The 72,089-nt window shown below is 34.6% G+C and overlaps 2 protein-coding genes across 2 annotated transcripts; one reads left to right on the top strand and one right to left on the bottom strand.

Moving 5' to 3' along the window:
* Positions 1-12,566: 12,566 nt before the first annotated feature.
* LOC131077536 (GDSL esterase/lipase At1g71691-like) lies at positions 12,567-14,606 on the top strand. Its single transcript, XM_058015049.2, has 5 exons — positions 12,567-13,196; positions 13,296-13,423; positions 13,592-13,834; positions 13,987-14,245; positions 14,328-14,606. Exons 1-5 carry the CDS (start codon positions 12,968-12,970, stop codon positions 14,549-14,551), a joined length of 1,083 nt encoding a protein of 360 aa, XP_057871032.1. The 5' UTR covers positions 12,567-12,967; the 3' UTR covers positions 14,552-14,606.
* Positions 14,607-32,645: 18,039 nt separating this feature from the next.
* LOC131029407 (GDSL esterase/lipase At2g23540-like) lies at positions 32,646-35,671 on the bottom strand. The gene is made up of 5 exons (XM_057959878.2): positions 35,198-35,671; positions 34,990-35,120; positions 33,826-34,065; positions 33,386-33,641; positions 32,646-33,251 (listed from the first exon to the last, which is right to left on the bottom strand). The coding sequence occupies exons 1-5, from the start codon at positions 35,433-35,435 to the stop codon at positions 33,025-33,027; spliced, it is 1,092 nt and encodes a 363-aa protein (XP_057815861.1). The 5' UTR covers positions 35,436-35,671; the 3' UTR covers positions 32,646-33,024.
* Between the last annotated feature and the right edge of the window lie 36,418 nt (positions 35,672-72,089).

The following is a 72,089-nucleotide window of genomic DNA, read 5'->3' as shown; positions in this document are numbered from 1 at the left end:
TGAATGCACTGATCTCTTTGTCTCAAATTTTAGAATTCTTTGAGCTACTTTTGATGATAATTAGAAGGCAAGAACTGAGCTTGTAGGTGTTTCAACATCTTGGGCCACAACTTGATTTTGTCCCTTCCCTATCTTCTTTTGGAACTTTGTAAATTTTCCCACCATAAAGCAACATAGGACTTTAACTTGGATGTTGCAATTTTCACTCTCTTACGATCATCTTCCTCAATATTTTCAATCTCAAAATAATACTCGAACTCCTTGATCGAGTCTAAGAACAAGTTTGGATTGAACTTAACCTTAAATTCAGAAATATCTTGACTTTCACCTTGGATCCTTGTTTGGATATCGCTTTAATGAGCTTCTTCGTAGGCTCTGTTGCCCTAGCTACATTTTCTGTATGCTCTAGTTCCTCTTCAAAACCATTCAATTGCAGCTTGTCCTCAATGACTTCTAATCTTCTGAGCCAATTATCCTCAGTATTCCTCTGAAGACCAACATTCCTCCTACCTCTCCTTCCCTGGTGCATACGAATTCCCCTTTGGGCCATCGAAGTTTGCTTTGATACCAAACTGATGTAGATATTTATCAAAACCTACAAGATTAGTAATCGCGTCCTTTAGAGTATAGAGGAAATTAACCAAATAGAATATAAAACAACAAAATAATCAGAATCCATCCTCTAGGAAAACCACCATTCCAATTCCATTATTCTACAAACTGAAAATTACATCTCAAAAACAATAATCTTGTGATTCTTGTTATTCCTTATTATTCTATCACTAATTCTAAGGCTAACTACTTAATAGAAAGATCAACCCCCTAAATTGGTTCCTACAAGGCATGTTGAATAACAACAATTCAAGTAGTGACAATTTAGATCCTATATTCACTCATTTGAAGACTCAAAAAATAGCCACAATTAAGGAAATAAAAGTGGGTAACAAAAAATGCAATGGTAGTTAAGGAACAATTGCATCATATGCTAAATTGAAGGTTGCATTTCTATTTACTTTTCTATTGGTTTACATTTAAGTTGATCAAACCACATCTAAGAAAGTGTAGGGTTGATGCTTCCACCAAAATAAAAAGAGAGATTGATTGCAAGCCACAAAATGTGAGATTATGTGTTAAAAATTATGTACATAAGAGTAGACACAATTAGGCTTATAAATGTGGCATTCATTTGGAAAAAAAACCCAACAAGTTAGTGATATGCATAATAGTCCAATTTATGTCTATTGTTTTCTTTTTAGAGTATGTAACTACCATAGTGCAAGTGTGTTAGTTGTTATTAGGGGAGTATGTGTCACAACCCTATTTAATTTCTTATATAATAATTTTATTAATTATTATTTATCAATATTTATTAATGAATATGTTACCTATAAACATCAAATTGTAATTAAGATATAACTCTTTACTAATTTTTATCAAGATATTATTAATGACTAAATTATTGTTTATAAATTATTATTTTATTATCAATATTGAAATTTACATATTTTATTTAAACTTGATATTTTATAATATTAAGATATATTTGTATATTTATTTTGATTAAAATATTATTTTATTATAATATAGAAATTACATATTTCATTCAAGAAATTATCTAATATTTAATTTATAATTTAAATATTATTTATTTTAATTAAATTAAATATATAATTTTAATTACAAATCTAAAAAAAATATATCATTTTAACTTAAATATAAAATAATATAAAAGGAATTTATTTATTTTTTTAAAAGAAGGTAAGTTTTAAGTAAAGATAAAGGAGTAAAGGAGTATATGTGGAGATCAAAAAGAAGAATAAGTAAGTTTGTTTCAAAGGAAGATAAGGTAAGATAAATTAAAAAAACTTCTACATGAAGGTGAGTTGGCAAGTAAATTAAAAAAAAATTAAAAAAAAAAAAAAAAGTTGGCATAAAAGGATATAAGAATTGGTAAGATAAAATAAAACAAATAATTATTATGGATTTTATATTTCTTTAGATTCTATTATGTTGTAGAAGATAATTAAGATAATTGGGAGGATAAGCTTAGATAAAGATAGATATGTTTTTCCTTGAAGGATAAAAGATGTCTTCTTGGATAAGATAAGATGAGATGTAATAAAAAAAATTAAAACTAAATAAATCTAATCATCTCCCATGTTTTCTATATAAACAATGAATTGGTTTTCATTTGGGTGTTATGAAAACTTGTTTTTAAGCGGAGCAATAAAACATAGTCTGGAAGGAGGAATAGTAATTGGAGACTAGTTTTGCTGGTAGAAGATATAAGCTATAATAAGAAAGATATATTTTTTCTTTTTCTTTGTGAAGACAATTCCAGTCCGAGCATAAAAGAAGTTGATTGCAGAAAGGAAACTGGAATTATTGCATTCAAGGTATATTTGGTGGTTTTTGTTGTTTGTAACTAGGGCTATATATGGGTTTGGATTGCCTTAAGGCAACATCCGAACCCTTTTAGGTCTGGGCCCTATCCTAAAGGGTAACATGACCCCAAGTCTATGCCCAACCCTATTCTTCACGTTATCCTAAATACACACCACAATAATATATATTGGCGCCAAAATTTAAAGGAGGCCGACTTGCAAATAAGAGTTAAAGGTGCATATAAATGAAAGACACTTTGCAAGTCAAACACACTCATTCAATTGCAAGTAAAGAGAATTAGCTCTGCCTGATAAGGTGTGAATTCACAAGGAGGAGTGCGAAATTATTCAGACTTGTGAGAAATTGTCCAAGAGGACATGGGCTATTTTGGTATAGACTTGGAGAACTTAGAAGTGCAGATCTGCCATACAAAAGGATCAGTTTTGACAAAGAAGCTAAGTATTGTACTTGTGATTTTAGAGGAGAATATATAATCTGACCCGTGGGTCTTTAATGCTGGGTTTTTCCTCCTTGGAGGTTTTCCCAGGGTATGTGTGTTTGTCTCCTGTTTACTTACTTCATTTCTGATTTTACTGAATGTTAACTTATTAAAATGCTACAAATCTGATTAACAAACCTAGGGTATAAAATTACATGGTATCAGAGCCAAGGTGTCACTAACTTCTGATTTTAGGAAATCAATTGTTGCATATAGCTGTTGTTTGTTTTCAAATTAAAATGTCAGGTTTGAAGGCTGAAGATAGACTTGAGGGAGCCATTGATTTTGCTGCTTGGAAAGTCCGTATTCTATTGATCCTTGAAGAGAATGATCTGTTGAAATTTGTAGAAGAAGAAAGACTGTCTCCTCCAGAAGATGCTGAAGAGTTGAAACAGTTCAAGAAAGATTCCCTCAAGGCTAGAAGGATCATAATTGAGTCTGTCAAGAATCATCTTGTCACTGTCATATCAAAGTTTGTGTCTGCTAGAGAAATGATCAAACACTTGGAAGGGATGTATGAAGTCAACAACCTCAACAAGGCCCTTGCTCTAAGACAACAACATCTTCACATGAAAATGAAAGAAGAAGACTCAATCATAGCCTACTTCATGAAGATCAATGAACTAAAGGACAAGCTAAGCACTCTTGATTTCCAAATCTCAGATAAAGATCTTGTTATGATTGCATTAAATGGTCTACCTGATGAATGGGAACCACTCATTCGTAGCGTTGGTGGAAGAGTCAATCGTCCCAACTTTGAGCGTCTTCAATCTGATTGCATCAAAGAGGAATCTCGAATTGAGGTAAGAGGAAAACTCAAGAACTCTAATAAAGATAATCATGTTCTCTTAGCTAAATCTAGGAAAGGTGGACATTGGAAGAAAGAAAAGAGAAGAAAAGATTTTAGATCCTCCTCCTATGATCCAAGGAAAAAGTCAAGAGATTCCTCTCACATTCATTGCTTTAGATGTGATAAGTATGGTCACTATGCCAGAGATTGTCATAATGAACCAAAGGAAAGGGAAGCCAACTTAAATGAAGTTGCTGAACAAAGTGAAGATTACCTTCTTATCTCTACTCTATCCAACAATGTTCCTACAAACAACAATACGTGGATACTTGATAGGGGTGCCTCTAGACACATCTTAGGATTTCGTGAGCATCTCTCAGATCTGATTGAAAAAGACACCAACCTTTATGTAGTAATTGGTGATGATGCTCGATACTCGGTAAAAGGTTCTGGCACTGCCTCTTTAAAACTAGATTCTGGTATTTCCTTACAACTCTATGATATTCTCTTTGTACCTGGTATTAAAAGAAATCTTATTTCCATTTCTGCCTTAGAAGATAAGGGTTTGCAAATAGCATTTTCTGAAGGGAAAGTACTCACTTGGCCTAAGAAATCTAATTTCAAATCTGCTCATATTATTGGAAATAGATGTGATAGTTTATATAAGCTTGCAGCTAATCCAATTCAAGCTCTCATTCATGAGACCCTTGAATCATGCGAGCTATGGCATAGAAGATTGGGTCACCTACACTTCCAAGCTCTTCCCACTCTCGGTAAAATGGTTAAAGGTATGCCTAAACTCAGTTTATCTCATGATGATGCTTGTAAAGGTTGTGCAATGGGTAAGAATGTAAATAATCCTTTTCATAAAAGCGATAGTAGGGCTAAAGAAAGGTTAGAACTTATTCATTCAGATTTATGTGGTCCTATGTCTGTAGCATCTCCTAGCGGTTTCCTATATTATGTTATCTTCATAGATGATTTCTCTAGGAAAACATGGATCTATTTTCTTAAATCTAAAGAGTCTGAAGAAGTCCTAAACAAATTTAAAGAATTCAAAGCCTTAGTTGAAAATACTATAAGAAATTGAATTAAATGTTTGAGGTCTCACAATGGAGGTGAATACACCTCAAGTAGTTTCTATGACTTTTGTGTTAAAGCAGGAATTAAGAGGGAGTTTTGCGTTCCCTACAATCCTCAGCAAAATGGAGTTGCTGAAAGAAAGAACAGGACCATTGTTGAAGCTGCAAGAGTTATGATCCATGATCAAGACTTGCAACCTTTTCTATGGGCGGAAGCACCCAAAACAACAGTTTACATTCAGAATAGAAGGATGTGACTCCTGAAGAAGCCTTTACAGGAATCAAACCTGACATCAGTCACCTAAGGATACTCAGGAGCCTTGTGTATGTTCATGTGCCTAAAGAAAAGCAAACCAAGTTGGATCCATCTGGAAAGAAAGGTATCTTAGTGGGATACAATGAATCTTCCAAAGCCTTCAGGATCTACATTCCAGGTCAAAGGTATGTTGAGGTAAGTAGAGATGTAACTTTTGAAGAAGATATTACTTTCAAAAGATCTAAAGGCTCATTAACCAACAATAATGATATGGTGATTGAAAATCAAGATTCAATAGTTGATGCTAACCCTGAGATACAGGAGGAGTCTATTGACCTTCCAGATCAGGAAGTTCAGAATGACCCATCAGAACCTGTGCACTCTACCGATATACCTCAGAATGTTGTGGTTTGCAAGAAGAGACCACTTTGGGTTAGAAACACAATTCAAGATGCTGAAGGATTTGCTGCTCCCAGAGGAACATTTAGAGATAGCAAGAGATTCCAAAATCACGCCAACTACATTTCTGTGATGTGCAATATCTTTGAGTCTAAACCTCACAATGTCGACGAAGCTATGTCCCATCATGCTTGGAAATTAGCCATGGATGAAGAGTATGGGTCTATCATCAAGAATGATGTCTGGGACATTGTACCCAGACCCAAAGGTAAGTCTATTTTTTCCTCTAAATGGTTGTTTAAAATTAAACACAATGCTGATGGTGGTATTGAAAAATATAAAGCTAGGTTTGTAGCTCGTGGTTTTTCTGAAAAAGAAGGAATAGATTATGAAGAAACCTTTGCCCCTGTTGCTAGATATACTTCTATTAGATCTATAATAGCTATTGCTACAGCCAAAGGTTGGGAGCTGCATCAAATGGATGTTAAGACAACCTTCCTCAATGGTGTCATTGAGGAGGAAGTCTATATTGAGCAACCAGAAGGTTATGTAATCCATAAAAGAGATTCTCATGTTTGCAGGTTGAAGAAGGCCTTATATGGGCTCAAACAAGCTCCTCGTGCTTGGTGTGTATGGTGAAAATGGATAACAATGATAACAATATTGAAAGGCTAAATGAATTCAACCACAAAACCCTAGCCTAACAATGAACAAAGATCCACCATAACATATGAAGATTACCTAAGACAATGCAAATAACTCAAAATCACAAAGAATATACCATCACATGTCCAATAGGGTTTTGATCTTCATTCTTCCTATCTCCATTGATCTTGCTTGATATACTTGCTCTCAGATTTTTGTATGCACAAGAGCTCAACAAAGAACGGAATGTGGTTGCAAGTGGAATTGTAGTGTAGCCAAGTACTCCAAAATCAGTCATTGGGATGTGTCATTAGGATATGTCATTAGGGTTTGACAATGAAGAAAGCATCTCCTTAAATAGAAGACACAATAAGAAATGGAGGGTTAAGATTGAGAGGTGTAAAAAGAGAGGTTGGCTAGGATTAGAGGGTAGGTAGAGGAAATAATAAAATAATGAAAGAGGTAGGTAGTGTATGAATTAAGAGATGAATGACATGTGTCATGTGTAGAAAAAGATAATGAATTAATTAAATAAATAAAGATTTATTTAATTAATAGAAGAAGTGGGACAATTAAATAAATAAAATATTTATTTAATTTAGGAAAGGGATAATTTAAATAAATAAATGTATTTATTTAAATGAGAAATAAGGCTAGAAGAGGATAAATGAATTAATTAAATAAATAAAAATTTATTTAATTAATAGAAGAATTAGGCTTAGATAATTAAATAAATAAAATATTTATTTAATTAGACATGACAATTTTGAGTGTCTACACTTGGTATGAAAGAATTGACCAGTACTTACTAAGCTTAGGATTTTGCAAGAAAGATGTTGATGCTAACATTTACTTGAAAGTTTATAATGATGAGATGCTTATTTTAGTTTTGTATGTGGATGATTTATTTCTCACTGGTGAAAGTAAATTAATCATAAGATGTAAGAAGGAATTAGCCTTAGAATTTGAAATGAAGGACTTAGGTTTAATGCATTACTTCCTAGGGTTAAAAGTATGGCAAAGATCCAATGAAATTTTTCTAAGTCAAGGAAAATATACTATTGATATTTTGAAAAGATTTAGGATTATAGATTGTAAACCTATGCATACTCCTATGGAATCTAACTTAAAGAAGTTAAGTGTTTCTGCAGCTAACTCTAGTTTTGCAGATCCATCTGAGTACAGGCAGTTGATTGGCTCCCTAATGTACCTAGTCAATACTAGGCCAGATATCTGTTATGCTGTGAATGCTCTCAGTCAGTTCATGAGCTTACCTAAACTTGTTCACCTGGTTGCTGCCAAGCACATTCTAAGATACCTGCGTGGCATGATTGGTTATGGGCTGAAGTATTCACTTAATACCTCAATCCTCTTGGAAGGCTACTCAGATTCAGATTGGGCAAGAAGTGTCAAGGACAGGAAAAGTACTTCAGGTATCTGCTTCAACTTGGGCTCTGCAGTGATCTCTTGGGCATGTAGAAAGCAATCTTCGGTAGCATTAAGCACTGCAGAAGCAGAGTACATTGCCGCATTTGTTGCATCCAGAGAAGCAGTGTGGCTTCATAAGCTCCTTGTTGGATTATTTGGTCAAGCTAGTGGTCCTACCACCATTCATTGTGATAATCAAAGCTATATAAAGATGTCAGTAAATCTTGTATTCCATGATCGGTCCAAACATGTGGAAACACACTATCATTTCATTCGACACATGGTGCAAAGAGGCGCCATTCATCTAAATTACATTAGCACAGATGAACAGATTGCAGACATCCTTACCAAACCTTTATCCAGAGTGAAGTTCGAATACTTTAGAGACAGACTTGGTGTTGTGGAAAACGAAACCCTGATTGAGAGGGAGCTTCAATCTCAGTGACTCTATTTGCAACACTTTGAATCATTATTTATTTGTGTGCAAGAATGAATTATATCCAATCTATGCTTGTGTGATAGATGGATAATTGTAACTATGTAAAGACCCACTGGTGTATTACACTTTCTATGCTTGTGTGCTAGAACCATCCTATGCTTGTGTGCTAGGTGGAAGATGTAATTCTATGCTTGTGTGCTAGATCCATTCTATGCTTGTGTGCTAGATGGAGCTCTAAAGGTTCAGATTATGTATTCTCCTCTTCCCTAGTTAAGAGGGAGTGTTGTTTGTAACTAGGGCTATATATGGGTTCAGATTGCCTTAAGGCAACATCCGAACCCTTTTAGGTCTGGGCCCTATCCTAAAGGGTAACGTGACCCCAAGTCTATGCCCAACCCTATTCTTCACGCTATCCTAAATACACACGCCACAATAATATATATTAGCGCCAAAATTTAAAGGAGACCGACTTGCAAATAAGAGTTATAGGTGCATATAAATGAAAGACACTTTGCAAGTCAAACACACTCATTCAATTGCAAGTAAAGCGAATTAGCTCTACTTGATAAGGTGAGAATTCACAAGGAGGAGTGTGAAATTATTCAGACTTGTGCAAAATTGTCCAAGAGGACATAGGCTGTTTTGGTACAGACTTGGAGAACTTAGAAGTGTAGATCTACCATACAAAAGGATCAGATTTGACAAATAAGCTAAGTATTGTACTTGTGATTTTAGAGGAGAATATATAATCTGACCCAGGGTCTTTAATGCTGGGTTTTTCCTCCCTGGAGGTTTTCCCAGGGCATGTGTGTTTGTCTCCTGTTTACTTAATTCATTTCTGATTTTACTGAATGTTAACTTATTAAAATGCTACAAATCTGATTAACAAACCTAGGGTATACAATTATAGTTTTTACTTTCTTTTAATAACATATATCTATATTGTTACCCTCCAGAATCTACATTTTTGTGTCATTCCCACTACTATTTTCAATATGATTATAAGTGAGTAATCTTGACATACATGGTTGTATGTAGATGAAGGGAATCATCTATATACATCTATGCATGTTATGCTTATGAAAGATTCATGCACATGTTTAATGAATTATCATGCATGCCATGAAGGGTACTATACAGAGTTGTCTCTTGTAGGGGTTAAGAGAAAGTTTATTATTTGCTTTCAAATTAAATAACTTTGGATCATCTTTCCTTTTTATTAGTAGGTTGGCACGATAGTATGTCATATGCAATTTACAACTAAGGGTTAAGTAGCTTGAATAAACAAGTAAATATTTTATTCAAATACTTCTATTTCTTTGAAATTGACATTAGTTGGATCCTTGTGTCAATAAAGACTACAAGTTCCTATTGCTTGAGTCAAATATGAAATGATTTGTTTAGGGTCAAATTAAGAAAAGACTGTTGGTAATAGATAGACTCCTTAGATATTAAATATCTAGGGATAAGAACTATAATTATCTCTTAAACTCGATTCAATATAAAGTACTTAATTGGTTGGGTTCCTTATATTAATGTTAAAATTTACTTATAACCAACAAATTATATAGCATATTAATGACATGTTGGTGAATTATGGCCATTTCTTTCTTAATTGGGTTATTTGAATGTTAGCAATATGTAGTGTGAACATGATTATCAAAGCTTGAGCTCTCATAGGTCTTGGAAGGATGATGATCACTCTTTATCAATGCCTGTTAAGGCTTATTATTATTTACTGAATTCAATTACTTTACATATCTTATTGAAATGACTTTCTTGAAAGATGTAATCAAATTTTTATAACTAGACTTGTGAATAAGCATAGATTGGTGCATGTATGCACTTATGTGCCTTTGTTTACATATTGTTCCTAAATTTTTAGTTTGTATTAAGCATGAAAATGTCATATGCATATGTGTGGTCTGGTGAGATTCTAATTGTTGACTAGATGATATGTTGAAGATGCCTTTTTGGAGTTATTAGATATAATGAGCTCTCTTTTAAGAATCTCACAATTGTCGTCTATCGAATAAAGAGTGTGATTGAGATATTCATTGGCATTCAAGAATAGATGCATGGATGCATCATGTCTTTTCTCCATATTGAGATAATTCTTGTTATGCTTACGTATTGGGATAAATGTGACTATGATAGAATTGAGGGCTTGAAATGACTTTATATAGATATGAAAATATTATTTTTATCGTCTTATGAATGTATATGTATCTTGTGTGGTCATTGTATCATTACACTAGTGTTAGAATGAAGATATAGCATATTGCACAATTCCATTACTCCTTCCAGATTTACATGGTTAGTCTCCCCCATGCTAGGTCGGGAATCTTTCGTGTCATGAAAGATTTCAGAGAAGTGTAACTGCTCTGTGGTAGGGCGGATACACATTCTGACAATGTTCTTGCCCGTAAGGTGCTCAAGGCAAACAAATGTCGCAGTTCCTATCATGGTGGTCTTCATGATTTGACCCCTATGTATTCTTTGTAATTGACCTTGTGGTCCAACGTAAATGAATATGTTCCTTGTGTTCTGCCTTGATATTAGCTTATGTACTAATCCTTATGTACTCTAACTTTGTGTAAAACCATAATTTCTAAATTCTAATCTTGTATATATTGGGACATGTGGCATTGATATATGCTTGTTTATGTGTAGCTTTATGAATTATGTATTTTTTAAATTATGGAGGTCCTTACAATATGTAACCACTTCGCCATATCCTTCTATAGTATGTAATGCTACATGTTATAGATGTGTTAGTTGTTATTAAGGGAATTTGTAAATGTTTAGGTTCCAATTTTGAGTAGGTTTTTTTCTTTGTAAAAGGGGTTTTAGGGATGATTGGAAAGGGGTTTTCATTGGGAGTTTTTTAAATTCTTATTTTAGATGAGAATTATCAAAGAAAAACTCGAGAAAGAACATTTGATTTGACTTAGAATTTAAGCGAGACATCTTTGTTGTATTAGGAATTTGATTACCTTTTGTTTCATATTATGATTGATTTTTATTGCTTGTTCTTTTTGGTTCTATTATTTGTAACTACTAGTAACAACTATAGATTGGAGAAGGAGTCTATACCAGTCTAGGTATTAGAGCATTCTAAAATGCTCCAGGAAGAAAGAACTCATGATAAAAGTTTTGAATAGATCGATAATGATGGTCATGACTTGGATGTACTGGAGTTGTTTTATGTTGTGAAAATATTATAGCTTAGAATAAGAAATTAGACAAAGGAATAAGCAAAAGAAAGCAACAACAAGAAACTAATAATAGTTCGGAAGAAAAAGAGTTAAAACAAACACATTCAAGGGACATGAGAAGGTGAAAATGATTAGTAGGAATAAATTCTCACTTTGTGAGCAAGAGCTCTTTTTTTAAATAAGAAAGTCATATTATATAGGATTACCAAGGGATATAATTGCTGGAACATGAAAAAATTAAATTCCTTGAAGAGTTGACATAATTGTTGGTGGATGGAAGAGCCTAAACTGTGCTCTATAAAAAGTTTTAGAGAGATCAAATAGATGAATGAGATGAAGATAAAGAGCAAGATGAAGATGTTGAGCTATATTACCTAAAGAAGCTTGAGAAAATATTATTGGTTACACTGGGAAAGAAGAAGAGTTCAAAGATTGTAATGAAGAGGAATGCTGCCAATCACCAGATGTTACTAAGATATTGCGGTTTTGGATGTAATCCACATTAAAGATGAAACAATAACAAAGATCTTAATATTTGACGACCACACATTTGATGGTAGAGAAATGCTTATAAAAGGGAATGCCTCAATGAAGAGTGAATGCGAAGGGCATGATATTGCAAACATGTCAAAAGTTGATATGGTAGTCAACATAAACAAAGATAAAAATGAACTCTTAATAGTTTGTAATAGGGAAACAAGCTAGGGAAAAGATACAAGCTACAAAGGAAAATTGGAAAGCATACCGCAATGTCATAATGTAGAGAAGGAAGAAGCACCTATGAGAATTTTAGAATCCCTTAATATGATTTATATTTGTATTTATTTGTCTGTGAGTACAACTGATGACCAAACAAGCAATGAGGAAAGCAAAAATAGCTTTTAGTAAAGGACAAATAGAAGTGGTTCTAACCTTGTAAAAAATTAAGAAAATAGAAAATGAAGATATTGATAGAGGGAGATAGTTTATGGTCCAATAAGGCTTAAAATTTAGAAGTACATAACATGGTGGAAGAACAGGCCATGGGCAGAGTAAGGTTCTGGAGTTCTTCTTAACTAGGACATTTATAATTTTTAAAATATGGTTGGTATAATGCATGATGGTCTAATTTATGCTTGTTATTTTGCTTACAAGAGTTGCTGCTAGGGTAATATGTAACTGCCTGTCCATATTCCTTTTAGAGTACGTTATTTAATGGACCCTACTGCAAACGTGTCAGTTGCTGTTAGGACATGGCTCCTATTTTAGCGGGTGTCCTTTTTGGAGTGGGGTTGTGGGGATGCTTGGAAAGGTGTACATTTTTTGGGAGTGGCTTTCTACTGTTCTTGTGGGTGAGGATCATCTAGGAAGAGGTTGAGAAAGAACATGTGATAAAATAATGAAATTGTTTTTGGTTGTGTTGGGAATTTGGCTCCCATTTTATTTCCCGTAATGATTTTTTTTTTCGAAGTTCTATTATTTGCAACCTTTAGTTGCAGGCGCTGGCGACCACTTTATATCAGAGAAAAAATCTGCACTAGAGGGGCCCAAGGCTCAGATGGACTGGCAAACATAACCTGTGAAGAAGAACGCGCTAAGCAACAATTTAAGTTGCAGAATATGTCACATGTGACCCTTTCTTGTCAAATCATTAAATTGTTTTTCAATAAGAGATGGATCACATCACAATGTTTGCTAAACATGGAGCTGTCAATTTTCAGAAAACACATTCAAATGTAGAACATCTAGAATAATATAAAGACACTCTTGTAGTTTGGCAGCAAGGTAAAGCACTTGAGTTTTATGTTCTGAGACATTGGTGTGCTTAGTTCACTGATAGGTTATACATGGCAAAGGTTTGGTCTGCTATTTTTACACTGATGGGATTATTCACACTTGCCACTGCCTCTACTGCTCCTGCCATTTTTATCTTTGGAGATTCATTGGTTGACACAGGAAACAATAATTACATTACTACTCTTTCCAAGGGAGATATTTGGTTCAATGGCATTGACTTTGGAAATGGCTTACCCACTGGAAGGTTTTGCAATGGAAGAACAACTCCAGATTACATCTGTATGGACAAAAATTCAAACTACATTTTTTCCACTTTCCCAAGTCCAGTGCCTGTGTTGTACTTTAGCAAAGTTAATTAGTGTGTCTTTTTGGTGGCAGGCCAAATCATGGGGGTGCCTTCTCCTGTCCCATATTTAGATCCAGAAGCAAATGGGAGAAACATACTAGCAGGAGTCAACTTTGCCTCTGGAGGCTCTGGAATTTTGCCTTCCACTGGCTACAAATATGTAAGTTCCAAATGGCCTCAAAGATCTATTTATTTTATTCCAACACAGCTAAATATCATGTGTTGTTTGGTACAGTAAGTATAATCAATCTTCTTTGGCTTTAAAACAACACATCTCATAAAAATTCACTCACTTAAAAGGCATCTTATCTGTAATATGGGTTTGCAGATTGGCAGAATTCCCTTTGAGAGGCAGATTGAGTACTTCTCCAACACAAAGGCAGACTTGATTTCTGTGGTGGAACAAGCTGAAAATGCTAGTCATCTCATTTCCGAAGCTCTTTTCTACATTAATATTGGAAGCTATGATTATATTTCCAATTACTTTCTCTCCCAGTCAAGAGTTTCTCAACTCTACAGCGTGAACCGATACCAGCAACTACTTCTTGTAAAGTTTGCAGAGCACCTCAAGGTAAGCTCATCCTACTCTTATTAATAGATTTGAAGACATTCTAATTATTATTATATGGTTCACATACCCACTAATATGACAATCATATATTTTTAAAGGTTTGATGTTTGGGAAGTCACATCACATGTTCTATTATGTATTTTGTGGTGCAGGATTTATATGAGATGGGAGCTAGAAAAATTCTAGTATCCAATCTAGTACCCCTAGGTTGTACACCATTGCTTATAAGTTCAAGAAACCCAGATAATGGAAGCTGTGTACATTACATCAACAGTATCATCACAGAATTCAACAAGGGTCTGGAAAACATGCTTAAAAACGAATTGCAAATGCAATTCTCTGATGCGCGCTTCATTCTGAGCGACAATTATGCCATTCTTTCTCAAGTCATCAACGATCCATCTGCATTTGGTAAATTGCTGTTATTATATTCTCAAAACTCTATTTTAATTAAGGATAGCTCTAATTTAGGAAACTTTTTTCACGGATGCAGGATTCAAGTACGCAAATGAGAGTTGCTGCGGAATAGGGCGTCTGAGAGCAGAGTTTCCATGCACTCCCATATCGAGTTTATGTTTCCACCGTGCAGATTACGTGTTTTGGGACGCCTTCCACACCAGTGATGCCCTTAATTCCATCCTGGCCAACCTTCAATACGCAGGGTCCCCTGAATTTGTAAGGCCTATCAATCTCAAGGACCTCATGGCTCTCTCTTGATTTTCAAATGTACTGGATCCAAAGCACTGTGTTAAACGAAAATTTTACTTCGCAACGGAGCAATCTTAAACATGCAATTCCTACATCTGTGCGTTAATTTTGGATTTAACTATACTCAGTATTGAAAATCAAAAGTGGCCGTGTGTTGAGTATTTTAACTTCTAGCCTCTGATTTTATGTGAATACTTTTTATCTTATAATTAAAATGAAAAAATGACTGATTGAAGATATTTAGTAAATTTATGCTGAGTTTTAAAATAATGATAATTAGCTAATAACGTAAAAAAAATATTCGTGCACGTGAAACGCGGAGTGAGTGGGTGACAGAGAAGGAAGAAAAGACAGTACAGTTGGAGTGGAGGACAATTACAGCAGAGATTTGTTTTTGGTCGCTGGTCACTGGTCACTGGTCACGGGCTTGCATATGAAATCGAGCGCATTCGTGCATTCACTACTCGAAACTCGAACGTGCTACTTGTGCCCATTTCTGCTGCTGCCTCTGCATCAACTTTCAAATTTTCTTCTAATAAATTATTAATATGCTTCTCGCCTCCTCGTCAACCCACGCGGACTGTGAATTTATATGATGGAAAAACATTTTAAATAAAAACAAAAAATATAATTTTAAATTAGAAAACGAAAAAAATATTTATGCACTCATGGCAATTTGGCAGAGCTATCATAAACTTATTTGGAAGTTGGGTTTAAAAAAAAGGAATTTAATGGGTTGGAAGGCTAATTTGGGTTTGATGGAGAGAATTTTTTGTATTGGAGTATAAACAATAGACTATTATTACTTTTCAATTTATTTTTATTGTCTTTATGGTTGTGAAGTAATAAAATTTGAAACGAAAATGAATAGTTTAGATGATTTATAAGTATTTTTTCATAAATATGGAGAGATTATGTATAGGTAAAGTTAATATTTATCTTAATAATTTGTATTAAAAAATTATTTTTTATAATTTTATTGGTTGAAAAGCTTAGGGTCTTATTATATGTTGAAAGAGAATAAAAAAATTTAATTCATTATTTGTATAATATATTCTACACTCTTACAATTGATTTTAGATGCGCATTAAGCTAGATTATATAAAAATTGGCTTTGAAGAGGTTCTTTTGAAGGAGTAAGACATCATGCATCACATTATCCCAATGCAAATTATATTTATATATTTGTTGTACTTAACATTAATCATAACGGTTAATTATAATGATGGACTTTGAAGATATCAATTGGAAGGAATAAGGCATCATACATTGCTTATACATTGCAATTTACATTGGCCATAAAGATAAATTATAATGATGGCCAATTTGAGGTTCCTTATCCAGTCCAATAGCTATTGTGCCACACAACTTTGTTATGCATGCAAATCATTGTCTAGATATTAATCCAAATCCGTGTTTAGAATGATTGCCTTTGCATTGATATTTGCATATCTAATGACCACATTATGATAGCCAACAATTGGCAAACACCCACAAACCTCAACCTTCTTGTCATATTCTATATTTCCTAACCTATAACGAAATTGAGGTTTGAGTTCCAAGTGATTCACCAAACCTAGGATCATAAGAATGATGGCAAAAGATCACCCCAAGTCCTCTTTCATAAATATTCATAGAGGAGCTTATATATTTTACAAGAAGAAAGAGTAAAGGGAAGGAGATGGAAGATGACACATGCCTTTGACCTTGTAATATTGTCTTCAAGGTAATATGTTAGGGTTTTGGCAGATCAGAGAAATAAGCAATATTAAATATAATACAAAATAAAAGAGACAAAAATAATAATTTACAATAACACACTGATATAACGTGGTTCGTCTGATGTGGGCTACATCCACATAGAAATAACCGTCCACTTTCTTTTATTATTTGATGTTTGGAGCAAATTACAGTTTGATAAATTTCACATTACACAACCACTTAAACAATATAGACAATTCCTTTATTAAATAATGGGCTCCCCATACACTCCCCCATTATTTTATTTTTGGGAAACCACACCTGACAAAGTCACCAAAAATTTAAGCCCAACAACATGATCAATCATCACATACCAACATAATAAACACCCAATAATGTGATATTTGTATTATCTCTAGAATATGCACCCCGCTCTTTCTTATTTTCGACTCCTTACTCTTGTCTCACAATCTCAATCATCATTAAAGAAAATATGATTGAAAAAATAGAAAAATAAAATAAAATTAAAAAAAACAAACATTTTATATCATGTTTTTTTAACTCCCATCAAATTTATTTCCTTAATGTTAATCAAATCATTCTTTTTTCCTTAATTTTAATCAAATCATTCTTTTGGAACCCACTTTTTCTACATAAACTTGGAGTTCAAGTATCACTTATCCAATATGTTATTATACTTATTTTTATACATGACATCTATCACATGACTGGATGTAATATTCAACATAATAAAATGAGAAAAAGGGTCATATTTGAAAGGAGGTATAAAGTATTCCCATTTATTATAAGAAAGTAGTGTCTTATCTATTATGTTTCCGAACTTTAACATATCACTCTTTCCTTCACATCAACATAATTAGATACAAAAAATAATCGTTGCAAAGTCATTATCATATGTATACTCTCCTTTCATCTACTTATAGTATGATGTCAGGGAAAATAAACCACTTTCATAAATTGTCAAGGCTACTTAATTAAAAATAAAGTAACCAACTATTAATCAATCTTGTGTATGAGTTAATAAAGCTGTTATAATAAAATAAATTGATTAAATTATATATGAGGATATTTAATTATATATTTCACTCACACACACACAGACACAGATATATATATATATATATATTAAATACTTATATTATTAAGAAATATATATGAGGATATTTAATTATATATTTGACATATATAAATGATTATATATATTAAAAATTTATATTATTAAGAAATCATAATTTAATTATTTGAGTTTTTATGAATAAGTATTTGTTTGTAGTACCACACATATACATATATAAATAATATTAGAAGAATTCACGAAAAAAGTGGATGGATATAAAATGAATAGATTTCATATGGAACAAACACTCAAATCATAAAAATTTAAAAAATAATTCACTAAGCAATATTATTAGTAGTAGAGGTGGGAGGAGGAGGGTCTTGATAACTTGGTTTACCCCATATATAAATGAGGTCTAGAGTATCCATGATAAGGTCTCAAAGCTCATCGTCCTTATCTTTATCTTTAGATATCATCTTCTTCATGGGCTATTGAAATAGAAAGATATATTTGAGGAAACTTTTTGGACTCAAACCAATTAAAGGATCTACAAAAAATCCACCTATAAATCTCTCCATGTGAGGCAAAGAGGTAGATCACTAACAAGAAAGTTGTGACCATCCTCATTATCTATAATCTCATTTGGCAGGTGGAGGAGGAGCCCATGAATGAGAAAATTGATTACCATTAGTAAAAAGACTTCATCCCCATCAATGCTCAACCCAATTACTTATGTTTAAAGATTCTACAAAAATGATGAATAGAAAAGGGGAAATTTGATTCCCTTGTCTAAAACCTTACGAAGATTGGAAGAAACTAACTAAAGATGGACCCATAAACTAAAATTAAAAACCTAGCATATGAAATGCATTAAAAAATTATTTTGCACCAATGGGGATAAACTTAGACTTAGTAATATTTTTTTCAAGGAAGATACACCTTAAAGTTAATCACATTATATATATTCATGTAAATATTTTAAAGGAGGCTCTTGCTTGCACACACCTCACATTTGCACTCCCTAAATTATGTGCTCCTTATAGTCTTGGAAGCATATGAACCACCTAGCATAATACAACTTTGTAGCTTATTATTGTTGGCATATGATGAAGCGATGTTAATGTATATTGTCATTGATGTCAATAAGTGCTCTAGAAGGATGAAGATCAGAAGATGTTGTCATTAATGACCAAGCAAAGGAACCAGTATGAACCGGTATGTATGGAGATCGACAGCGGTTATGGACAATCAGAATGGAGTGGACCAATATCGGGGTTCACTAAGTGTGACTACTAGTCAATAGTCTCAGTTCACTTCTAGGGTTACCGGTTTGGCTTATGCAGAGCAACCAAAGATGTTTCGTGACCTGCTAGGTAAGGAATAAAACACCATGTCAGCTGTGTGAAAGACTAAACTCAATAATTACCCACCTCGGGAGTGTGCATTTCTTTGATCCAGTAGGTGAAGAGTGCATGATGGGTTATTAATTTGCAGATACAGAAAAGCCTAAACGATGCAAAATGATTTTCCGTCTGATTAAGATCATCTCTTTTTATGCAACGAGTTTGGATGGTCAGGATTGGACCACTTGTAAGCAGATGGTTAGGATCGAACCGTTTTTGTAAAATTTAGGTTTAGGGTTAATGTAGGCGTTGGCAAAAGTTGTATGTGTGTTCGCATAATTGGACATTGGATACTTGCCAAACCTGAGAGAGAAATCTATAGATTGTGATTGCAGAAGAGAGGAACTAAAAAGGATCTGCCCTAGCAAGGTGTGCTATCTTCAGATCGGTGTTTTATCTGTTGTCTTCTAACCACTTCAACAGATGGAAAATCCCTTGACCGGGTAAGCTTTAGAAGGATTTGTTGTAATTCCTTTAACTAGGTGGCTCAAGTTCATTGAGTTATTTAAATCCTCTAGCAAGGTAACTCTTAACAGGGTTTCAACCCTTAACCGGATTTTATAGCCATCCCTTAACCGGGTGATCCCTAATAGGATCGATTCCTAACAGAACCTTATTGTAAAGTCTTTAACTAAACTAGGCTCCTAACAAAGCAGACTTCAAAAGAGTTCAAAATAAGCTTGTGGGTATTCATCCCCGCCATGGTTTTCCTAGTTGGATTTCCACGTGAAAAATCTGTGTGTTATGGGCTTTGAGTTTTTCATGTGATGATTGTGTGATTTTCATTAAGTATGATATGCATGCAATGTTAACTTGTCTATGATATTATTGATACAACTCATGCATGATTATATCTGCAAAGTAATCTTTATGATTTGAGAGCTATTGATTGATGTCTGAAGCATTTCTGTTAACTGGCATATCTATTTAGAGTATATGTGTGTAATCAGTATTGCTTTAGTTAAGTTGAGAAATGATGATAACCGGTTGTCTGTGTTTTGATTTATCAAAGTGTTGAAGTAGAACTTTTTGCCTGTACCGATTCACCCCCCCACCTCTCGGTACCGGTTAGGACCTAAGTTGCTCATCATTATCCATCAATTATGGGACTTCATTTTTTTTTACCTTGGTAGCATATGAGTCACCTAGCATAATCCAACTTGCTAGCCTATGCACTTCATATGACCTACGCCTTTGAATACTTTCATGGTCACCCTATAACATAGTTTGTAATGTCTTTCATTTGTGATGAAATTGTATGTTTCTTAGAACAATACAATTTTATAGCCCTCAAACCAAACTCAACATCCCTTATAACAACACATTACTAGAAAATGTCCCATTTTATCTTTCCTCAATCTCTTCTTGTGTTTTTTTTTTGGTTTTTTATTGTGTGTTTTTCGATGATGTATTTTCTTTAATACGTGTTTATGTATATTTTTAAGCCTTATAATTTTTCTAACATGTTTATTGCAAGTTTTATTGGTCAAATAATTCTTTTGTACAAGTTTTTTGTGTTGTCAACTTTATTTTCTATGCAATTTTTTGTTTTTTAATGCATTTATTTTGTAGGTCCTCATCTTGTATCACCTTTTTCAAAGTATTAATTTTGCTTCCTTTACAATACCCTTTTTAGTATGTCACAATATATATAGTTTCAATTTTTATTATTTTCCTTTTTATTTTTAGCATGAATCATATTTAGAGTAGTTTTATAAGCCCACAAAAATGGGGGGGGGGAGGGGAAATGTGATGTCAAAAATTGCAACCCTTACAATTTTACACAATATTTTATACTCACTTTGATGTTTATCTCCCCTATCATTTTTTAGGATATTTTTACCATTTCTCCTAGCCTTCTACCTCTTGGTGCCAAGGGCAGGGTATTTCTATTGTTGTTTCTCCTCAGCGTGTTAGGTTGTGTTATTTTCTAATATTTTGACCTTTTATATAGCTAGAAATGTTTAGGAACTTGCATGAAATGTTTCAATGGACCTACATGAAGTGCCAGTATCGCATGAAATTTCATCATTCTTGGACCATTACCAAGTGTTTCAATATCCACCACCTAAGTTCAAATTGGTAGGTAACTACTATGGAGAAAATATTAATAGCTATACTTACCCCCTTCTCCTTCTTTGACCCATTTTAAATAATCCTTTTTCATTGTATCACACTTTCTCTTAAAAATTATGAACTCTATTAAAGTGATTATCTCCATTGTTGATAAAATCTAAGCTCTTACCAATAATTTAGTGATGTGAATATTCTCCAATTATGTTAAGCTCATGAAACTGTAAGATCAATCTTACAACAATTCAAGGCATTTGTTAGGTGAATTATATTGTATTTTTCTCTAGATACTTCTCATTTTCTTATTGTCATTATCATTGAATCCCATTTTTTATTACCTTTGGTACTTTTGATCACTCTCTAGTCACTTGTATTATCATGTAAATTCCATTATATTTTTATATAAAAACATTATTACTTTCATTCCTTTTTATAAAGAACACACATGCTTTCTTTACTATTATAACAAATGTTGGTTGTTTGTGGAAGCTAGAAAACTAACCTAGGGTCTTGATCAAAAGGCAAGCTCCATGTAACCATACAAATAATCTACTTTATCTTCTTTAGGTGTATGGGTCTTTTGAAATAGGATATTCAACCTTGTTGAAAAGTATCAATATCTAAGTTCCCTCTATTTTCTATCCTTGTTATTTTATTATAATAGATTAGTTTAATCTTTATTAATTTACTTCATTATTCTATTGTTAACCTATTCATCATTTTATAATTTCATTCTTGTATAGAACTAAACACAATTTCTAAATTAGATTTAGATTTTGTTATTTTTTTTGGTATAAGATTATAAAGTACCACACAGACATTCATGCTTAGCACTAGCATCTAGTCTATCCTTCGTCAATCTCTTGTGGAGGAACATGGCCACCTTCCTCTCTTTAGTTGCAAGACATAGTCTACATTATTAATTTGGGCAATGATAGAAACATCCCCAAGAGTGGAGTTCTTTAGTATTTGGGATTACCAACATCTTTGAAGAACTCACTAGAGGGATGGTGAGAGTTGGTTACATACCTGTGATAAATTTAAGAAACCCTCTTGAAAAAGTATACAAAATCCTGGAGAACCTTTCATTTTTTTGGAAAAAATATTAATTTAAATATTCGCAATTTTTTTCATTTTCTAAAAAAAATATTTATTTTTTTAATTTATTTTTAAATCACTAGAAATTTATAGAAAATATTGGTGAATCTTGACAAAAAAGTATAGTAAAACACATTAATTACCATGGGAAATACTTTCTTTTTGAAAATATTACACTCCTATGGAAAAGTAAAGACCTATTTTTTGCTTAAAGCCTTCTATGCTAGTGTTACTATCTTTTGTTTATATTTATGTATTTGGATAGATATCATACATATAATGTAAGTTGGTGGTTGAGATTTTCTCCCCTAATTTTTGGTTATAATTTTGATCTCTTTGGGTCTTTTGGGGTGAGTGTCATTCCTCTTCATAATAAAAATGTTGGTATATAAGGTTACAGTGTATATGGCCAAGCTTTGCTCCCATTGTAGTATCTCACTTTCACTTGGGGTTGATCATTTTCTCCCCTATTTTGGATTCTTTGGTTTAGGTTTTAGTCTTTTAGATCTACTATATGCTCTATTTATTGTTGTAATATTTTACTTCATACTTTTATATAAGTTTTGCTAAAAAAAAGGTTTGACAATGGCAGTGATTGACTATTTTAAGCCTTAAGGTGTAGTACTCATGTCTATAACTCCTTAACCCTTCAAAATTTTAAATCAAGAATTGAATATTTTAAAACAACTATAAAAAAAATTCATCACCATTGATTTTATTTATAATCTAATTTTTAGGTTTTATTTTTGGCCCCATGGGCATTGGAACTCTGCAGGTACATTTTGGTCCACCAAATTTAACCCCATTCGTTAAATTATAAATCTTTAATGACCCAAATATAATTTTGGGCTCAGCTAATATTAGAGCTTCATGGGTATGTTTTAACCAATAATATACAACTTGTCATTTGTTGGTTAACAGATTTGTCACTTCAATTAATACTCCCCGACTCACATAAATGACAACTTGACCAACAGTTGAGTCACTTGCAATGGTAGTTGCAAGTGCTCTTTTCTTGTTTTATAAGGTGCAAATACCTTTGAAAGTTATGCAATGAATGGAAATACAGGGTATGCTTTTAACCAGAAAGCAGAAAAGGCACACTACCATCTACCCATAGCCATAAAATAGATGTGAAAGGTTAAATCCATAATTAAGTGAATGCAAAATAACGATACAAAGTTTACATCTCCCACACCCACAAATGAGAAACAATAAAAGGATAAGCAAAATATCTTCACAATAGATTAATTAATTTGAATTCAAAGATTCGTAAATAACAATACACACTATTTGATATAAAGGAAATTGCATTGGAAAAAAATTACAGAGACATAGGAATTTGCAATCTAAAGAAAACACAAATAAACACATAGATTTATCGACACCTCCTTTATTTTCCAATACAAAACTGAGTTCACAGACTCATCTCCCTATACAACAAATGATGACTGAGAAAAATAACTGCCCCTGCTTCTCTTGTTCCTGAAAAGTTGAGAAAAGATCTCCTCTACCTCTATCATATTCACACTTATAATATCCAACAATGTAACTGCTAAAAAAAAAGAGAGCAACTAAATCTTTAAAAGAATCAATTAAAAAGTATTTTGGAATTACAATAAAGTTTCTTTTAAAAATAACTTAAACAACATATGAAATAAAGTCTCGGTGACTAATTAAAATAGATTATTGTCGAGGTGGAAAATTCACATTTGGATTCGTGCTTGATGTGGACAATTTCATAAAAATATGCTTTTAAATATCGTCACAAATTCCACCATTAATTGTCATTTAATGTGGATTGACATAATTAACCACTTTGATCATTTCGATGATTTTTCTATTCTGTGAACTCAGTCGACACTTTTTGAGTTTGGCTAACTTCTCCTTCGTCGCTTCAAAGGCTTGTCGGCATTTTCCTCCCTTTGCAAACCAAGTCGGGACTTTATGAACTTTTCAAACTCTTTTTTTACCGCTTTTCCCTTTACGTCAGTGATTTGTAAGTTATTAAAACTAAGATTTAACCAACAACTAACCTTTGTCGGAGGCTCAAAGGTTTTGATAACCTTTGATATTGGCAGTTATCGAATTTTTAAAACCACCCACTTGACTGAAAAATGACTAAGTATGGAATGGGATGAAGGTTAAGGGTGTTCACTTGGTCTTTTGGAGTGTATAGGAGAATGCATTAAAATTTGAAAATTTTGAAGTTCAAATTTTGGGGTAACAAAAGGCTTTGATTGGGGACAAGGACTACAAAGGACGAAGCAAGGGACTTAATCTCAATGCATAGACCGGTGCTTAAATCTATCGGACAACAAAGTCAATAGCAGAAAGAAAGGAGAACACAAATCAAAACTAGAACCAAACCAAAAGACCAAGGAAAGAGCAACAACCTAAGACACCTATAAGCACTTGGACTAGGTGCAAAACACTCAACTCCCAAAAAGACTATGCAAATCCATTTACTGGTTGGGATAAATAGATACCAGTGTGAAAAAGAGATATGTATCCATGAATCACCTACAGACTCAGAAGCCATCCAATGATTGGAGACAATAATCTAGAATTTATAAACCAAAGAGACCTTTCGAATAATGCTCTAGAACCAAATAGCCATTTAGCATCATATACCTCTAGAATCTCCTCAACATATTCCTGCCTAAAACCATTCCTCCCTGCAACACCCAAACTGATATCCCATGCATGGAAAAAAACAATTGAATCACTAGAAGACCAATCATTAGCCATATGTGTCTCATGTAAAACTGGAAGTGAATCAATTTGAAAATCTGTATTGCAAATAATATTTTTATGTGATTGAAAATCACCCCCAGTTGGAATGATCTCTTCTCTCTTTGCAAGATTTGGCTCAATAGTTTCATGGCTCACTAAATCATCGTCATCTATGACTTGCAAAACAGACATAATGACCTCTTCTCTGCATAAAAATTCATCCTCAAATGCACCGAGGCACTAATTTGGAGTATACTCAATATGAGGTTCATCATATTTATCCATTTGATCACTTATATCAAAATTATTATGGCTACTTTTAACCTCATCTTTCAAATTTTGTTTAAAAATTTTGGCATTCAGATTTTTAAAATGAAAGGATTCAAAAGAAAAGCCATTACTGATTTCGTCTTGCAGCCATATTTTAATTTCATTTTGCTCAGGGAATTTGAAGAATTTGTAATCTGCTTACATGTACTTCGAAGAATGGATGTTCAACACCTCATCTTTGTGTTGTGTTTCCTCCAATAGCTCCTTATCACTGGTAAAAGTAAATGATTGCACTTTTGTAGTAGATAAGGAGGCTGAAATAACTTCATTTGCACTACTCTCTTCACCATTAACATCATGGAGGAATCTTTCATTTTTTCTAGTCATTTGATGGGCTTATGAATTCATCATTATCTTGTTCATAATGCAAATAATATGCTTCAACTCCTCTATTCATATGAGGATTAATTTTTACATGGCTTAATTTGTCTTCACAAAAGTGCTTCGAATAAAAAAATAGTGAGGTTAAAACATTCAACAAAAGGAGGTTGAGCATTTTGGAAACATGTATATGTTGAAAACTTGGTTTTTGCATGATATGTTTTCTCATGGGTATATTATGTAAAGACATCAATCTAGGATCTAACCCTAAACTACTCTTTATTCATAAATAAACTTAAAATTTCAATCTCTAAGCATATTTTATACAAGATATAAGCAAACATCGAATATATCATAATAATGCACATGAATAATACAATATCCAATACTAAGAAGTTCTTATTTCCTACTTAGGCTTCCAAATTGCCTTAAGAATATATAAGAAGATGCATCCATCGTTCTTTAGTCTGAGTCACTTCCTTCTGTCTTTTGAACGTAGACGAGAACAAGAATCAGGCGCTTTTTCCAGCCAACCTTGAAGCTTACGCTTCCTCGGAATTCTTGATCAATCAAGAATACCCGACCCTGCACGAATTGGTTTAACCAAAGAATTCAAAAGCAAGAGGGAATTTGGTGCATGCCTAGATAATATATGCATTTTCATTTTTCCTACTTCATTCTAAGAAACAAGCATTCACTATCATACTAGGATGTGGTAGAGAGCATAAATAAGGAATTTCCATCTTTTTCTACAAATAATTCAAACAATAACTCGATCGAGTATATGCCATGCACATCAAAATAATAGTTGGAAAAAGCAACTATTCTCCCTAAAACATCCACATTCGGCACCCGTCTCGAAAGGTAAATTTTCTAACTCAAGCTTAACCCTAGCTTGATTCCCTCAAACACAAATTCTATTGAGAATACAATCTTTCTTTTAAAACAAAATAGAGATATCATTTTTGCTTACTAATCATTACTTGTCTAATATATCTATCGAAGACAATCTTTCATATTTTGGAAAACGATAAACTTTTATAAGCAATAATCTTAAAATCAATCTTTTGTCTAAAATAAAGTACATACAAAAGAAGGTGTTATACATGTATGAAATTAATCTCATATATAACCTAAAGTATGCAAACACATTCTTAAAATAGAATTAGAAATAATTATTTTTACGCAAAATACGATATTAACAACATCTTTTCTCCAAATTCTTTTCTTCTATTCCACAATGGTTTACAAAGCATTTCAAATAAGATAATAATAATTGCTACCCATTTGGACGAACATACCTATTATCTAAACTTCCATTTCTACACATTTTATACCAAATATAACAAATAAAATAAAACATAACAAAGGATTCTAACCTCTTGGAAACTTAGAGTGGATTGTAAGATTTTGACCTTGTTGTTCTTCATCAAATGATTCCACGCCTTGATCGCAAGTCTCTCTCTCTCTCCAACTATTCTTATCTCTATCCAACTATTCTTCTCCTCTATATCCAACTATTCTAACCTTCCCTTCAAGAAATTATCGCTCTTCTAATCTCATGTGAGAAAGAATGCCTAATGTGTGTGTTTATATGTCTATTTATTCTAATCATTAGCTATGTTTGCTGCTATCCTTTGGGTCTTATTTACTGTTCCACTATTTCTATTGTCATGTGGTTGTAACTATAATCTCCACGCAGTTCTATGAATTAAATACCACCCTCGTTTTGTGGCAAGCTCTAGTCTTTTATTGTTAAAAACCTCCAACCGTTTCAGTTGGAGCTTGATTGCTGCATCAGTCGAACATGGAATCTGTCGACTTCTCAGCTTATCCACCAAAGAGTCACGTTGCATGCCAAGTCATGTTGCATGCCAAGTCACCCACAAAGGGGTCGTGGGAGTGTTTAAGTCTCCATCGTGATCTGGCCTATGTATTTGCTTTAACAGCGGCTACCATGGGTGGAGGGAGTCTGCTAACAAACCGACCAAAGCGGCTCTTCCTTCAGCCTCAAACGGTCGACTACCTTAACCCGCCACCTTTTACTATTAATATGTTTTATATATATATATATATAAAAAATGAATTTTCATTAATATTAAACATTAAACTTTGTTTAATAAATTCTTTGATAAACCCCCCCTTTTATTTTAATAAAATATATAAATTGGATTTTCATTACATAATTTAATTTCAAAAATACATATACAATATTTACATACATGTTTACAAGTACATAATCAAATTATTATTAGAATTCATACACACACACACACACACACACATATATAATGCGTATATATTTTTAATCTCAAATGATTACGTATGTATAGACAAAATTCTTGACGAAGTCAAATTTCATGATAATTGGATAATGATATATGTATATGATTGAATAAATTTCTCATATATATATTATACTATTATTCAATTTACAAAGGTAAACTCATAAGTACAACTTTCATACATTTATACATATCTAAAAAGAACATTAAACCTAGGGTCAATATTCATTTTTGAATTGTTTATACATTTTATCTCTTTTAACAATAAAGCATAATATTTCACAATTACTCACACAACTTAGATTTAATTCAAACACTACTCACATCATGCAATTAATGCACATGTATAAACATTTAAATAAATCTACTTCTCATTCTAAATTCATCATTTCAATTTGAACAAACACTCAAATAAGGTCATTTAAATCATCCATATTTTCAAGATGCAAATTATAAATCCTAATGTGGTGTGTGAGAGATTCCCTTTTCCATCGAAGACATTTAGTTAAAAGCAATTCTACCTGATTCATGTTCTCGCCTTCGACCTCCTTCACCTCATCCTACATTACTTGCACTCAAAAATTTATCAGTATTGACAAACCCAAAAGAATATTAAATGTCGAATTTCATATCAATTGCAGGAGTAAAAAGCATACTATATTTCCTCATACTAGATTATGAATGATCTAATCTATTTTAAATTTCAAAATCACATTACATCTTTAAATTGCACATTATTAAATAAAACGATTCGTGACATATTACTTGAATTATCTACAACCTAGTATGCTTTCTACAAACCACATAATATCAAATCATCTTCTATTTTTACAGCCTCTTGTTGTAGAACTTAAATATCATTTACTTTGTATTTTTTTAACTCAAATTGAACGTATAGATGCAATGCAGAAATAAAAGTACAGAGTTGGATTTGCTTACTTGGCTGAATAGAGATAGGGATCTTTCTGAGTAGCCTATTGAACCTATCCACAAAGTCTCTAATTGATTCACCTTCTTGCTTCTGAATATTGAAAAATTGGCCCAGCAAAGAAGCTTTATCAACAGGGACCTTATACCTTCCCAAAAACTTGTTCTTCAATGAATCCCAATCAGTAATACATTTTTCTTCTAAATATTGAAACCAATTTGTTGCAGGTCCAATAAGAGATTCAATAAATAATCACACAAAAACATCTTCTTCACTTACCCCCAAAATGCGGCATGAAATTGTAAATGCTAGAATGTGATCTTTAGCATCATGATGGTTTTTTCCACTAAACTTCGAGAAGTGATTTACTGATCCTTCAGGCAATGGTTAATAGTTTGGCAAAGAAATTGGTCCAAAGTGATTTCCCCATGGCCGGGAAGAAATTAGTGCCATAGTGCAATTCTAAAAAATAAACTAGACATAAGTCTTTGTTGGAATGTAATGCTTTTGGTGCATTTCACTTCACAAAGACACCAACCTCCATCCTCGAGGAGGCACCTTTAAATTTTTTAGAAAAGAAAACACAAGTACTTCGATTATGTCCTCAGTAGAGTCACCAAAAATATGTTGGTTAACAGATTTGTCACTTCAATTAATACTCCCTGGCCCACATAAATGACAACCTGACCAATAGTTGAGTCACTTGCAATGATAGTTGTAAGTTCTCTTTGCTTGTTTTACAAGGCGTAGCTACCTTTGAAAGTTATGCAGTGAATGGAAATACAGGGTATGCTTTTAATCAGAAAGAAGAAAAGGCACACTACCATCTACCCATAGCCATGAAATAGATGTGAAAGGTTAAATCTAGAATCAGGTGAATGCAAAAAACTAACACAAAGTTCACCTCTCCCACACCCACGAAGGATGAGCAGTAGATCTTCATAATAGATTAATTAATTTGAATTCAAAGATTCAGAAATAACAATCCACACTATTTGATATAGCGGAAATTACATTGGAAAAATATTACAAAGGTGGAGGAATTTGCAATCTAAAGAAAATACAAATAAACACACAGATTTATCGACACCTCCTTTATTTCCCAATATAAAACTGAGTTCACAGGCTCATCTCCCTATACAACAAACAATGACTTAGAAAAACAACTGCCCCTGCTTCTCTCATTCCTGAACAACTAAGAAAAGATCCCCTCTACCTCTATCATATTCACATTTATAATCTCCAACAATGTAACTGCTAAAAAAAAGAGAGTAACTGAATCTTTAAAAGAATCAGTTACAAAGTATTTTAGAATTATAGTAAAGTTTATTTTAAAAATAACTTAAACAACATATGAAATAAATTCTTGATGACTAATTAAAAGAGATTATTGTTGAGGTGGAAAATTCACATTTGGATTTGTGCTTGATGTGGGCAATATCCTAAAAATCCGTTGTTAAATATCGTCACAAACCCCACCATTAATTGTCATTTAATGCGGACTGACATAAACAACCACTTTGATCATGTCGATGATTTTTCTATTCTATGAACTTAGTAGGCACTTTTTGAGTTTGGCTAACTTCTCCTTCGTCACTTCAAAGGCTTGTCGACAGTTTCCTCCCTTTGCGAACCAAGTTGAAACTTTATGAAGTTTTCAAACTCTTCTTTTTACCGCTTTTCCCTTTTACGTTGGCAATTTGTAAGTTCTTCAAACTAAGATTTAACTGAAAACTAACCTTTGTTGGAGGTTTAAAGGTTTTGATAACCTCTAATATTGGCGGCTTTCGAATTTTGAAAACCACCGACTTGACTGAAAAAATGACTAAGTATGGAATGGGATGAAGGTTAAGGGTGTTTACTTGGGCTTTTGGAGCATATAGGAGAATGCACTAAAATTTGAAAATTTTGAAGTTCAAATTTTGGGGTAACACCATTAGATTGTAAATAAAATCAATGATGGTGATTAAAATTTAGTGATATGACCCTAAAATTACCAATAATTATAGAATATTATTGGTGAATATGATCTAATTAAGTATCAAATATTATGGAAAATTATTTGGTTTAAAAACAATAAAATAAATGTTCTAGCGATTTAAATAGGACTCAAATAAATTTGTGCAAAAATGTGGCAATTCAGGTTGCCATATATCTTGTACTATTAGCCAAATTTTGAATCCCCAAGTCCAAATATTAGTCAATTCGTGAATATTGCTGACAAAAAAAATTTATTGGTTGCATATCAACCAATTTATTTTCTTTATCAATAGCTTATGGTAGAGAAGATCCCATGGGATTTGTTGCTTTGTCATCAACCTAGGGCCATGTAGAAATTATTGTTTTGGTCTTGGAAAGTACACCATTATTAGGACAATTAGAGTTGTAGTCCACTTGTATTTTTAGGCCATATTATAAGTTTTAAAACTATTTGCAACACTAGTCCATCCATCTTCAAATTTTTCCTACCTTAGTGGTTGGCTTGGATGTTGGTTTGGTCTTATACACAACTATCTAGGGTAGCTTGTATTTTATAGTAAGATGCTTGACATCACAAATAAGTGTTGGGTAAGTTGATACATAGAATAAAATACACATGGTGCACATTGTATATTTGTATGTCAGTGGTTTTCTTTAAATCCTTAAAGAGATTAATCTCCATACATACTCTACATTGTAGTTAGGCTAGATAATTTATTCAGTTTTGACACAAATAATCAATCCAAGGAAGGAGGCATTGAGGTTAAAGAAATGATAACAAGCCATATGCAACCTTTAAAAAATGAGTTACATAGGTACCCTAAGATCCTTTTGGTTAGACACAATTATAAAATCCCTTATTTAGGGAGAAAATAAGAAAAGGGCTATATACATAGTAAGGTCCATGGAAAATGACCGTATCTATATTGTTGGTTTCCATAAACATGAAGAGAAAATATTATTCAAGTATAAGTTGAGGATGTCATCAAATTTAACTCCATGAGGAAACTAGTATTTTTGTAGGGTAGATGGTACACAATTGACCAAAAAATTATAATCACAAACTATTTGAGCCAAATTTACAATCATTATTAAATTATGAACCAAAATAATATCCAGTGGGTTAGCAACAAGCATACCTCTTCACCTCATAGAAGACTTTGGGAACACACTTATTAGGTTTCTTTGGTGGCACTGTTACATGCTCAAATTCTTAAAGCTTCAAAATTAATAATTAAAGTGGAAGACTTTGGGTATCATCAGAAAGGGTTAGTCATGCTAAGGGTGAGGAACCTAAAAGCTATTGCAATAAATGTAGGCAAGCTTAGAAAATATTGCTACAATATTGCAAGGAAATGTGACAAAAGAAAGGGAAAGGGATACAAGCATACAAACCAAAACTAGCCTCTCTTACACACTCTCTAGCAAGGGAAGTCACCCTTTTACTTGTTTCATGTAGTTGTTTGATTAGACGCCTTTTCAAATTCCAACATTAAAAAAAAAAAAATTGTTCTAGATGCCCCAAGTCATTTGATCTCTTTAAAAACAATAATGATATATTCAATGATATAAGGACTTTGAAGGAATCCAATTTACTCCAACAAAATAATGGAAGGTAATAGATGGCAAATACATAGAGCAAGAGTTTTGGCCAAAATGTTATAAGACACATTAAGCAATTTTATAGGATGGACCGACTAGAAATGCATGCCAACTCCTTAGATTTGAAAATATATTTGATAATATCATGATTGATCAAAGATCATAAGAAAGCATTTTAAGATAGTTTATTTATAAATATAAAACAAGTTTCAACTCATGAAATACAAAATAACATTTTAAAATTTAGAAAAATCCATCCAAACATAATGCTTTATCATTAGCCATGCTCAAATACAACATATAAATAAAAATCAATATAAATTGATTTTTTAAAATTATTCTTTTCTACATCAATATTTATTCTATTACGTAACTGCAATAAATTAATTTTACAATTTATATTTATTCCGTTATATCACTTAGAAGATAAAACTATAAGAAATGTGAATCAAACAATTATAGGTACAAATACTCAACAAAGACAATATCTTACAAGAATTGAGAGCTTTATAATCGTTATGTACTTAAAATAAAATAAGAGAAACGTGAAATCAATGTTGAGCACTCATAAGTTTAAAATCTGTGTTATAATACAAAATATTCACACTTGGAGCAACGGACACCGCTGTTCTCCTACAATAATAATTATGGTTACGTTTGTCACGTAGTCCATCCATACACTCCCGCAAGCGACGCAATTATACAATATAATTCTATAATTCACTTTATAAAAACCTTCAACTTCCATATCCATATTAATATAGTTCTTTACATTTTCTCACTAAAACTATTGCAGTTGCACACTTATGTTCTAAATTCAACCTCCGGCCGCCTCATCTTGCCTAATGACAAGACATTATTTCTTTCTCTAATCGAGTCCTCCATAAGTAAGAAAATCTTCATCTCAGAATCCATCGAACTTCTCTTTTCCTGTTTATATAATTAATTCAAATGGAGAAGAGTTGTCTCAAGTTTATAGGAAAAGACTCTTTTGGAGTTCCATCCAAGAATTTCTTGGCTACAAGAGTATTGGTGGCCTCCGTTGGGTGATAAGCGTCCCAAAATATATATCTAGATCGATCACTGTTGCAGAATCCTATGTTTGGCAGGCACGAAACTATTCCTCTGAACTGCCCACCAGCTCCACAGCATGCAGTATTAGGATTCTCAAAACCTGCATACATTTAATTAGTATAATTGTATAATAAAAATTTAGCTAAAACTAATGGTCTTCACTTCGTTGTATAGTTGTCCCTCTTTTATGAAAGATATGTTGATAAAAATGGGAAATGTATTACAGGCTCTTACCGTACTTCTGGTAGTTTTGGAGGAGGTCCATCACAACGTCGTAAGTATTGAGATACACAAAATGAGAATCAGGTAGACTGGAATTTAGCTGGGTAATAAGCTGTTTCAAACGGCTGTTATAGTTCACTACCAGATTATTGGACTGAGAAATACATATACCATTCGTAGATTTGTTTAAAGACAATTCAAAAGGTGTGCATCCCAGAGGCCCGATTCCTGCTATAGCAAACTTCCTGGCCCCTAAACTGAACAATCTCTGTTAAAATAGAATAAAAAAAAGAAAAGGTTAGCTGCCATGTTAAGTGCTTACAATTACTCTTCTAGTACTAAAAAGTGGTCAGCCATAACAAAACCGGCTTATTTTTCATTTTATGTCAGCATTCGTGATTAGGGTTTACTAAAGATCATACCCTTGAGGAAAGATGATTGAGAAATCTCACCATAAGTAAAACGCCTAGCTGAGATATAAGCTCCTCCTGGAACTCATCTGGTGTGTAACGAGCCCTCATGGGTGAGACAGGTAAAAGATAGTTAATGAGATAATCATTTGAGCCTGTTGTCACGGTAAATACTGATTTCTCAAGGAACTTGATAGCACCGGCTTCGGTTAGCATATCGACGAGTTCCATCCTCGTTGTTTCGAAGTACTCAACTTGTTGCTGCAGTACAATACGCGCGGCCTGAACGCAAAACAATGCATGATCATGAGGATTTATACTCTCTGATTCCAAAATCTTGATCAATGTCTATAATATGAGAGCTGAGGATTGTAGTGTCCCACATGATGTGCACATCAAAAAGAAAGACCAGATAAACATATTAAAGGAATACCCAAAACATTTTTCTACTTTTCTTGCACCCCAATTGAAAGAATTTCTGGTTATGGTTGATCAAAGGAATACCCAAAACCTTTGATGAAAAGAAGCACAGGAGGACAAATAATGTCTTCGATAGCTTGCCAAACAGAGAAGAATGTGAAAAAACTGTTGGGGATATTTCAGAATTTAAGGAAATCTCTAGATACGAAAACACTGTTAAGGATAATCCGGAGTTTTTTGGAAAGGCGAGACAAAATTACTGTTGGGGATTATTTGGAGCCTAGGTTTTCTAATTTCTTCACAGGATCTGAACATAATAGATTGCTGGGAGAGGGGTCCACTGCTTCACAGGAGAGAGAACAAAATGCACAAGAAATGGAAGACCTCCAGTCTGCGAGAACTACATTCTCTAATAGTCATTTCAACTTGGAACAACCCCTGTAAAGACCTAAAGGGAAAGTGAAAAGCGCTATGCTCAAACACTAATTTGGCTCTATAACAAACAAAGTTAAGCAATAAGAAGAATGCATACTCATTCCAATATATTTTTCCTAAACAACTTATATTTAGAGACAACCCATATACCGGGCTCGTTAGCCTAGTTTTTGTAGTACAGAGTCCTACAAACTAAACACAGATACAGAGTAACATTCAATTCCATACATGGGACATCAACAATTTACACCTGAGCATACAAAATATTTTACAATTCCCCACACCAACACTGCATTTGACATATAAGATTCAACACACACCAAGAAAAAAAAAATGCATTGAAAAACATACGAAGAGAGATCCAGTGACATTGAGGATTCCAGATGCCCCTGATGCGTAGTTCACTCCAGGAAGTATGAGAGCTCCTTTGGTAGTGGGTGCCAAGTATGGTTGGGGTAACATTGTCTTCCCAATGCTAAGCCCTGCAAAGAGAAAATAAGAATCTGAACCATGAAATAAGAGTTTATAAAATGCTTTAATCTCATGCCAAGTTATATACCAATGATGTCGGGGATTGTTTTGCCATTGGTGAAACGGCCCGTGGGTCTGCCCCCTGAAAGTGTGAAATCAATTCCATAAGGGGGGAAATCAGCTTTTGAGAGGGAGGCAATGTAATTGTTGTTGCCTGCGTCCGCCAGAGAGTCACCAAATATGAAGAAAGGGATTTCATTCGATTCTGCAACTCCCATTGTTATAATAACTCCAAGGCTCCATATTATTCTCATCACTGGCCTCATTTTCTCAGTCAGTATTATTCAATCAGTTCGTCTCAGATTCGCACCAAAATGCATTTAGCATCTGACACGTAAAAATCTGTCGGGGTGAAAAGAATGGCCGTCTATCTCACTGGTTTGGGAATTTGGTTGTTATGATCATGCTTCATCATTTATGCAGAATCATGGAGAAGCGAACATCAACTCGTACCTTTTTCGGGCTGTGCATTCACATGGGGGAAGCTTTTGATTCCTTTTTCTTTTTGTTTGTGTTCGAGTCACGGGGCGAATATAACAGTTCCCTACGTTTAGTATGTAGTACACATTTACCATTACAGTCTGTGCTAAGTGGAGTGAATCTTCGACAACATGGCTCCATCGATTACATTTTTGAATATTATATAAAAATAGTCGCTCTCATGGTTACTTCAAAAATCAAATACAATGAATCAACTAACAATTGGGCCCATAGGTTCAATGGGCACGCTGGTTGTTTTTTTGGTTGTTTGTGAATTTTCACTTTGAATGCACTCTCAAAAAGGTATGTTTTCAAGAAAATAGTATATTTAAAAAAAAAAAAAAGTGGTAAAAAGCATATTCATGAATCTAACATAAGGGGCTAATTTTTTTTAAAATATTAAAAATACGAGATCAAACTCAATAGAAATTAAGTAGTTGTGGTTGTGTCAGAGAAGGAGGATCATTAACATTCAACTTTTTCCAATCATTATTAGGGGTAGAGTCATCAATTGGCTCCCAACCAGTGAATGCATTATCTTCAGCATTCTCCTTTATGGGTGGCTATATGTGAAGCAAGGAGATGGCAAGCGACACACAAAAGAATTTGCTAGTGTCTAAATAGCTAGTGTCTTGTCGCAAAGATGGTAATCACGAGGGTTGAGACCATCCTCCACGAATAGTAGAGTCCCTAGGATTTTGAGGTGTTTTGGACCGTGAGACTAAGATCGCAATCATCATCATTGTTTTGTCTAGAAGAGTGACTACGCCCATGTTGATGCCCACAACAAGAGGAGTCAGGAGGGACCTAGGCAACCGTGCAAGGGACATTTCTCTAATGGTCCAATGGCTTATGGAGATGTGCTACTTCAAGTACAAATTTACTAGCTTGCACTTGAATCTACATAAGAACATTAGAGCAAATCATACCTTTATAATATATAGAAAAACATATATCAATATAAGTGCAATTAAATAAACCCACATTCTTGTCTTTCCATATGTTGAACAAGATATTCACTTTGCTTGTGTGTCATATTTAAGAAACTTTTGAGGTAGGTTAGGCCAATCTCCATCTAGAATCATGTGCCACAAGAAGGGATTAGGCTTGAAGGGCCTAAAAAAGTCATGGATCCAATTTTAAGCATCTTGAGTTTGAGAACAAAACTAGAAATACTTGAGTGACTCAATTTGCCACAAAAAGGGCAATTCAGAGTGAGAATTTTCATGTGGGTGAGACAAGTCCCTAGAAGAAGACCTTGGGACAACAAACACCAAGCAAAGTGAGCAAATTTGGGCTCCAAAACAACATCCAAAACTCCATAAAATATTTTTTGCCAAAACCCATGAGAGCAGTGAAGCTACCAGTAGGCGTTAAACTATTGATCTACCATGTGAAGATGAGAAGAGAGCCAAGAACATCCCCTAGAGGGCTTATAATTATGAAAAGGTGTATCTAAAAAACATTTCCAATCCTTCCACCAAGGTTTGATGCATACTACACTCCCATTTTATGCAAGGAGTGTGGAGGATTGAATCAAGAACCATTTAGTAAGTATCTTGGTCTTGATTAAAGAGTTGTTACTTCAATTTGAAATCTAGCCAAGGAAGAAAGTTCATAGAAGTTGGATGAAAGAAATCCACCAAAATTTTGACTTCTTGTTCAAAGAATCTCAAAGATTTAGCCCAACGTGAGAAAGTCATTGACCTCCATTGAGAGCTAAAAAGTTGATGTCACAAAATGGAGTATTGATTAATGGATAGGCCATTATACATATAATCTCTAGCTCATCAAAGCTAGGGTTTGAGAGCTTCCTAGGATTTCCAAATGCTTTTGATAACAAAAGTGCCATGGATTTCAATCAATTCCTTCATGGTAAGGAGAGTGTCGATGTCTACACCTTTCCAACCTAGATGAATATGAGGAAAGCTAGAGAAAACTCAATGGCAAACAAGAATTTTTTAGGCTTCATTGCTAGTGAGAGAGCCCTTATCATCCATTTGGTAGACAAGGCAATGCCCTATCGACAAATAGAGAAAACCCATGCCACTAGATTCCCATAGAAAACATCAAAATTTTTGAGTCACCAAGTGAAAGTTGGCATGTCCATCACTAGAAGCCCAAAGGAAATCTCTAAGGACATTTAAATTAACCTTCAAAAAAGAGGCTTTAGAAGGAACCAACATGATGAATAGTAGACATACATGGCTACCAAAATTTTTAAAAACCTTTTGGGACACTATTTGTAATCCAATATTGAAGTTGTTTTTCAACTACTGGGTTAGTGCAGGATCAAGGGGGGCCAAAAAGTGGCGATGTGAAAAAAATAGCCTTCTTCACTCGCCTAAAAACGCGAAAATCCGTGTTGACTTTTTGCTTGGCCTGGGTGTCAGTACACCTTGGCTTGGTAATTACCTATGCAAATCGGATATCTGATTTTTATTTTTATTTTAATTTAAAATATATTATATATTACATATTATATAATATATAATATATTATTATATTATATAATATATATAATGTAATAATATATTATATAATTATATAATATAATATATTTATTATATTATATATATTATATAATATTATAATAATATATTATACAATACGTATTATATAATATTATAATAATATATTATACAATACGTATTATATAATATATTATTATATTATATTATATATATTATATAATATATAATTATATTTAATAATATAATACAATATTATATTATATATTATATAATATATAATTATATTTTATAATATAATACAATACTATATTATATAATATATAATTATATTTTATAATATAATACAATATGTATTATATAATATAATAATATATTATATAATACGTATTATATAATATAATAATATATTATATAATACGTATTATATAATATAATAATATATTATATAATACGTATTATATAATATAATAATATATTATATAATACGTATTATATAATATATTATTATATTATAATATAATATAATGATATATTATATAATACGTATTATATAATATAATATATTATATAATATAATATATTATTATATTATATTATATATTATATTATATTATATATTATATAATACGTATTATATAATATATAATATTATATTATATTATATATTATAATATATATAATATATAATTATATTTTATAATATAATACAATACGTATTATATAATATAATAATATATTATTATATTATATATGTTATTTTAAAATAATTTAAGTATAAAAATCGGATATCCAAACCCTCATTTGCCAAACCCCCCCTCAATTCAGGATTTGATTGCACAAAATTTGAATGAATTGAGGGGGATTGCATAAGTATATCGTAGTATCCCTCGTCTAAACCCAACGTTTGATCCTCTCACGTCGATCATAAAGAGTATGGAAACCATGACTGAGGAGCACAATGTCGCCCTTTTGTGGCGAGATTCTATGAGGGAAAAATATGCAGATAGCTTGTCGTATAAGGATATCAAGGATCTCGAGATATCCAAAGCCGCTATCACCTCATTGTTTGTCAATCCCCGCACTGGTCAACCCGTAGATCCCAAAAAAACAAAACTTTCTATTAAATGGTGCATAAATGATGCTATTGTGAAAAACTTTTGGGATCGTTGGTGGATGGTTTTCGACAAACCACCCAACAACAATCTTGATATCCCCTTCTATTTCATAAAAAAATTGTATGCTGAGTTTGTTTTATGCAAACATGTGAACTACTTTGACATCCAACCTTTCCAGGGTGTAGGTTTAGGTATGCCCCAAAATAGACCTGGGGCAGTCAGAGTAGTCCAGGGCCCATATGTCCCCCCTCCTCCTGTTGATCCCCTACCTGCAGTGCAACATCCTGATATCATTTGTGAGGCGGCTTCACGGACCATATCGGCTATTCACTCTTTGAGTAGCCTTTTGGTTTCTCAGGATGGGTTAGTAGCTCATCCTACTCTTGATGGTAGCGGTGCATCCGGTGGCGTTGACATGTCATCCTCGGCTCCACACATATGCGTGCCCCATAGTTGTGTCATGTGTGCACACGTATGCTTGGGTCCAGTTGGACAGGTCATTGATCCTCATGTGGACAGTGCAGATTATGAGGTGCATGAGATGCATGATGCACCAGATATTATTACACAGACTGGAGGATACCCTAGGGAGTCCTCACATCCTAGAGGCGAGGAGGCACCGTCATCATACATTGATGATGTATTGGTAAGATTTGTATTTTCACAGTTCATGTTATATTTTAATAAAATATTTATAATCTAGATAATATTAAGTACGAATTTTTATTTACATGGTCTATTTAACAGTTGATGACCAAGGAGCAGTTGAGATAGATTCAGGAGGGCACCTTGTCGGCCATTTCATTTGGCCTTGATAGCTTGACGGTACATATATAATTATTGCACCTAGTCGTTTGTATTTTATTGTACATACATGCTCATCATTTATATTGGTATTAATTAGATTATGTAGTAACTTGCATGTATATCTTATTTTACTCTTGTAGGGCACAAGCAGCACGAGTGTGAGGCAGTGTGATTTAGGATCTGGTAGTGCAGTTGGAGACAAGGGAAAGGTAATTGAATGCAAATATGATTGAATGAATAGTTTAAATAACTTATAGTGATTATACATGTCTAGAAATATATTGATAGTTTCATATACTTGTTGTGTATATATACAGAGAATTCTCGGCTTCACATCCTTAATGACTACACCCAGTATACCTGAAGAAGAAGAAGAGATGCCTCGAGTAGATGTGTGTTTATTTTATTTTTTGATTAGTAGATATAATTTGTTATTATTAGTGACAATTATATGCTAACTTGTATCAATGTCATGTTTCTGAACATATGTAGGTTGTGTATGAAAATATTCAAAACATACCTCCTCTACAAAGTATAATTACGAAACTTACGAAACTTATAATTATGAAACTTACCAGTTTCTCTGCAAAGTATACAAGCATAACTTTGAAGAAAGACACATGTTGATTAAAGACCTTCTCACTGCATTTCTCTACATGGTTGAAGACGATGGTAGATATGGTCATTTCTAAATAGCAATACATTCACTTGACTTAATGTTTATGCACAAAATTTTATCTCATTATTGCACAAAGGAATATGTACCATCACCAAGAGAGGGTCTTGTCAACGGCGAATGATCTAGCATGAACCTGTATTTTTAAGAATTGTTAGTCTACACATAAAATGCATGGATGAACATAAAGGCTTCATGATAATCACTTCAACTGAAATGCATGATAATAAATGAAAAGGTCAGATTATATACCACAAAAATACGTCCCCTCGAATTATATCAACAGAACCCACTATGTTGACGCAAAAATCATAATGTGATACTATTGTATATCATCAAAAAAGACCTGCATGAGCATAAAGGTTTTGTGATAATTAAATCATCAAAAATTGTCAAATAGTGTTCTCTAATAACAAAAATTGTAAAGCTCATCAAATGCATGATAATAAGTCATGTTGCAAAAATACGTCCCTTCCGATTATATCGAGTGTACCCGCTATGTGCATGCAAAAACCGTGTTGCCAAAAAAAAATGTTCATCAATAGACCTGCATTTTCAACACATCCTTAATATACACTTAACAAACTTAAACATTAAGGTTTAATGATCATTGTTTGAAATGAAATGCATGATAAAAAAAATAAGGCACCATTAAAGACCTACTACTCAAGTGTGCCTGAAGGTTCATCTCTTTGCTTAAGAGTATCCAGTATTGCTTCATGATCAGCAATAGTTACTGTCCATAGCTCTTTGGTCTTCAGTTTTGCTTGATGCTTCAACAACTTGACATTTGTATCTATAATAAGGTGTGAATATATTATAATGGTTTTGTGTCTCTCATAGTCTTCAAATGCAGGTATGCCATTCTTTCTAATCATGTATGTTCGTAACCAAGTTCCCACAACAACAACTGAACCTATAGGATATGTGAACCCATCATCATCTATCACTAGTTATGTTAGCTTTTGTTTTCCCTGTACACATCGTGCCAACCAATATTCTGATCTCTCTTCATTCCCTTGCGGTGTGACAACTACAAAAACATGTCCTGGTTGTACAAGATCTGATAGACGATCATACTCAAGTGAACTTTCCATATCATTGTTTGACAAGGATATTGTTTGAGATAAAGGAGTTAGATAGTGGGGAACCCACGCATCAACCCACTCGCTTGACTCGCACTGATCCCAATCACACCGAACACAACTCTGACAAAAACAGGCCAACGCTCGTGTCCAAATGGTCCATGTACTTGCATCTGAGCTGAAAAATTAATGCATCTTTGAAGAATCTTTAATTGTTTGACAATCCAATCTATCTCCCACTGTTCCCTCCTCAACCAACCAAAAGAATCTGGTCACTGCTGAATCAAGAGTACCTCCATGTGACAATGTTGAACTACACCAATCAACAATAGAACGTGCATCAGAGAAATTTGCACCTGAAATCCTCAATTTCTCCTTAACTAGAGCTCTCTTCAAACATGCACCTGCTCCATCATGCTCTCCCTTCCCATGCCCTTCCTCAAAAAAACTCCAAATATGAGGTATACGCCTCTCTACATGCATTCTACTCATCCAATAAAACATACGGGCATTCTTGAATTGACCCATACAGTTATTTAACCATATTATATGTCGGTCAATTGCAATATCTTTCTCATGCAAGAACTCAAAAAAATTCTTGAAAGAATGTTGCACATACTCGCAGGAGTGTGATCTATCATCACATATAAAAATGATACTCCCTAATTATCTTCTTGTCCTCTTCTGTACTATCAGGAGCATGTCTATATGTAATGTGAACAAAAATAGCAATTTGGACTGAATTGCAGTATTGAGACTGTACCTCATTCTGTGGTTGCAATGTATAGTTCTCTGCAAAATCAACCACCGATACAATAGTGCCAATCCGGAAAGAGTTATAACACATCCTGAACTATTGATCCAACCACTGAGACCTATGGGTGTGCCTTTCATACTTGTAGAAAAGATTTTCCTTAAAATCCAAAATAAAATCAGCAATACTCACTTCTCTTTAGACTAATTCGCTTCTAGAACCTTCACCTCCACTCTTCAAAGTATATTTCACTGTCTCGTATCTATTTTTCTCAACATAATTCTTTCCAAACTCGTTTTCGCTGCCCTCATGAAAACATGAAACAAACTTTGACAACCCACCACATTCAGAGAACTTCTCATTCAAACATTCATTTCTATAGAAATAGCAGCCATCATCTCAAGGGCATAAAAATAGATCTTGCAAGTCTCTTGATGATCTCGGAAATAGCATTGCACCACACTCCTGCAACATCTCATTAGTATGCATCATAGAACGAATATGACATAAAAGTTCATGGTACATTGAAAACTCCACATGGTACTTGCAACAACAAGTATTGCAAATCTTAAGAGGAACACAATAAAATGGTTTCAAAGATTCAAAGGCCCTTTGTGACATTTGCAAAGTTGGATGTAATTCACAAAAAAATTTGTACAATATTGTTTGGCTTGATTACAAGAAATGTTTGGGATGCGGTGTGCGGTCTCGGTTGTCAATTGTCAATTTCAAAATGTCCTTTACATTGGGTGACACTCTAGAATTAGAGTGCCAAAATTGTTGAATCTCCTCCTTCACATTGTCAGTCAACTTTCTATCAACATGTGGAAGCCTCCCACCAAATGCCCATGTATCTTGTTGAAGTGGATTGTCAAGTCTTTGTCTTCGTACAAGTGCTCTATCCAAAATTTTACGGTTTATGTTAAAATCAAGACAAGTTTGTATTATTTGACGAGCCTTCCTCAATTGATGGCTTACTAAGGAGGTTGTAATCACTCTTCGAGCAGCTCTCTTATCTCTTTCTTTGGTATTATTTCCAATAGAATTGAGAGCTTCAAGTAGAATTTTTGCAATAATAGAATGTCTCTCCATCTTCTTGTTCATACGAATCTTCAATTTGTTTAGCAATGGTCTCATCTTTATCATCTTTAGCAATTGAACAAAGAGTTGGCATTGCTCCGTCAATGTCTTATTGCTAAAATTTTGGTTGAAAAGTTGTGTAGCCCACAACCGAACAGTTCTTGTTGACCTCTTGCCTTCAAGATTCGCAATAATGTACTCATCGATTTCAAATAACCATTTTGGGGTTCTTGAAGGTCTTGGATTTGGAATTTGTCTTTCATCCATGAGAGGGTCTTCATTTCTAAAGTAATTAGGTGTTACATATGGTTCACTTGGTCGATCAATTCCACCTTCAATGTTAAATTTTTCCACATTTTCACCTCCTATGTCAAAATTTTCCACATGTTGAGCATTTTCATTATCACTTTCAATATTTTCACTTTCAAAATCTACATTTTTAATTTTCAAATTCAATTTCCTCTTCACTTGAAGTAACATTAGCAATATTTAACATACCTTGTTTTCTCCTCCTATGACATTCTCTATCTCTTTCTCTATACACTTTACTTTGGTCATTTGAAAGTTTTCTTTTGCATTTAGACTTTCGACGACTACTACTCCCCATTTCCCTCCACACATATGCTCCTTCGTGATTGAAATTGTAAGTTTTGACTTTAAGAATCTCCCAAAAGCACAAATTTGTCTCAACCTATCTAAAAACCCATGATCCTCGACAGAAAACAGAATATGTAGACTGTGGGCCGTTGGAATCCACAAAATGGCCCACAAGGTTTTTTTTCTTTCTTTTTGGTACAAAAATCGGATATCCGATTTTAATGTATAAATTTGTGGTCCCCAAAAAATTTCCCGTTGCTACCTTTTATTTACTGAACTGCCACATTAATGGCGATGGCAGAAATCCGATATCGGATTTTATTAGTCATATTTGAGAGAGAGAGAGAGAGAGAGAGAGAGAGAGAGAGAGGAGAGAGAGAGAGAGATGAGAGAGAGAGAGAGAGAGAGAGAGAGAGATTAGGGGAGAGAGACAGACAGACAAAGAAAGAGAGACAGAGAGAGAGAGATGGGGAGGGGGAAGGGAGAGAGATAGATAGAGAGAGATTAGGGGAGAGAGAGAGAAGGAGAGGGAGAGAGAGATTAAGACACCATAGGACCCAAAGTGACCCAATATGGTGTCATAACGGGTCGTATGGTGTCCTAAGGGGTCATAAGGGTCCATGGGACACCATATGACCCCTAAGGACAACATACGACCCCTTTATGACACCATATGGTGTCATTAGGGGTCATATGGTGTCCTAGGACACCATATGACCCCTTAAGACACCAAATTATGTCGTTATGGGTAATATGTTGTCCTAAGAGGTTGTAAGACACAATATGACCCCTTAGGACACAATATGACCCAAAGCGACCCAATATGGTGTCATTAAGGGTCATATGGTGTCCTAAGGGGTCATATGATGTCTTAAAGGGGTCATATGACACAATATGACCCACTAGGACACAATATGACCCATAACGACCAAATATGATGTCTTAAGGGGTCATATGGTGTCCTAAGGGGTTGTAGGACACCATATGACCCCTATGGACACCATAGGACCCCTTATGACACCATATGGTGTCGTAAGGGGTCATATGGTGTCCTAAGGGGTCGTAGGACACAATAGGACCCCTTAGGACACAATATGACTCAAAGCGACCCAATATGGTGTCATAACGAGTCATATGGTGTCATAACGAGTCATATGGTGTCCTTAGGACATGGGTCATATGGTGTCCTTAGGACACAATATGACCCCTTAGGACACCATATGACCCCTAATGACACCATATTGGGTCGCTTTGGGTCATATTGTGTCCTAAGGGGTCATATTGTGTCCTACGACCCCTTAGGACACCATATGACCCCTAACAACATGATTTGGTGTCTTAAGGGGTCCTATGGTGTCGTTAGGGGTCATATGGTGTCTTGGGACACCATATGACCCCTAATGACACCATATTGGGTCGCTTTGGGTCATATTGTGTCCTAAGGGGTTGTAAGACACAATATGACCCCTTAGGACACAATATGACCCAAAGCGACCCAATATGGTGTCATTAGGGGTCATATGGTGTCCCAAGACACCATATGACCCCTAACGACACCATAGGACCCCTTAAGACACCAAATCATGTTGTTAGGGGTCATATGGTTTCTTAAGGGGTTGTAGGACACAGTATGCCCCTTAGGACACAATATGACCCAAAGCGACCCAATATGGTGTCATTAGGGGTCATATGGTGTCCTCAGAGGTCATATGGTATCCCATGAACCCTTATGACCTCTTAGGACACCATATGACCCCTAATGACACCATATGACATCATATGTTATCCTAAGGGGTCGCTTTGGGTCATATTGTGTCCTAAGGGGTAATATTGTGTCTTACGACCTCTTAGGACAACATATGACCCATAACGACACAATTTGTGTCTCTCTCCCTCTCTCCCTCTCTCTCTCTCTCTCTCTCTCTCCTCCTCTCTCTCTCTATCTCTCTCTCTCCCTCTCCCCTAATCTCTCTCTTTATCCCTCTCTCTCTCCCTCTCTCTCTCTCTCTAAAATATGACTAATAAAATCCGATATCGGATTTCTACCATCGCCATTAATGTGGCAGTTTAGTAAATAAAAGGCGACAACGGGAAAAATTTTGGGGACCACAAATTTATACATTAAAATCGGATATCCGATTTTTGTAGTCAAATTTTAAAATTTCAAATTTCGGCTCGGGAATGCTTTGGTATTTGGCTTGGAAGTGACAAGCCTGGAAAGTCAACTGAAAAAACGTGTTTTTCAGTATTCCTTGATTTTCTAGACTTTACATTGGTGGCTGACGACTTTTTTGTAGCCAAAATTGATAAAACGAAAAGGGTTTTTTAAGGACGTTCCCAGCTTTCCAACAATATAAGGCTTGTCTTATTTCGACTTTAATAAATAATTATTATTAATTTTCTAATTGAATTCTGACAATAGTCCTGATTGATATACTGATTGAAAAACACTCATAACTTTCAAATGGTATAACTTTTTTTGAATCTGAAACATGCGTCACATCCTATGCTTCGTCTAATATAGGGAAAAATTTAAAAAAAAAAAAATTGCATAAGGTTTTGACCAAGTTAAGGTGGTCAGGCGTAGGAGTTTCTGAATTTCTGAAAAGCTGTAGTAAAAAATTCATAAATAATTATTTACTTTATAAAAAATTAAAAACAAATATGTGTCACATCCGTACATGAGTCTAATACTTATATTATAAAAAAATATCATGATTTGATTGTGATTAGGGTGGTCAGACATACATCTACTTCTTATTTTTTTCCTGAAAATTTAGTACCACTACATTGAAATTTGAAATTTTCATCAAATAGGATTTTTTTTTCCAAAAAACAACTAGTAGCTTAGAAACTACATTCAATTTTCTATATATTCTCTTCTTACATATTTTAAAAATAATGTTCACAACTTATTCAAATTTTCATGTCAAGTTGCATAACTCTGATTTTCTGAAATTTCATTGCCAATTAAGGGCCTATTTTGGCACACCATGATCCTGCACATACCCTACTACCAAACTACAAGCCATAGTTTGGAAGGGCTAATGTGAAGGGTAAAAATTATCCCTAGAAATAGAAAAACTTGTAGTTAATGATCAATATATTTTCATTGAAAAAGGGAAAGCTAGGAAGGTTTAAGATAGGATTATCTATAGCACGGGGTTATAATGCCATTAGATGTTGGAGTTAGAGGCTTGATGAAAAATTTCAAGGCACTTGAGACCCAGATTTATATTTTCTTCTTCTTCATGAAGAGTGAAGAATGAGTCATCTGCAAAGTGGTCATTAACTAATTGTTGATGTAAATTAAGAAGAAAAATACCCTAGATACAAGATTGAGAGATAGATCAAGCAATAAGGTAACAAAACCTTTCATGGGGTAAGTTCACCAAAATGCTAGACAATTTAGTTACCACTAGAAAAAAAAAGGCCTAAACCAAAAAGTTTCCCTTTGTATTTTATCTTTCTTATACTTAAAGTTATATTTTATACATATATATTGGCAGGATGTTCAAGAAGGGTTTTAGACATCTAGGATTGATAACGAAAATACTAGATTTTAGGAGATCTTATGATTTTTCGATAGTCAAATTCCAGTAATCAACAGTCTCCTATCATCATTCTCTTGCTATCTCTCTATCTCACGCTCTTTTTCTTCATCAAGCTCTAGACCTATTTTTTTCCTATCACTCTCCTTCTCCTCCCTCTCTATCTCTCTCCATATCACTCTCTCCTCTTTCCCCAAGCCATAGATCTTATAATTTATCAGACAACCAAATTTTAGTAATCACTAAGCTCCTATCATCATTCTCTCTCTACCTTTATTTCACTCTCTTTGTCATCCTTGATCTCTAGACCTATCTATCTACCTATCGCTCTCCCTCTCCCCCTCTCCCCCATATTTATATATCACTCTCTCATCTCTCTCCAAGATCTAAACCTATCTCTCTCACCCTTTAATCTACTCTTTATCTCCCCTCTCTTCTTTACCTACCTCACACACCCTCCCTACATCTACTTCTCTACATACATTTCTGGTCCAGGAGCATCTAGTGAAGTTAATGGAGCACTTCATCAAATTTTGTTTTGAAAGGACCTATGTTGGTCACAATTGAATAATGGACTTTTTGTATATACAAAAGGTGTGTTTAGTGTGTTAAGTGTCCTTTTTGTCTTAGTTTTTTTTTTTTTTTTTGTGTTTTTGGTCTATTTTTGACCTTTTATGCTTTGTAAGCCTAGAATGGGCAAAATGTAGAAATCTGGTCAAAACTCCTTATAAAGATTTGTTAGGAATTTAAATATGTTTGTGTGGCTCTAGGAAACCATTTCACATGGTGGAGTTAAGTCTATTTGTGTCACAAGTCAAAAATGCTCATTGTACTAAAAATTGTCAATGTTGTCAAACAACATTTTGACAATATTTGGAAAATTTGTAAAAACAATGAAAAAGGTGGTTATTGGTCCATACCAGGGCATGATTTAGGTGGTGAGTGACTATTTAAATCCTCACACAACTTTTTATCTAGTTTTCATTCGAAGAAAAGAAGAACACAATACAAAAACTAAGAATTTTGTCCTTTTCTTGCACTTTTCCCTCCATATGGTATAGAAGTCTGTACTTCCTGTGCATTTGGACGTACTGTTTTCATTTGGGAAGTTGTTCCATGTTGTTTTGAAAATATTTCACCTGGGTTTGTGTCTTGGTGTGGAGTTTTAGCATTGTAGCAAAATTATTTTGTTTTAACCATGTTCTCGGTTGAGTAAGGGTTTGGCTTCAATAATGGAAGCAACTTGATTTTCTTTGGCTCTTTCTCCATGGCATCTGAAATTCAAGTTTTTGTACATATAATTCTTGTAAATAAAAGTTTTTTTTTGGTTGGAAATGACAAAGAAGGTGGTTTTTGTGGCTAACTAGGCGAGCTCCTATAGCCCGGTTAGTGAACCTTCATGGTGAAAAACAAAGTTTCTCTACAAACCCTCACCAAGCGAACCTTATTTGGTTTCCCAAGGTGGATTGAAGTTTGGAAAGATATTTTAAGCCATATGGAAGGGTGTTTCAATGAGTAATTAGTTGGGAAATGCATTTTGAGCAGTCAAAGTATAGTAAGGCAATGGTTTTTGAGCATTTTTCCTCTTGAAACTTGGTTGCACATCAAGTGTTTGAATTTATGCTTGCAGGGAAATAAGTTGGAAGGATTAATAATGATTTAATAGACCTTCTCAAGATATTTGGTGGTTTGAATAAGTGTTTGGAATGGTGTTAAGGTGTTTGAAGACTTAAAACCCTTGAAAACCCTTGTTTTTAGGCACATTTATAGGACAGTGGTTGTACAGTATTTTCAGACCTCCTCATAGGATTTTTTTTAAAGATGTCCATAAAGGGTATCCATATATGCAAGCATTTTATGGGGTGTTTTGGCAGTTTGTGGAGTTATAAGCATTTTGGCAGTTTCAAAGGACTAATTGGGGCTCTTTTCTTGTAGCCCTGTTTTGAGCTTTTCTTCAAATCGGGTAAGAAGACAATTGGAAAGACCACAAAACCAAGTTTAAATAATCCTAATAGGATTTTAGACAATATACTAGACCTCCTACAACTCTTGGTGAGTGATCTTGGTGTTTGGAGCTAAAGAAGCAAAGTCTCACCTTGTGAGGCTTGAGAGCAAGTTTGAATGAAAACAAGAATTAACATGGTAGGAAGGTCTCAGGGTTGGTAAGAAGCATAGATCGGGAAAAAAATCAAATAAAAAATACCTAAACAAGTGAAAAAACCTTCAAAAATTACCCTTGAGGGAACTTGCAAACTAAATTGATTACAAACACACAATTTGAGCCAACAAACCTAGGTAGAGGTAGATCTAGTGTACTAGGAAGAGGGTCCTACTTCTCCACCATGAAGTGTTACAATTGCCAAAATTTGGGTCATCACGCCTATAGATTCCCTAAGAAATCTTCCTCATCTCAAGGAGGTGAAAGAAGAGTGACATATGTGAAAGAAGATGCAGCAAGCGGCAAGACACAAGAAGTGAGCTTAGCTTTAGAAGATGGGGAGAGTTTAATGATGAGAAGAGTCTTGATTAAGGAGCCAATCAAAGAGGAACCAACTCAAAGAAGATATTTAATTAGAATCAAGTGCAAGATTATGGGTAAGTTTTGCAGAGTGGTGATAGATTCAGGGTCTACAGACAATATTGTGTCTGAGGAAGCAACAAATAAACTTAAATTGGAGAGAGTTCCACATAGTAGCCCATATAAGGTCACTTGGCTCAACAAGGAGCAACATGTGGTGGTGAATGAACAAGCTTGGGTTGAGTTCACAATAGGGGGTTATAAGGATAAAATCTTGTGTGATATACTCCCAATGGATGCTTGCCACCTACTTTTGGGTAGGCCATGACAATTTGATAGAAAAGCCATTCATAATGGTGAGAAGAACTCTTATTCTTTTCAAAAAGATGGAGTTACTTACAAAATTCAGTCCTTAAATGATGAAGGAGAGGGCAGCAAGTCCACAAACCCAAATGCCTTGTTGGTGAGTGTAAAAGAGTTCATAAACACTCTTGAAGAGGGTGAAGGAGTGGGGTTTGCTCTAATAGTGAAACCAAAGGAAGAAAAGAAAGAAAAGAAGGTTCAAATACCTCATGAAGTGCATCAAATACTAGACAACTTTAAAGAAATCATAAGTGATGGAGCACCAACAACCCTACCACCTACTCGAGCCATAAGCCATCAAATTGACTTCATTCCTAGAGCTTCATTACCCAACAAAGAAACCTACAAGATGACCCCATAACAGAATAAAGAAGTTGCTAGACAAGTACAAGAGTTGTTAGATCAAGGTTTAATAAAGAAGAGCATAAGTCCTTGTGCTGTACCTATAGTGTTAGCATCAAAGAAAGGAGGAACATGGAGGTTATGCACAGATTAAAGAGCCATTAATAGGATCACTATCAAATACAGATTCCCTATCCCAAGGATTGAAGATTTGATGGATTGCTTGGGAGGTGCAAAGTATTTCACAAAGATTGATCTCAAGAGTGGTTACGACCAAATTAGGATAAAGGAAGGTGATGAGTGGAAAACAACCTTAAAACTAATGAAGGAGTTTATGTGTGGGTTGTTATACCATTCGGCCTCACTAATGCTCCTAGTACATTCATGAGACTCATGAATGAAGTGCTTAAAGATTTTATTGGTAAATTTGTTGTTGTATACTTAGATGATATCTTGATTTTCAGTAGAATTAAATATGAACATCTAAAGCATATTAAATTTGTATTGCAACAATTGTATGATGAGCAGCTAACAATAAACTTGGAGAAATGTGAGTTTATGAAGCAGGAACTAGTCTATCTTGGTCTTGTAGTTTCAGGTGGAGACTTGAAAATGGACACATCAAAGGTAGAATCCATCACCAATTGGCCAACACCAAAAACAACAAGTGAAGTGCAAAGCTTTCATGGTTTGGCACAGTTCTATAGGAAGTTTATAAGGGGATTCCGTGAGATTTGTGCACCTATGCTAGATACTATTAAAGGTGGAGTCAACACAAAATTTCAGTGGACCAAAGAAGCTAATAAGGGGTTTGAACTCTTGAGAAAAAAGGTAGCTACACAACCGGTACTCATTATTCCTAGTTTTGATAAGTTGTTCACTATTGAATGTGATGCAAGTAACATAGCAGTTGGTGCTATTTTGAGTCAAGATAATAGACTAGTAGCTTTCTTTAGTGAAAAGCTCAATGATGCAAAAAAGAAGTATTCATTCTATGATCTTGAATTGTATGCTCTTGTCCAAGCTCTTAAAAAATGGAGGCACTATTTGCTGCCCAAAGAGTTTGTTGTTTACATAGATAATCAAGCTCTTAAGTTTTTGAATTCATGGGATAAGTTGAGTCATAGACATGTTAAATGGGTTGAGTATTTGCAATCATATACATTTTCCATTAAGCATAAAAAGGGACAATGTAATAAAGTAGTAGATTCTTTGAGTAGAAGGCTACTAATAGTGCAAGAAGTGTAGATTCAGAGCGTTGGAGTTGATTGCTTCAAGGATTTGTATCCAAATGATGAATATTTTGCAACCATTTACAAGGTTTGTCAAGAATTTCAAAACCATTGTCATCGTGAATATGCTGACTTTACCTTGCAAAATGGTTTGTTGTTTAGAGGTGGACAATTGTGTGTTCCCAAAGGCTCTATGAGGGAAAATCTGATCCAAGAGAAGCACAATGGGTGTTTGAGTGGTCATTTTGGTCTAAACAAGACATTGGAACTTGTGCAACATTTGTACTATTGGCCAAAAATGCAAAGGGATATCAGGAGCTATGTTGAGCAATGTATGGTTTGTCATAAGGCAAAAGGCACATCTACTAATTCTGGTCTTTATCGGCCATTACCCATTCCTAAAAGGCCATGGGAGTGTGTGAGTATGTATTTTGTGGTTGGTTTACCCAAAACAAAGCTTGGTTTAGATAACATTTTTGTTGTTGTTGATAGATTCAGTAAAATGGCACATTTTGTTCCTTGTAAAACTACTCATGATGCTAGTCACATTGCACACTTATTTTTCAAAGAGGTTATTCGAATCCATGGTTTTCCTATTAGTATTGTTTTAGATAGAGATTTCAAATTCCTTTTTTGGAAAACTCTTTGGAAAATATTGGGTACTAACTTATCTTTTGGTTTAGCCTATCATCCCCAAATTGATGGCCAAATAGAGGTGGTCAATAGGGCACTTGGTAACCTCTTAAGGTGTTTGACAAAAGAATATGGACAGAGTTGGGATCAGATTCTTCACCAAGCAGAGTTTGCCTACAATGATAGTGTCAGCAGATCTGCTGGTAAGAGTCCTTTTGAGATAGTGTATGGTATGCACCCAAGGGGGGTTATGGAGTTGAGAAACCTTGATGATGTGCAACAAAGAAGTGGTCAAGCTGATTATGTAGCTCAAACTATGAAGGAGTTTCATGATCAAGTAAAGAAAGCACTCCAAGATGCCTCACAGAAGGTCAAAGCTAGAGTCGATGCAACAAGGAAAGATGTGCAGTTTTCAGTTGGTAAATTTTTTATGGTGCACTTGAATAAGTTCAGACTTCAAAAAGGAATTCCCAGTAAAATCCAAATGAGGAGGATAGGTCCTTGTAAGGTTTTGGCTAAGTATGGCTCTAATGCTTATAAGATTGATTTGCCTAATGATGTTGCATTGTCTCCTATCTTTAATATTGCAGATTTGGTTGCATACAAAGGGAAGCTTCCCAAGGAGGATGAGAGAGTTTCCGATGTTCACCAATCACTTTTAGACCTGCCTCTTCCTTCTACACCCATGCCTCAAGTTGAAAAGGTTTTGGATTCTAGGATTCTCAAAAAGACTCGACACCAAGTCTATATGGACCATTTGATCAAGTGGAGGAAAAAACCATACTCTGAGGCTGCTTGGGTACCTGAGTCAGAATTTATTCAGTCTTGAATTGATCCCTCATTTGTGCCAAACTGAGTCACTTGACTTCTTTGTCTTTGGGGGAGTATGGTGCAGGAGCACCTAGTGAAGCTAATGGAGCACTTCATCAAATTTTGGTTTCAAAGGGCCTATGTTGGTCACAATTGAATAGGTGGTGAGTTAATATTTAAAGCCTCACACAACTTTTTATCTGGTTGGAATTTGAAGAAAAGAAGAACACAATACAAAAACTAAGAATTTTGTCCTTTTTCTTGCACTTTTTGCTCCATATGGTATACCAGTCCATACTTCTTGTGCATTTGGCCGTACTGTTTTCATTTGGGAAGTTGTGACATGTGTTGAATCTCTTTCACTTGGGTTTGTTTCTTGGTGTGGATTTTTAGCATTGTAGCAAAATTATTTTGTTTTAACCCTATTCTCGGTTGAGTAAGGGTTTGGCTTCAATAATGGAAGCAACTTGATTTTCTTTGTCTCTATCTCCATGGCCTCTTAAAGTAAAGTTTCTGTACATATCCTTCTTGTACATACAAGTTTTTTTTGTTGGCAATGACAAAGAAAGTGGTTTTTGTTGCTAACTAGGCGAGTTCCTATAGCCCGACTTGTGAACCTTCATGGTGAAAAATAAAGTTTCTCTACAAACCCTCACCAAGTGAACCTTATTTTGGTTTCCCAAGGTGGATTGAAGTTTGGCCAGAGATTTGAAACCAGATGGAAGGGTGTTTCAATGAGTAGTTAGTTGGGAAATACATTTTGAGCAGTCAAAGTATAGTAAGGCAATGGTTTTGAGCTTTTTTCCTCTTGAAACTTGGTTGCACATCAAGTGTTTGACTTTATTCTTGCAGGGAAGGAAGTTGGAAGGCTTCATAATGATGTTATAGACCTTCTCAAGATATTTGGTGTTTGAATAAGTGTTTGGAATGGTGTTAAGGTGTTAGAAGACTTAAAACCCTTGAAAACCCTTGTTTTTAGGCACATTTATAGGATAGTGGTTGTACGGTCTTGTCAGATCTCCTTATAGAAAAAAATTGAAATATCTCCATAAAGGGCTTAGGGTTTAGGGTTTTATGGGGTGTTTTGGCAGTTTCAGAGGGCTAATTGGGGCTCTTTTCTTGTAGCCTTGTTTTGAGCTATTCTTCAAACTGGTTAAGAAGACAATTGGAAAGACCACCAAACCAAGTTGAAATAAGACTAATAGGATGTTAGACAATGTCCTAGACCTCCTACAACTCTTGGTGAGTGACCTTGGTGTTTGGAGCTAAAGAAGCAAAGTCTCACCTTGTGAGGCTTGAGAGCAAGTTTGAATGAAAACAAGAATTAACATGGTAGGAAGGTCTCAAGGTTGGTAAGAAGCATAGAGAAGGAAAAAAATCAAAGAAATAGTACCTAAATAAGTGACAAAACCTTCAACAATTACCCTTGAGGGAACTTGCAAACTAAATTGATTACAAACACACAATTTGAGCCAATTTTTTAGTCTCTCTCTCTCCCTCCCTCTCCCTCTCTCTCTCTCTCTCTCTCTCTCTCTCTCTCTCTCTCTCTCTCTCTCTCTCTCTCCCCCTTTCTCTTTGTACTATCCTCCCATTATCCCTCTCTAATTATCTCTATCTTACCATTTACCTTTCTACTTACCTCTATCTCCCCTCTCACTCTATCTCACTCCCTCCTCCCTCATAAGCATTGGAAAAATCAATTTTGATGAAAATTTATGGCTACTGAGAGCATTGTGTCCACTCCATTCCTTCCTTGTACCGAAATAATATTGTCAAAGATGTACATGGATTTAATTAATCTTATATTTAAAGTCTGACAATAAGAGATAACATGGAACATATTTTGGGAGCCAATTCTTTGTCAATGATCTAGTAGGAGACATTCAATAGAGTGATAGGGTGTTAATTATTGATATCCTTTGGGTCTCTAGATTTAGTTATGAATTTAATTTTACCTTTATTGATCAAGTTTCTTAATGACTTAGTGTGCATCGCTTACAATTACATCATCTGGAGGTCACTACCAATAGTGTCCCAAAAGGTTTTGTAAAATTCATAGGGGAAGCCATCAAGGATAGGAGCTTTGCCATTGGAAATAGAGAATTTAACAACCTCTTTGATGTCACCCAATGATATAAATTGGCTACAAAAAATGCATTGAGCATTAGATACCTAACACAAGACAATCACAAGACATTACTACAAGGAAATTTGTCTTGTACACATTTTCTCTTGGGTAACAAAACCATTGTCATAATATTAGAAAAAATTCTAGAGAATATCAGGTAATTCATGAAGGATTTAATGACCTTCATGAATTGTCTTTATGGTATGAGAAGTGTGGAAAGCCCACAAAGCCTAAAAAACCTCCTTTGAAACTTTATCGCCAATTTTAATCTAGTGTAATTTGGTCTTCATTTGAGCACCATGAGTAGAATAGGCATATTTAATTCTCTTTTGTTGTTATATCTGAGTAAGTGAGAGGTAGATGGAAAGATTGACTACTTAATATTACAACAAGATGGGTGGTCGCCTTCTATGAGTGGTGACAAAAGAAAGCTATTTGACACCCATATTTGTGGATAAGTCAAGTTGTCATTCATAATGAGCCTATGTCTATGTTATTTGCATTAGGAATGCCCTAATTAAGTTATGACAGCTCCAATGAAGCTATGTTTATTGTACCATCATTAGAACTGCTCTAATGAAGTTATGGAAGTCTCAATGAAGTTATGACTATCCTAAGGTAGTTATGAAAGTCCTAATTAAGTTAAAGCTTATCTTAACAAGGTTATGACAGTCATAATGAAACTATGAAAATCCTAACAAACATATGAATGTCCTAAATAGCCTATGATTTTCCTAATGAATTTTATGACTATTATAATGAACCTATCGCTATCCTAAGAATGTAACATATAGTCCTAATGAACCTATGACTCTCCTAAGAAGGTTATGACAACCCTAACAATGAAGCTAAGATAGTTGTAAATACTCCTAGAAGTTTTTGAAGTAATCTCTATGTATTATTTGTGCATTAATGTACAAAACTTCATCATTCTCAGGAAATGACCAAAGAATATAACGCTGGAAGAGCATGGAGATAAGTATGTGAGAACATATCTAACTCAAATGTAATAAAATAGGTCGCTATAATGACTTATTTTGTTAATATGGCATCTAAGAACACAAAATTATGTAGGTGAGGTGATATAGATTTGTAGTGGATGCTAGTAGAGAAGTGTATTGCATAGGAGAAAGGCAAGGCGCCCCCAATGTACAACTTGGAAGGTAAGGTAATGTAAGTGTGTACTATTAATGAGTTGAAATCATAATGTCCTCGATATAATGGTGTAAAAGTGATAGAAAAATATGTAATGGGAAGGAATTATAAATTTCATGTAGGTATAAATTTTGAAGACATTAAAAGATGAGTTCCATAGGTGGGGGAGTGCATTATGCCACCTAATGTAAGGATATGGAAATGAAAGTTTGGCATAGAGTATGTCACTCTAAAATCTAAAGATGTCACAATGGAAGCTCAATGTATAGTGATATAGAGTAGTATGTGCCTAAAGTAAGGGTAAATCCAAAGTATGATACGGTAAGTTAGGATGACAATGTAATATTTGCACATGTGATATAGTGAATTAGACCCATTAACATATCTTTTATGGTTGTATTATAATAATACTTAGTTTCATTATGTTACCAAGTGATTGTGGTCTCAAATTCATCCATAATATATCTAACAAAGACTTCAAAAAAATCACATGCTTGTGCTACCAATATTGTTTAAAGGGGGTTGTGTTAGGCCCAATATGGAAAGCTAATGTACTGAGAGGGGAGGGGTGAATCAGTACTTCAAAACTTTTCTTCAACAATAACTTTACTGTTAAGCATAAACTGAATAATGCAGTAACATAATATAATGCTAAAACAAATAAATAAAAATCATACATGATTCACTCCATAACACATATATTTTGGTTACGCAGAAACTCTTGGTTAGAGAGAAAAACTACAGTGGGGATGACACCCACAACTTCACTACTACAATAATAAAGGTTGCTCGGTTAGAGCTACATGTTTAGCTATTTCTGATAGCTTACCCTGTTAGGAGTATCAAGATCGTTAGATCTACCTTGCTAAAGGATTTTACAACACTTATTCTAAATGTTGCACCTGGTTAAAGGCTTTACAATTTATAGACTTAGTTAGAGTCTTTTACCCTGTTAAAGGTTTCTCTTACAACTTCAAAATATTACAATAAATCATTACAAATATCTGCAACTTTACATCTGAAATGTTATAGCAAATTCTATGTGCTCAAAATGATATTACCTTTCTTATAGCATACCTCGGTAATCCATATATTAACTTGGTAATCCCTTCTGTTTACTTTGTTCCTTGACTGTTCTCTGAAATCCTTCTCAGTGACCTCTGTGTTTCTCTGTCAACTGTAATAGTCATAACAGTCTGTGATATCTCATGATTTTCCTTTTTGTATATGTCTTGCTTCACACACACATGCACATATATACTTGCACATATATCTAATCCTAAATTCATGTTGTATAAATAGATCTCTTATGTCGGTGATCTGGTCCATGCTTCGATCTTACAAACATGATTTCTCAAATGAATGACCATGCAAAATATTTCATTGGCTAGATGACCTCAAAATCATACACAATCTTTAAGTGCAATTTCCAATGTGATAATGGTTACTTGTTCCTTGATCTTTGTAACACGTTTCCCATATATGTCCAGGTTCAGTGAATCTGGTAACACATTTCACTCGTTGTGTGTTCACTTGGTATATCATTCTTGTTGCTCAGTAGACATAGAGTGTTACTCGGTAGAGTGTTCGGTGTATACTACGCTTTGAGACTACTTTCTTCTATAACTGACTGCACTGTGCTTACCGACTGAAAGATTCAGTAGAATTAACCGACTAGAATATATAGAATAACTTTGAACATAAGACTAATGGCAATCTTAGTAAGTAGTAACAATCTCCCCTTTTGACATTAGTTGAGATGTTTGACAAAAACTACTTTCAAATTTATAACTCAAAAATCTATATACTTGCAAAATTTGACTAAACTGACAATATATACATTTGTTAATGAAATAGTATATTCAGATATACTCCCCTTATCAATATATTGTTCATAACTCTGATTTTGCATGCTCGGTGATCAATGTTCTATGTGCTGCTCTTGTTCTTTGCTTACTGCTTTGTTCACTGCTCGGTATAATCCCCATGTATACTACATTCCCTTGTATACTTTGATATGATACTCACCCCCCCTTTTTGACAAACATCAAAATTTAGTTACCATTTGGTGGAGGCAACTGGTCAAAAATGGATTTATACTTTGTCCTTGCTTCGGTGAGGGCGACAAAGAGTGCATCCTTGACACTGTCCATTAAAGAATTTTGTGCTTGAATGTCAGCCAATAGAGAAATTAAGCCATCTAATGTGCTTCCCTCTTGTGTAGTAGATAGGTAAGTGGCTCGGTTGATCTATTCTTGAACGGAGGACAAGTGTGGAATGAATAAGGTTTGAAGAGTCATAATGTCCATCCTTATTTTGTGCTCTTCATTCCTGAGTTCCAATTGTTAAGCCATGAGCTGTTGTAACTTTGTATAAAAATTCTGAACAGAATTGGGCTGGGTGGTCAACTTATTTGAGAGATCGATGATCTCTTTCTTAATTGCTTCTATTTTATTTTTGATATCTTTAATGAATAAAGAGAATGTACAGAGTTTCTGAAATAAATAAAGAATGTGTTTGAGTTGAGGGGACAACTCAGCAATAAATTTGACAAGTTTAACTTTGCCAAGAGCAATAGCTTTCTGTACCTCTTCAATCATTTTTGCAGTGAGCTCTTTGTCCTTTAACTTGCTCAAATATTCAGATGCATCTACTCCAGATGTCTCTGTCTGATTGAGGAGTTCATCTAGTCGAATATGAATGGTTGCATCTGTTGACACTATAGCTGCGGGTAGCATATCTGATAATAGTGTCTTTACCTTCTGAAGTATTTTCTTTTTCTTTTGTATGGCCATTTGTTTTTCCTATTCGGCCTTTGCTTTGCATAGTTCACCGAACTCAATGAGTGCTTGCCCTTTTAATTTTGATATGTCTACATTGGACAACACTATTGGTTTCAATATATCTACCTTGAAACTATGCTTTTTCATCTTCTTTTCTTTAGATTTGGCCGGTTGAACCAATACAATAGCTTGGGAGGCTTGTGGATCCTTGGTAGGTTGCTCGATGGAGGCAACACTTTTGTCAGTTTCTTTAGCTTGTGCTGAGTCCTTTGGTGGTTCGGTGCTTGGGGTCTCAGTTGCAACATTTTCAGTGTTAGGAGGATCCTGAGAGGTCTGTTCCCCGATGGCCTGAGGAGTAGCTTCTCCTTTTGTAGACTTGTGAACCTCTGCACCTTGTTCAGTATCTTGAGGGGCCTCGGTTGCAGCAGAATGAGTGACCGGAGGATAAGGCTGAACTTGTTCCAAAACTGACTCACTGGATACCAGTTTTGCATAGGCATTTCCTTCTATCATTTCTTGTTCAGGTGCCTCGATGTCCATGATGTCTTCATCAATTTGTATGGTGCCAATAGGGTCTTGCTCGATGACATCAGGATCTTGCTCGGTGACATCAACAATTTCAATTGTAGCTTTCTCACTAGCATCCTTGATTCTAAAGATTTCCTGCCACTTTTCTTTTGTCTCATTTTCCACTTCAATATACAGACCATTCATCAGTTTTAAGGCTCTTTGTTTGACGAGGAACTTTGTGTGGTTATGTTGTCAGATGTTCTTTTATTTCAACTACCGACATGTCTGGAAAGAGATGTACCAGACTTCTTTCTCTAATCCATTTCTCCAAGTCCATTGCATATTTCCACCTGTTATCAATATGCAAATATAATTCATTTGGAAGTGACTTAGATAATTCCAATGGAGCCAATCGGAATTTCAATAGTGTGCAGATGACAACTTATTCTATTTGTCTCTTTTCATCATCAAATCTGGATTCATATTTTACATATCTGAATGATCCAAATCCACCATATTCTTTCAAGTTAGCATAGAAACTAGCAACACTATGTACATTTACCTTTGTACTCTTAACAATCTGAAATTTGTTAGCATCTTCAAACTCTGTGTCACTGGACTCTTTAGTCAAAATGAGTCTCCGAGTAGATTTCTTATAGGTCTTGGCTACCTTAGGAACAACAACAGTCTTTGGTTTCTTACTCGGTGACACTGCAATAGATCTTGTGTTTGGGTGCTTTACTGAGGGAGTTGGTGATTCCTTTGATGTGTCCTATTTCTTCCTCTTCAGAACTTTCCCTGTAGGTAACTCGGTGCTTAGTGTAATAGCAACCTCTTGGGCTTCTAATTCCTCCTCGGTGATTACTAGTGTGCTCTTGACAGGTGTGGAGGAAGAACCTTCTCCAAATTTCTCTGATAGTGCCTTGATCATCTTTGTTGCTTTTCTTGTAGCTTTTGGTACTACAATGCTCATCTTTACTTTCTCTTTCACTTCTTCATATGTTCCATACCTCAGCTCGGTAGCATGCCTTGGTAGTGTAAGAAAGGCATCTATCTGCTGTTGTGTGATGTCAAAGTCAACCTCATAACCCATAGGTGGTAAAGATTGAGTTCTTGGTTCCACAACATTCACATAGCAGTAGTTGGTGTCTACTTCAAAACATATGTCATCTTTGTATTTTTCCACTAGCTGGGGTGGAATTCTATACCTGTTATGCATCTTCTCTTGAAACTTGTTGAAATAATCATCCATAATATCATTGAAGTTGTCACCTAGACGTTTGATAAAGTCATTGATTTGATGGGTGACTGGTCGGTGTAGCTCCCAAACAACTTTACCGACTGTTGTAAAGAATTTTTCAAAATAGAAAAACATGCATACTAACAGTGATCCAAATTTTAGTGTACTGGCCGAGTTGTTCTTCTTCGGCTTCCTGATGGTGGTCAGATTCTCAAACAGGTTTTTCAGCAATACTTCACAAAGATCAATTTTCATTCCCTTTTTCACAATTTTGTATGCTAAGTCGACTGCTGCACAGGGTATAGTGTTTTCCCTTGCTGATTGGAAGAAACAATAACCTATCACTCTAATAGCAAACTTTAGCTCTACATCAGTTGCATTATTCAGTTTCAATCCTCTACAATCGGATTCCACTCCGGTTAAGGTGAGCAATTCCTTTTGTGATATCATCTTTTGAGCTCGGGCATGATCATAAATAGGGTAACCGGTGATCAGATGAATGATTTCCTTGGTGAGCTTGAATGGTTGCTCCTCTAACCACATGAAATCATCGTGAACTCTGTTTAGAACAAACTTGACCCACTGGGGTTTGAAGACACGGGGATAGGTTAGGGCTTCAGTCAATCCCTTGATCTTAATGTGCTCATACTTGTTATCTAATTTCCCATCGGTGCACAATTCATCATAGGTGTCTTTGATTTCAACATGACCTAGTTCTTCAACTCGACATTTGGTGAAGAATCTGACATCCTCAACTAGTAAAACTCTATCCGGGATGAGTGAAAATGCAGTTTTGTCATCTGGTTCTGATGCTACTTTGGGAGTTAGAGAGTATTTTAGTGAGGGCTTTTCAACATTCTTAACAACAACGGGTTCTTGGATCTTCGGTGCCATTGTAGATTTCAGATAGAAATTATCAAAAGATCCTTAGGGTTTGAAAACTTTCAAATGACAGACGCTTTTCCTCTTAACAAATATGAAACAGAAATCTTCAACAGATATGATCGGTAAACCAACTTAACAATACGTTGAGATTGATGTAAATACCTTGAATTTCACTTCGGAGGAGGTTTGATCGCCTTAGATTCACTTTGCTCCGTTCTCTCAAAAACTTGGTGAGTAAAAATGATTGCGTAAATGCTTTAAGTACACAATATACCTTATTGGGCTCCGTGCAAGTTAGGTTAAAACATTAAATGCACTCGGTTCCACTAAACCAATTTACTCTCCTTTTTCTGCTTTAACCGAGTAGCCAGATTTCCTTCATTTACTGACTAGATAGGCTTCCTGTAGTTAGCGACTTGATAGGTTTCCTGTATAGTGCTTCAAAAGACTTTGATAGAATTTCAAACTTACTAATACATCTTAGTTATGCAGATTTTGAATTAAGTACATAATAAAGTAGGAACTGTTAAGATTTGATCTTTGAGAGAGTGCAGTCCCTTCATACCTTTACTGATTGATTGGAATAGGTGCACCTAACTCGGTAGGTAAGGTGCTTTCTTCATTTGACACAATTTCCTTCTTTTTCCAAATCATCTGTAATTTGCCTTTTATTTCTTCAGTGTCTCCTCTAGGTTGATCTCTACAATTTCCAGCCAAGTGTCCAACTTTGTGACAATGAAAACATGCCATACCAGGATTTCTCCATGATCTTCAGTTGTTCATTCCAAACCTTATAAAGCAGTTGGCACTTATATGTTTGTATCTTCCATAACATTCACACCATATCCTTGTATTGTAATCCCATGGTACTGCAACATATGGTCGGTTAAGTTCTTTGTGAGTTCGTTAGCTTCCAGTATTTGCTCGGTGTGCAGACCACATATAGTTCTTTTGCTTAAACCAACACTTCTTGGTACTGTGTCCATATCTATTGCCTTCTTATAATTGCTAGCAGACTTTGTCCTACAATGGTTAAATGTGTGACCATATTTATTGCAATTGTAACAATAATCGTTGGACTTAGTGACATTCGGTTGCTTACCTTTTTTGATTTGGCACATGTTGGCAGTATGACCTTGATTTCCATAGTAGTTGCAAATAGGCTTCTTTCTTTTGATGTTCTTCTTGATTCTAGCTTTCTTTGATGATTCTCCTCTCTCGGTAGTATGAATTCCCTTCTCGATAGAGTCTTTTCCTTTGTAACCGAGTCCTGCATCTTTGTTGGGTCTTCTTGTATTCAGTTGCTCATCCAACATCTTTGATGCTTCATAACTCTTCTTCAATGTTTCTTTGGATTTCTTTTCTATTTGAAGTTCATCGGTCAACCTTGATACTTCAAGTTTCAATGCTTGATTCTCATCGTCTTTCAGATTTGCTTCATGATGTGCATAACCTAGTTGATTTGACAGATTTTGTTGAATCCTAGTCAATCTTATGATTTCATCATTCTTTTCAGATACTAATGCTTCAAGTTGTTATTTCTCTCTTTCTAGATCTCTTACTTTATCATCGGTTGTCCTCAATGCATCAAGATTTTTAGTCATCTATGTGTTGAAATGCTCGTGTTCTCTTTTCATTGCTTTTAGTTGATCAGTCAGTGCTTTGTTCTTTTCTTTCAACACTTCAATCATTTCTTCAGTCTCTTCAGACATATTGTTATCAGATGATGTCTCAATTTGTTCTACTAACTCTTGAGAGACTTGCAAATCATCAGATAATCTCCTTCTAACTTTCAATGATTTTTGCATTTGTCTTTGCATGTCTGCAATCACTTGATTAGCATGATCCAACTCTTCTTGCAGATATACAATTCTCCGAGATTGTTTATAGCCTTCCATTGATAAGATCTTTCTCTTTAGGTTATTAAACCTTTTTCCAAGATTCAAGCTCTGATACCAATTGTTAGGCCCAATATGGAAAGCTAATGTACTGAGAGGGGAGGGGTGAATCAATACTTCAAAACTTTTCTTCAACAATAACTTTACTGTTAAGCATAAAATGAATAGTGCAATAACATAATATAATGCTAAAACAAATAAATAACAATCATACATGATTCACTCCATAACACATATATTTTGGTTACAGAGAAAAACTGTAGTGGGGATGACACCCACAACTTCACTACTGCAATAATAAAGGTTGCTCAGTTAGAGCTACATGTTTAGCTATTTCTGATAGCTTACCCTGTTAGGAGTATCAAGATTGTTAGATCTACCTTGCTAAAGGATTTTACAACACTTATTCTAAATGTTGCACTTGGTTAAAGGCTTTACAATTTATAGACTTAGTTAGAGTCTTTTACCCTATTAAAGGTTTCTCTTACAACTTCAAAATATTACAATAAATCATTACAAATATCTGCAACTTTACATCTGAAATGTTATAGCAGATTCTATGTGCTCAAAATGATATTACCTTGCTTATAGCATACCTTGGTAATCCATATATTAACTTGGTAAACCCTTATGTTTACTCTGTTCCTTGACTATTCTCTGAAATCCTTCTTGGTGACCTCTGTGTTTCTCTGTCAACTGTAACAGTCATAACACTCTGTGATATCTGATGATTTTCCTTTTTGTATATGTCTTGCTTCACACACACATGCACATATATACTTGCACATATATCTAATCCTGAATTCATGTTGTATAAATATATCTCTTATGTCGGTGATCTGGTCCATGCTTCAATCTTACAAACATGATTTCTCGAATGAATAACCATGCAAAATATTTCATTGGTTAGATGACCTCAAAATCATACACAATCTTTAAGTGCAATTTCCAATGTGATAACGGTTACTTTTTCCTCGATCTTTGTAACACGTTTCCCATATATGTCCAGGTTCAGTGAATCTGGTAACACGTTTCACTCGGTGTGTGTTCACTCGGTATATCATTCTTGCTGCTCGGTAGACATAGAGTGTTACTCGGTAGAGTGTTCGGTGTATACTATGCTCTGAGACTAGTTTCTTCTATAACCGACTGCACTATGCTTACCGACTGAAAGATTCGGTAGAAGTAACTGACTAGAATATATAGAATAACTTTGAACATAAGACTAATGGCAATCTTAGTAAGTAGTAACAGGTTGCCCCCTTAAAAAGGCCTGGGATGTTTTCAACAATTTTATGATTACTTACAATAAACTTCATGTAGTTAAATTCATTTATTTAAATGATCATTTGTAGTGCAAATAAGGATAATAGTGGTAAAAAAGATTTACATCAACCAAAAAGCCATAAGGCCATACAATGTTATATGTCGATAAGATTATAAAATATATCCAATAAAATCATATAGGCTTGCAAAAAATTCATATGGACATAAAATGTCACATATTTATAATACAAAACATATGTTAAAAAATGCCACACAGTAATCTAGTCATTTCTAACTAGGGGAAATAAATAGATTGTGAGCTACCTTTGACTGTCAACTAGATGGAGATGAAGATGATGCTTGTGTCTTTTGAGTACACTCAATTGTCCTCTCTAGACTTCTTGGGAGCTCCATCTAATACAAGAAAAAATATAGACATTAATATATATCTATAACTTGAATTATTCGATGGAATATAACAAATCATTTACTTATTACATACAAATAATCACGATGCTTATCCACAACAGGCACACACTCACAATCTAGAGTCATAATATCCTATAGCAAGCATGAATATAGCAATTAAAACATATGGATATCATTGATATTTTCAATAATAGAATGGTAATAGAACACATAATATGAAATTTACTAACATGTCTCATTACTTCTGTCAAAGGACAAAAACTTGCTAGTGTTGCAGCAACACCATTGTCCAATGAGGCATGAACATTAAGAGTATCTAATGTCAATATCTAGAAATGAAAAAACATATGTTGTTCAACTACCAAAACTGCCTAACATTATTTTAAAATTTCATTAATGATTAAAGGTTAAACCTAGGTGAACATTCATCGACATCCACTATTGCAAGTTGTCGATGTCGAAGGTCCAACATCAAACTATTTGACATTCATAATGAGTTATGAGAAAACATTCATATAAAGTTCAAATATTCACATGCTATAATTATTTTCTTTAGTGGTTACATACCTATGGACTCAACAACTTTATGAAATAGGGGGCTAGGGTAATACTACAAGTAGTATGAAGTCTCTTCAACCCTCAATTTTCATCATAACCATTCTACTAATTTATTTATTCTTACATTTCAGAATGAAAGTTAAGAAAAAAAATTAAATGAACTTGTTAAAATTTACCTGAGTATCAATGTCGAATGTTTGATTTAGCAAAGATTTTTTCATGGCCATCCCCTCTACAACTGATGTATCCTATGTAGCTACATCCTAAATACTATAAGGATCATATGCAAACAGTGCCACAATATCAACAAAAATGGGTTGGAACTCGAGGCCTAGAATAATCACTCACACCACCATGTACTAGAGGTGTCACATATTGTATAAGGTTATGAGTAAGAAAGCTAATGGAGTCTAAGGTGTCCACCTCGACACTATCCTTAACAACGGTAAGAACAATCATATGCTCCACCATAGGTCTATCCAAGGGTCTTGGTTCCATGTTTGGATCATATTGTGCACCTAGTCTATCATGTGAGGAGCCCACACATCTATCCTATAATTCTAGCAAGTCAAAATAGTTTGGAATCTCATTGAGGACAAACTCACAAAAGAGTTTTCTCAAAAAGTATTGTGGCACCTCATAAGTATTGCATGAAGGCTAATAAAAAAAATCCACCACTTATCCCAAATTTATTCTTTATCCCTTTGTGGTGGCACTAATGGATAGGGAACCTCTTGCATCTAGTTGCTACGCTTTGAGTGAGTGGGTTGGTAAGTTAGATTTGTTAATTTTCTTTTTCTTTACTTTCTCATAGGATAGTTTGTTTGTATAAAACTATTTTTGTTCTTCCCCTTTTTAAGACCAAAAATTAATATGCCCACTCAATAATCCTACATGAGACACAATGGATTGTAGGCATTCAACAGGGCTTGTCCTATGAGGTTTTGTTGCAGTAGGATCTAGATTAGCCTTGTAATCAATGCCTTAAGCTGTTTTTGTTTTTTTAATTTCCCCTAGTATGTTTTCTTGTATTTTTGGGGAATCTCTTTGAATTGATGGAGATGTTTGCTATGGTTGTTATTTAGGAGGGTCTTCATGAGGAGGTGGTGGAGGATTTGACAAGGGGTATATCATTTCTTGGAAATTGAAACAAATTTTAATTAAAAACCTATTTCAATCTACATTTTAATCAAAATTTCAAACTAAAAAAGAAAAATTAGTTACCTCTTTGACCATCTCAACATTTTGGCAACATCTTGATAAATATTTGACACCCTCAAGCTAAAAAAATGACAACGTATTTAGTGAGCGCAAGTAGAAAACCAAGATCACGTGCGTTGCGAGGAGGAACAATAGGAAATGACAACATAAAATGTATTTTGTGTTTATATAACAAGTGTAGACACCTAAAATTGTCTAGTCTAATTAAATAAATATCTTTATTTATTTAATTATTTTAGCCTAATTCTTCTATTAATTGAATAAATCCTTATTTATTTAATTAATTCATTTATCCTCTTCTAGCCTTATTTCTCATTTAAATAAATATTTATTTATTTAAATTATCCTTTTTCCTAAATTAAATAAATATCTTATTTATTTAATTGATCCCACTTCTTCTATTAATTAAATAAATCTTTATTTATTTAATTAATTCATTAACCTTTTCTACCTATGACACATGTCATTCATCTCTTAATTCATACACTACCTACCCTTTCATTATTCTATTATTTTCTTTACCTACCCTCTAATCATAGCCGACCATTTATCTTTTACACCTCTCAATCTTATCCCTCCATTTCTTATAGTGTCTTCTATATAAGGAGATGCTTCCTTCATTATCAAACCCTAACTCAATTGCGCACTCGACTACACTATGCCTTTTGCACTTTCATATGCAATCCTACTTGCAACCACATTTTCGTTCTTTCTTGAGCTCTTGTGCACATATAAAATCTGAGAGCAAATATATCAAGCAAGATCAATGGAGATAGGAAGAATGGAGATCCAAACCCTATTGGACATGTGATGGTATAATCTTTGTGATTTCATTTGATTTGCATTGTCTTAGGTAATCTTCATATGTTATGGTGGATCTTTGTTGTTGTTAGGCTAGGGTTTTGTGGTTGAATTCGTTTGGTCTTTCAACATTGTTGTATCCATTTTCACTGTATACAAGAGAATCGATATTCTACAGACTCCAATGAATGGGAATGGGGTTCAGACAAATCCTCCAGTGACTATGAGCTTGCCGAGACATTTAGAGAACTAGGTGAACCCGCAGAAGAAGAGGAATTTTATACAAAATTCAAAGTTGGTCAAGAAACAATCTCAGAGGATCCCAAACAGTCCTTGCCTCTAGGCTCCAGGTCGAAATCACATAGAATGAGAACACTTGTCCCAGAATGCGCTACTAGTGATGACAATTTGGATTTGTTCATGATCGAGACTGATGAGGAAAGTGCCAACGATGACCTTGATAACTCCCTCAACATACCTAAATATAACTCCATCTTCACTCTTAGCCCCGCTAACTTCGAAGACATCAAAGGCCTTCCTCTTGTTCACCACCAAATTATTGACTGGGACCATGAAGGACCTGCACAGTTTGACACATTCCAAAATGATGAAGCTTTTATTGACTATCTTGGCATACGAGATGATCTTCCCCCTGGGGACCATAAAGCGGGATACACTATAGAACTCAACAACGTGGCATATTTTGGTGAGTGTGTCGGGCCTTCCAATCGCAAAAACATAAAAATAAAAACAAATCAAGGGTCTTATGGCGAAAACCACATTATGGCGTTGTCTGACCCCAAAAAAGTAAAAATAAAGGACGTATCTGAGGGTGAAAACCTCTCTGAGGCACCCAAAGATGGAAGGTTCGACATTCTCCCAACATCATATGAGGAAAAGTCATCCATGTTGGTAGAGGAGACTATCAAAACAAACATTGGCACAGAAGAAGTTCCACACAACATATTCTTGGCCCAATCTTTGACAAAGTCAGAAAGGTCAAAATTCATAAGTTTCTTCACAGAACGACAAATCAACTTTGCATGGTCATACACTGATATGCCTGGATTGGATCCGGATTTGGTAATGCATCATTTGACAGTTAAACCGAGGGCAAAACCAGTGAAACAGAAATTAAGAAAGATGCATCCACAAGTGGCATTATTAGTCAAAGTAGAGCTTGAGAAATTATTGGATGTCGGATTCATACTCCCAATTGATTATCCCAAATGGATCTCCAACTTAGTGCCTGTCAGTAAACCAGATCGTAGTATCAGAATATGTACAGATTTTAGAGACATCAACAAAGCTTGTCCTAAGGATGATTTTCCATTACCAAATATTGACTTGATTGTCGATCTCTCAGCAGGTCATGCGATGTTATCTTTGATGGATGGATTCTCTGGTTATAATCAAATAAAAATCGCATCCAAGGATCATCACAAAACAACATTCACTTGTCCTTGGGGAACTTTCTGTTGGAATGTCATGCCCTTTGGGCTAAAAAATGCAGGCGCTACATATCAAAGAGCCATGACTACTATCTTTCATGATCTCATGCACGTGAATGTGGAAGATTATGTTGACGATCTCTTGGGTAAATCAATAGACAGAGATACACATTTGGACATACTTTCAGTCATCTTTGATCGGTTGGAAAAGTATAAAGTAAGATTAAACCCCAAGAAATGTGTCTTTGGAGTAACCTCCGGGAAGCTCTTGGGATTCATTGTATCAAAAAGAGGAATTGAAGCCGATCCAACAAAAGTCAAGGCCATCCTAGAGATGCAACCACCAAGAAATATTACTCAACTTCGACCTTTGCAAGGGAGACTCCAGTCCATATGAAGATTCATAGCACAACTTGCAGATAAGTGTAATCCTTTTCAGCACTTGCTACATAAAAACATCAAATTCAAATGGGATGATAATTGTCAACGAGCTTTCCAGACACTCAAAGATTATCTTTTGAATCCACCATTTTTGATGCCACCAGTTCCAGATCAACCTTTATTACTATACATATCAGCTACTTCAACAGCATTGGGGGCACTCTTAGCACAACAAGTTGTTGAGGGCAAAGAAAAGGCAGTATACTATATCAGTTGCACATTGGTGGGATATGAGCTAAACTATACACCAATTGAGCGTGCATGTCTCGTTGTGGTCTTTGCTTCGCAGAAATTACATGCTAACTCATAAGACTAACTTGGTTGCAAGGATCGATCCATTGAAATACCTTCTCAATAAAGCAACACTTACTGAGCGACTAGCCAAATTGGTAATGCTCCTGAGTGAATTCGACATCGAGTATTTGGACAGAAAAGCAATAAAAGGACAAGCTATCGCAGATCAGTTAGCAGATGCTCCCATGTTAGATGATGTTCCTCTAATTTCAGAATTTCCAGATGAATCCATTTTAACAGTGTCACATGCAAAGCCTTGGCAACTATACTTTGACGGCTCATACACACAGCATGGGGTAGGAGCTAGCATCCTCTTCATAACTCCTCAAGGGGATTCTATACCAAAATCATATCGATTATCATTTCCCTACACTAATAACATAGCGGAATATGAGGCATTAACAACTGGATTACGGATTGCAGTTCAGTGGAAGATCCAGGAACTTCATGTTTTTAGGGACTCTCAACTTGTAATTCGTCAGGCAACTAATGACTACCAAACAAAGGATGAGAAATTAATGCCCTATAAAAGAATGGTGGATGACTTGAAACAACAGTTCACGAAGATAGACTTTGAGCAGATACCCAGAGAGCAGAATCAAGTCGTGGATGCCATGGCTACAATTGCTTCACTAATTGATCTACCACTGAATGAGACCCGCTATGAGTTCTTGGTGGATAACCTTTTGGTTCCCTTATATGAAATTACTCCTACCGAGATGATATGTATTGTCGGTCATGAGTCCCAGTTATATGGTGCCATTTTTGCATACCTTCGTGACAATATCCTACCTCCTGACCTATCCAATAACCAACATCGCACTTTCATTCACCAATCTTCTCGATACGTCATTTTAGTCGATATCCTATATCGTCGAGGTCTAGATGGCACTCTTCTTTGATGTTTAGAAAGCGACGAAGCTCAGATTGCATTACGTGAAGTACATGAAGGGATATGTAGTCCACATTCTAGTGGTCCTACCTTAGCCAAGAAACTCATCAGGACTGGATATTACTGGCCCAACATGGAAAAAGACTCATATTAGTTTGTCAAGAAATGTAAGTAGTGTCAACTTCATGGAGACCTCATCCATGCACCGGCACAAGAACTTCAACCAATTGCGACTCCTTGGCCCTTTTGTCAGTGGGGACTCGATCTCATAGGCAAGATTCACCCTCCATCTTCCAACGGTCATAAATTCATCATCATTAGATCAACTATATCATTTGTTGATACGGTATTCCTATTTCCATCATCACTGATAACGGGCGTCCCTTCAAAAATCAAGATGTTCATGAACTATGTGACCACTTCCATATTACCCATCATTTCTCCACACCAT

The sequence above is a fragment of the Cryptomeria japonica genome, chromosome 6 (genome assembly GCF_030272615.1).
Source record: "Cryptomeria japonica chromosome 6, Sugi_1.0, whole genome shotgun sequence".
NCBI classification, from domain to species: Eukaryota; Viridiplantae; Streptophyta; class Pinopsida; order Cupressales; family Cupressaceae; genus Cryptomeria; species Cryptomeria japonica.
Note: the sequence above shows the minus strand (reverse complement) of the source record. Positions and strands in the feature narration are given on the sequence as shown.

Excerpts from the sequence above, each read along its gene's own strand:
- LOC131077536 (XM_058015049.2), top strand. The coding sequence starts at position 12,968 with ATGGCAAAGGTTTGGTCTGCTATTTTTACACTGATGGGATTATTCACA. Across the intron at positions 13,424-13,591 it reads CTTCCACTGGCTACAAATAT|ATTGGCAGAATTCCCTTTGA; the intron begins GTAAGTTCCAAA and ends ATGGGTTTGCAG. Across the intron at positions 13,835-13,986 it reads AGTTTGCAGAGCACCTCAAG|GATTTATATGAGATGGGAGC; the intron begins GTAAGCTCATCC and ends TTTGTGGTGCAG.
- LOC131029407 (XM_057959878.2), bottom strand. The coding sequence starts at position 35,435 with ATGAGGCCAGTGATGAGAATAATATGGAGCCTTGGAGTTATTATAACA. Across the intron at positions 35,121-35,197 it reads AACAATCCCCGACATCATTG|GGCTTAGCATTGGGAAGACA; the intron begins GTATATAACTTG and ends TTCTCTTTGCAG. Across the intron at positions 33,252-33,385 it reads CCAAAACTACCAGAAGTACG|GTTTTGAGAATCCTAATACT; the intron begins GTAAGAGCCTGT and ends AAATGTATGCAG.